The sequence below is a fragment of the Capra hircus genome, chromosome 16 (genome assembly GCF_001704415.2).
Source record: "Capra hircus breed San Clemente chromosome 16, ASM170441v1, whole genome shotgun sequence".
NCBI classification, from domain to species: domain Eukaryota; kingdom Metazoa; phylum Chordata; class Mammalia; order Artiodactyla; family Bovidae; genus Capra; species Capra hircus.
Genome location: NC_030823.1, coordinates 859,299 through 921,248, shown reverse-complemented (window position 1 = coordinate 921,248; position 61,950 = coordinate 859,299). Strand labels below are relative to the sequence as shown.

The following is a 61,950-nucleotide window of genomic DNA, read 5'->3' as shown; positions in this document are numbered from 1 at the left end:
AATTACCCTCATCAACTCTTTGGTTCAGCTCCTATGTGAAAGATAAGTTAAATGCTTGATTTTTCTGCACTATTTACCAGTTCCCAAAGCAATGAGTTGATTTTGGGGGGGATCCTCCAAAGTTGTCCAATGAACCTCATGTGAAGAGTTGACTCATTGGAAAAGACCCTGATACTGGGAGGGATTGGGGGCAGGAGGAGAAGGGGATGACAGAGGATGAGATGGATGGATGGCATCACCGACTCGATCGATGTGAGTCTAAGTGCACTCTGGGAGGTGGTGATGGACAGCGAGGCCTGGTGTGCTGCAATTCATGGGGTCGCAGAGTCGGACACGACTGAGCTCCTGAACTGAACTGAACTGAAACTACTAAAAGTTACTTGTTTGTTTTTTAAATATCATTATGAGCTCATATTCTTTTGAATATATGTGGCATGTCTCCGCCCATTACCCATATTACCATCTTGATGCTCACACTGGCCCACCATTAGCCTCTCCCGCTCTGCTGAGCACTGTGAGTGTGACCTCAGCTCTCTGTGGAGTAGCGCTCTTGGCCTCTTGCATGGTGAGACGTGCCACACCCGTCATGCATGTTTCCTGTCCTAGATCTAGAATCATCCACTTTTCAGAGGAGTTCTGCGTTGCTTTAGTGAGAAATGGCATTTAGAGAACACAATCTGAATGACAGGGTGTTCTTTACTTCTGAGTAAATTCTTGTTTCCAGAACTTTTCAGTGGACAAAGCTAGGAAATACCTCTTTTATATTGCTTTTTGGTTTTGTGTTTCTTTGTTTTAAAGGTAGAATGCTTCATGAATTCATATTGGCATTTCTGATTCAAATTTAGAATTCTAGAACTAACTTCCTAATTTTACTTACCTGATTTTACATTGATCTAAGGGTATTAACATAATTATTATTGGCTTTATCCTAATGTATATGGAATAGTCTCAAGAGAGCAATAATAATACAATTACTGTACTAAAAACAGGTAAAGATTTTTCTTACAGTTCTTTTTATCCTGTAGGTATGTCCTACTACAGATGTAGGATCAAAGTGCTGTGGTTTTCAAAAAGTCATCTAGAACTTTTCATTTTGTGTGGCTTGCTATCAGCTGGTTATACCACTTCATGATATCATGTGTTGGGCTGGTTTCTTTTTTTCCATTTCTGAGATTGCTTATTTTACACTTAGTGTTGTTTTACGCCTATACGAAGTAGTTACATGATTCTCAACTAAAATATATGGAACAAGGTCTGTTTATAGAAGTCTCGCTTCCATCCCTGTCACCTCCAGCCTGTTGCCTCCTTCTTAATCCCTCAGATAGCATCTTTGATTTTTGGTTTATCCTTCTGTTTGCTCCTTTAAAAATACAATCAAATGTGTAGTATCTTTATATCCCGTTCTCTTACATAAGGGACACTTAGCTATATTCATCTGTATACACACTATATACTCTTTTTTTTTTCCCACCTTGCTGTTTTTCATTTAACAACCTAACTTGGAGATTATTCCATAGTAGTACAATATAAACACATCCTTTCTTTCTTTCCTTCTTCTTTCTCTTCTTTCTTTTAACAGTGCATAGTACAGAATTGTGTGGATATATTAGAGAATCTTTTGAAAGGGAAATTGAATTATATAGTATATCTAACAGATATTCATTTGTTGCAATCTGGATAGGAAAATAATACTACCAGGTAAACAGAACATATAATCTAATGGTACAGGTCAGATTCACAAACAAGCTTCTCTGTAGGTTTTAGGGGTTGTGAGACATGGCGTAGAAGTACGGTCTGGGGATGTTAGAAACAGTTTTGTTTAGCAAGCAGGGCTTAATTAATTTACGGGGCATTTAGGATAGATATCAGACATGACTGAGCAACTTTCACTTCATTAAGGATAGATAGGATTTAAATGGAAGGGGAAAGAGGATGCTCCAGGCTTGGACAAAGGGTGTAAGTGGAAGACTGAACTCTCGAAGTGAATGAAAGAATTCAGGGAGTCGTGAATAAATCAGTAGGCTTTGAGCAGAAAGCTTATATAAGAGCAGTTTGGAAAATGAACCACAGTTCACTTGTTGAAGGCTTTGACTACCAGATTAGAAAGTTTAGTGTTTCTCAAGCACTGCTTTCAACCACTGGTATGTCTATTTACAAACCTTGAGTGGCAAAGAGTCAGACACGACTGTGCGTCTGAACTGAACTGAACTGAGTGGTTACCCGGAAATAGGATTTTGAATAAGGACAGAATACCTGAACCATGCTGCTGGACTGCTCTTTCTAGGAAAGAACATAGAGTGACTTCAAGGTGTGGGGGACATAAGGATTTAAAGTGGATATTTAATTCGAAGGTAGAACAGAAAGGACTTTTCCGCTGTCTTCTAATTGCTCTCTAAGATGGAGAAGTAGACGGGACAGGAGACCGGAAAATCAAAGGCGACTGTGATTTCCAGCCTCAGTTCAGGAGTGCGGTGCTGGCACCGTGGAATATCAAAGGCGACTGTGATTTCCAGCCTCAGTTCAGGAGTGCGGTGCTGGCACCGTGGAATGTCAAAGGCGACTGTGATTTCCAGCCTCAGTTCAGGAGTGCGGTGCTGGCACCGTGGAATATCAAAGGCGACTGTGATTTCCAGCCTCAGTTCCGGAGTGCGGTGCTGGCACCGTGGAATGTCAAAGGCGACTGTGATTTCTGGCCTCAGTTCAGGAGTGCGGTGCTGGCACCGTGGAATGTCAAAGGTGACTGTGATTTCTGGCCTCAGTTCAGGAGTGCGGTGCTGGCACCATGGAATATCAAAGGCGACTGTGATTTCCAGCCTCAGTTCCGGAGTGCGGTGCTGGCACCGTGGCCATGTGCCCTTTTGCATGCATGACAGAGGCACATTCCCCTTCCTTTCCTCTGGGAGAGACGACCAGAACACGCTGGTTTAGTCTGTGGAGCTCGTGTGGTTGCTGTGCCCTCTGGTGTTTGTGCCGAGTTCTGAAGCTTCTTGGAGTTGAGGAATGGGTTCCAAGTACAGATGAGCTCCTTTTCCAGTTCCTCACTGTTTTCCTCCCCCCTCTTACCTAAGGGTATTGCAGGCACAGACGTGGCAAAGGAGGCCTCCGACATCATCCTAACAGACGACTTCACCAGCATTGTGAAGGCGGTGATGTGGGGGCGGAACGTCTACGACAGCATCTCCAAGTTCCTGCAGTTCCAGCTCACCGTCAACGTGGTGGCCGTGATCGTGGCCTTCACTGGAGCCTGCATCACCCAGGTGGGATGAGCTGAGATGGGAGGGATGGGGCTGGGGCCAAGAAACAAGGGGTGTGACGTTACAGTGTGTCGGCTGAGGAGCAAGGCCCAGCGTTTGTGCAGGGGTGTTGGGGCAGGAGTTCGCTCTCCCGAGTCCATCTGCTCCTGTGGGAGGATGATCATGTATTCACCATTAATGCAGCACTTACCTGTTAGCCAGCATGCTAAGCACTTATTTGGGGTTCTTTGATCTTCATAAACAGCCTTGTAGAATAGGCATTATCCCTGTTTTACAAAGAGGTTAAATAAGTTTCCATTGTGACTCAGCTGGAGAGCAGGAGGTAGGCCCTTTCAGGGGCAAAGGTGAGGCTGACGAGTGAGGAGAGGGGTCGTCTGCAAGGACAGCTGAAAGGAGTGGCGGCTCTTCCTGCCAGGATTCCCCACTGAAGGCCGTGCAGATGTTGTGGGTGAATCTCATCATGGACACCTTTGCCTCGCTGGCCCTGGCCACAGAGCCTCCTACAGACTCTCTGCTGAAGCGCCGGCCCTACGGGCGCAATAAGCCTCTGATCTCGCGCACCATGATGAAGAACATCCTGGGTCACGCCGTCTATCAGCTCACCGTCATCTTTTTCCTTGTCTTTGCGGGTGAGCCACGCGGAGGTTGGGGAGGGTGGGGTGGGGGCCAGCGTGTGGAGTGCGAGAAGGAGATGGGCAGAGAGGGGCCCGAGAGGAGGAGGGCGCAGGGCGCAGGCTGAGTCAGCGGGGCAGGAGCCTCTTTGCGCACTGGGTGCACCTCTGTTCCCACACCGTGGTGCGTTATGGCATTCTCTGACTCCTCTTAAGAATCTCTCAGGGGTAACTTTATGGCATATGTTGCTGGGAATTGCTGAGGAGGAGGGATAAAGACAGACATAGAAATCCATTTTGCTTTAGAAAGAAGAGTTAAAGAGATCTGAAATTTAAGAATTACTTTTGTTGAGTCCTGGTTTCCAACGTGATGTCTTTATTTCTAAAATCCACTATGATGTGGGTTATGAAAGGAAAAAAGGCTCCAGGAGCTGTCTCAAGAGAGACAGGTCAAGGCCTAGGAGGGGTATTCCTCTAACAAGCTGAACCCAACACTGGGGCCGACCTAAGCCAGACAGGACTCTTAAGGTGCTGGGACCAAGAAGGAACACCCTCGCTTTCTCCCTCCAAGGCCTGGTGGGTCTGGAATGGCCTCATCGGGCAGGCCTTCTAGGTCAAAGGCCAGGGGACTAGAAGAAAACCGAAAAGGGCCCACGGGGGTTGCTGAGAGAAGCTGAATTATTCTCGAATAAGAGACAGTTTCCTCTGTAATATATGAAACGCTGGCAGGTGGCAGCGGGTCAGGGCTGGGTTGAGTGGCCCAGGACCCCTCTTCTTCTCAAGGGGCCGCGGCGAGAGAGGCAGAGTCCCGGTCCTCCGCGCCTGCTCAGGGTCCCCGCCCGCAGCACCTGCTACTTCTGCCCCCCTGGGCCCTCCGGTTCTGACTTTCTTGGACACCCAAGGCCATCGACCCCTGACAAACCTGACTCAGCACTCCCTCCCACCATCACCGGGGAGGGGGCGTTCCCGTCCCGAGAGGAGGCCGGAGACCGCAGGGAAGCCAGGAGTCAGCCCGGTTCCCAGGCCCCCCAGACGCCACCTTCTCCTGCCCGCAAACACTGACTGCGCCCTCGGTGCTGAGAAGCCAGTGTGCAGAAGCGAACTGTGCTCGTCCTGCTGGGTTCTGAACCCAGCCAGGGCCGCGGAGACGGGAACCGGGAGAAGGCTCCCGGCACCCCGGGGGCAGGGCACCGCGCTCGGCCCAGAGCCCGGGGTGCCCGGTGTGCTCAGCCCCCGCAGGCCCGGGGCGGGGCGGCGGCCGGGCGTGGCCGCGACGGAGGGGGCGCAGCGCGGACACGCCCCGGGCCCGCGGGGCGGGCGTGGGGAGCGGGGAGCCCCTCGGCCCCCGCCCGCGGCTCACAGCGGCGGGCGCGCCCCGCGCGTCCGGGAGACGCCTCCGCGAGCCTGCCGGGGTTGACCCCGGTCAGGGCCCTTCTGCACGCGGACTCCCCCTCCAGCCTTCCATGGACAGGGGTAGGGTGGGGGGTGTCTACTCACCGGTCCCCACAGTGTGGCAACCAGGCCGGAGTTGTTAGCTGGTCTCTTCTGCCTTCCCACGGAAACCAGGGAGTGGGCTGGGTCTCCACCGGCCCTCCCAAGGGAAGGACCTCTCAGGTTCCTGGAAGGAAAGGGGCGCCGGGGAGCTGGGCTGGTGTCCCTAGTCTTACTTTTCTCCTGAGGAGAACTTTGTTCCTCCTTTCAACGCCGGGATTTAAACGGTTTCAACGGCAGAGCTTAAGAAAACGCTTGTCATGGCAACAGCTCCAGCCAATTGGGGCCAGACTCTGACTCACCAGCCCGGCCCCAGCGGGAGAAGGGGCGGAGCGAGGCCGGGCAGGGTGGGGCTTGGCGGGGAGCCAGGCCATTCCTCCCTGTTAAGGTGGTCCTGTTGCAAGCTGCAGCGGGTTCCTGGTTTGTCTTAAGGCAGCGTGGGGAAAGGAGTGGGGGAATCCTCTTTCCGGTGGGGTTTCCTCTCCGCCCTGCTCTCCCTCGTCGAAAGCAACGCAGGCTGGGGGTGGAGCGAAGAGTGGGTGTGGGTGGCGGTGTTCAATGGTTGCTGGGTGGAGGGGAAAAAGGAAGCTTCTGCAGGTCGCTGGCTTCCTGCAGCTCCTCTCAACCTCTTACTGCCTTAGACCCCCGACCCAGATGCCTCAGTTCAGTGGCTTAGTCGTTCAGTCCCTCAGTCGTGTCCAACTCTTTGCCACCTCATGAATTGCAGCATGCCAGGCCTCTCTGTCCATCACCAACTCCCGGAGTTCACCCAAACTCATGTCCATCGAGTCAGTGATGCCATCCAGCCATCTCATCCTCTGTCGTCCCCTTCTCCTCCTGCCCCCAATCCCTCCCAGAATCAGTCTTTTCCAATGAGCAACTCTTTGCATGAGGTGGCCAAAGTACTGGAGTTTCAGCTTTAGCATGAGTCCTTTCAAAGAACACCCAGGACTGATCTCCTTTAGAATGGACTGGTTGGATCTCCTTGCAGTCCAAGGGACTCTCAAGAGTCTTCTCCAACTCCACAGTTCAAAAGCATCAGTTTTCAGCTAACCCAGATGTCTAGGTGTCTGTGAACTTGGCCCAGCCCCTGCACCCTCCTTCCCCTGCATAGGGAGCTTGCTGGAGGAGAAGGAATTGCTTTGGTCAAATACCCCTAGACACAGCTTTGCTTGTACACACACCTTAGTGCACAGTCCTCACCCAGATCTCACAGACCTGCTGCCTGGTTAACCACCTCAGTAACCGCCTCAGGAACATCCCCAGTGCGTGATACTAGCTGCCTAGATTGAATCTTACTATGTGTGGGCTATGGTGCCAAAAGCTTTGTACACATAATTTCTAATGTTCATTGTTGGGGCTCAGAGTATCGTTGCATAGCTCAGTGAGGTACACTAAGCCTAGGACCTGAGTCATGTTTTCTTAACAGAACATTCCTTGATGAAATTTGGAGAAATTCCTATATGCACCAACCTAAAGAAGGCAGGATGTGAGCTCATCCTACCTAGCCAATCATGTAACGCCAGATACCCCTGTAACTGAGACAAAGAGCTGCCTGTATATAAGCCGCCATAATCCTTTGTTCGGGACTCTTGTCGGATTCCGCTGTGCTGGATGAGACTTGGGCCCTAGCGCGCTAGAAATTAACTCCCTTCTTGCCTTTGCGTTACTGTGGTGGACTTGTTCTCTTGGTCGGTTCGGAGATACGGGCTCGCAGTATAACATTTGGGGGCTCGTCTGGGATCTCCATCCAACCGGGGAGAACAACTCTCCTGGTAGAAGGGGGTAACCTCGTTAGGAGGTATGAGCTCTGAGCACCGGTGTTAACGCTGTAAAGGCCCAGACTAAGTCCGGGGCCCAGTATCGTACTGGGGAGGCATCTGGGTATAGGTGCAGAGGCAAGTCCGGCATGAGGCCGAGTCCCCGGTAGCGTACCGGGAGGGCAGCTGGCACTGAGGACGTCCTGACGGTAAGACACTTGCAAGTAGAGAAGGGGTTTCTAGGGGCATAAAGAGGACCAAAGCATACTGGGATTTGGTACCTGTGTGTTGTGTCGTTCCTGTGTCTCTGTGTGCCAGCATGTCGTCGTGAGTCTCATTGTTATTCGTGTTCTTTGTACCCATGGGGCAGACTGCTTCTACTCCGCTGTCTTTGATGACTGACCATTTCTCTGATTTCAAGTCTAGGGCTCAGAACCTGTCATTACTGGTGAAAAGGAGCCGACTGGTGACTTTCTGTTCCGCCGAGTGGCCCACCTTTGATGTCGGATGGCCACGAGAGGGAACCTTCAATCCCCAAATTATCCAGGCAGTTAAAGAGAGGGTGCTCACTCCTGGTCCTGCCGGGCACCCAGATCAGACTCCTTATATTCTGGCCTGGCAAGATCTAGTGAAAAACCCGCCGGGATGGCTTAAACCTTTTGTTCTCACTCCTCCTAGGCCCCCTAAACCTCCCCGTCCCTCTTCCCCAATTCTAACCTCGCCAAGCCCACAGGTGCTAGTCATGAAGGCTTCCGAAGAGAAGGAAGGAAAAAAGGACAAAAATTGACCGAAGCCGGTCTTCCAGGAATCTTCTCTGTATCCTAATCTGATAGACCTGGAGACCAAATTGTCCCCACCCCCATATGCGGATCCACATCCGCCCTTGCTTCCACAGGTTCCACAGGTTTCATCGGGAGAAGCCCGGAGGGGAACTGAACCTTCAGCTGCTCCCAGAGAGGGGGGCCCTGCCCAGGGAACTCGGGGAAGAACAAGGGGAATGGCCAGCGTAGCAGAAGAAGACCCAGAAGTCCCCTCCTCCACCATTCAAGCGTTTCTGGTCCGGGCGGGGCCAGCTAGAGAGGGTGGGGAGCGGACATATCAGTATTGGCTCTTCTCCACTAGTGATCTGTACAATTGGAAAACCCAGACTCCCTCATTTTCTGAAAAACCGCAGGGTCTTATTGATCTTTTAGAGTCTATCCTTTTCACTCACAATCCCACTTGGGATGATTGTCAGCAACTGTTACAGGTGCTTTTTACTACAGAGGAATGCGAACAGATCCTGTCAGAAGCTCGGAAAAATGTGCCAGGGGTGGATGGAAGGCCCACAATACAGCCTAACCTTATTGAGGAAGGGTTCCCTTTGGTGCGACCCAGCTGGGTCTTCGAACGCGCTGAAGGTAGGGAGCGTCTCCGAGTGTACCGCCAGACTCTTATGGCCGGCCTTAGAGCGGCCGCCAGGAAGCCAACTAATTTGGCCAAAATAAATTCAGTGAGGCAGGAGCCAAATGAGAGCCCAGCAGCCTTCCTTGAAAGGATAATGGAAGCTTTTAGACAGTATACCCCTATGGACCCACAGGCAGATGAGTCACGAGCGGCAGTTATGTTAGCATTTGTAAATCAAGCAGCCCCCGATATTAGAAGAAAGTTGCAAATGATAGAGAGGTTAAGTGAACAATCCTTGCAAGATCTAGTGAGGGCAGCCGAGAGGGTTTTTAATCATAGAGAGACCCCAGAAGAGAGAGAGGACCACATTAGACGAGAAGAAAGAGAATTTAGAGCTGAAAAAAACCGTAAAAATCAAGAAGAGCTGGCCCAGATATTTTTTGCTGGGGTTGAAAACAGAAACAGTTTCCAAAGAGGAAAAAAATTGGACTCGAAAACTGAAGAAAAAACAAGGCGTAAGCTTGAGAAAAACCAATGTACATTTTGTAAAGAGTTTGGACATTGGAAAGATAAAAAAGGCCAAAAAGAGAGACCCAGAACCCCCAAGAACGAGACCCCTTCTCCCGAAAGTCAAATCCTCTACACGGGAGAGGATAGCGACTAGAGGGGTCAGGGCTCGATGCCCCTCCCCGAGTCCTGGGTAACCATAAACGTGGAGGGGAAACCGGTTGGCTTCATGGTAGACACGGGAGCCCAATACTCAGTCTTAAACCAAAAAGATGGACCTATGTCTAAAAAAAGTAGCTGGGTACAGGGAGCAACCGGGGCTAAACGATATGGATGGACTACAAAACGGCATGTGAACTTGGGGGCCCACCAGGTAACCCACTCTTTTTTGGTGATACCCAAGTGTCCAGCACCCTTGCTGGGAAGAGATTTACTTTCTAAAGTGAATGCCCAAATTCATTTTGACCATGGACAAGTGTCGGTCTTAGATGGGACCGGACATCCTCTTCAGGTCCTGTCTCTGGCATTGAAAGATAAATACAGACTATATTTGCCAGAGGCCCCAGCGACAATAAGCCCCGAAGTACAACCATGGGTTCAAAGATACCCTCAGGCCTGGGCTGAAACAGCAGGAATGGGACTGGCCAGAGGCCTCCTATCATTGTGGAACTAAAGGCCAGTGCTTTCCCGGTGAGGGTATGGCAGTATCCCATGAGTCAGGAGGCTCGACAAGGAATTATTCCTCATATACAACGCCTCATAGACGCTGGGGTCCTGAAAAGGTGCCGGTCCCCATGGAACACTCCTCTGTTGCCTGTGAAAAAGGCTGGGGGGACTGATTTTAGGCCGGTTCAAGATCTACGAGAAGTCAACAAACGGGTGAGTGATATTCATCCTACGGTTCCTAACCCTTATACACTGCTAAGCAACTTGCCTCCAAACTACATTTGGTATACTGTTTTAGATTTAAAAGATGCCTTTTTCAGTTTACCTCTTACCCCCGCAAGCCAAGAGATCTTTGCCTTCGAATGGCAGGAAGACGGTGATCAGACCCCTGTGCAGCTGACATGGACTCACTTACCACAGGGTTTCAAAAACTTGCCCACGTTATTTAATGAGGCCCTGGACGAAGACCTCCGTGAGTATCGGGTTAAACACCCTACCATTGTTTTATGACAGTATGTTGAGGACCTCATGCTGGCAGCCGTTACAGAAAAAAGATTGCCAAGAGGCAACAGGTGACTTCCTCCAAACTTTGGGGACTTTGGGTTACAGGGCCAGTGCTGAAAAGGCCCAGATTGCCAAACAAGAGGTCACATACCTCGGTTATAAGATAAAACAGGGCCAGAGGTGGCTAACACAGGCCATGAAAAAAACCATCCTCCAGATCCCTGAGCTGGCTAACCCTAGGCAAGTGAGAAAATTTCTGGGAACTGTGGGATATTGCCGGTTATGGGTCTTGGGGTTTGCAGAAAAGGTTAGGCCCCTATATGAAGGGAGCAAAGAAAACAAGGACTGGAAATGGACTGAGCCAATGAAGAAGGCCTTCCAAGAGCTCAGGCGAGCCTTGCTGGAAGCTCCTGCCCTTGCTCTCCCTGACCCATCTAAGCCTTTTGAATTATTTGTAGATGAAAAGCGGGGGATAGGAAAAGGGGTACTAACACAGAAATGGGGACCATGGAAGCGACCTGTAGCTTACCTTTCCAAGAGGCTGGACCCAGTGGCAGCCAGATGGCCACCTTGCCTCCGTATCATCGCGGCCACCGCGCTCTTAGTCCACGATGCTGATAAACTGACTTATGGACAGAGACTCTTGGTCTACACTCCTCATGCCATAGAGAGAGTTTTAAAGCAACCCCCAGGTAAATGGATTTCTTATGCCCGCTTGACGCACTATCAGGCCTTGCTGCTTGACACCCCATGGATACATTTCCAAACGCCCTGTGCTCTAAATCCGGCTACTCTTTTGCCCAATCTGGAGGGAGATAGCCCCCTCCATGATTGTGATGAGATACTGGCCAGGGTAACGGCAATACGAAAAGACTTAACAGATATTCCACTAGATAACAGTGAGCTAATATGGTTTACAGATGGAAGCAGTTATGTAAAAGATGGACAGAGACGGGCAGGAGCTGCAATAGTAGATGACGCTGGACAGACCATATGGGCTGAGGCCCTTCCCCCAGATACCTCTGCACAAAAGGCAGAATTAATTGCCTTAATTCAAGCACTAGAGAGAGCCAAAGGAAAGAGAATAACCATTTTCACTGACAGTCGCTATGCCTTTGGCACGGTACACATCCAGGGCCCAATATATCGGGAACGGGGGTTTGTGACAGCTGAAGGGAAAGAAATTAAAAATTTCCCTGAAATCCGTAGACTTTTGAAAGCTGTACAGATGCCTCGGGCTGTGTCAATAGAACACGTACCTGGACACCAGAAGGGTGACAGCCCTACGGCACGAGGGAATCGTGCCGCAGACCTGGCAGCTCGAAAAGTAGCTGATGAAGATTTCATCACCCCTGTGTTGGCGATCGGACTTCCACCTCCAGGTATGGGAACTCTGCCCCCAACCCCTGAGTATTCATCCACAGACCTTGCTTGGATCCAAGAACACACCAACCTTCAAAAAGGTGAAGATGGATGGTACCGAGACTCAGACGGCTACTTGATACTCCCTGCTCAGTTGGGACAGCAACTATGTGAGCATCTACACTTGTCTACTCATCTGGGAGAGAAAAAGACCCTGATGCTCTTTCAAACTGTGCGCCTGCGATTGTTTGGTCCCCCGGCACCAAACAACTGTAAAGAACATAGTACATGCTTGTAAGACATGTCAACAGATGAGATCAGGAAAAGGACAACATGCAGGACTGAGGTATGGGGAGAAGGACCAGGGCAACACTGGGAAATAGATTTCACCGAGGTAAGGCCAGGCAAGTATGGTTACCGGTACTTGTTAGTGTTGGTAGATACCTTCTCAGGGTGGGTAGAGGCTTTTCCTACAAAGGGAGAAACCGTGATGATAGTGGCAAAAAAGATTTTAGAAAAAATAGTTCCCAGGTTTGGCTTGCCGGTGACCATTGGCTCTGATAACGGACCTGCTTTCGTGAGTCAAATAGTTCAGAGCCTTGCCCTAGCCCTGGGGACCAAATGAAAATTACATTGTGAATACAGTCCACAGAGCTCAGGGCAAGTTGAAAAAATGAATCGGACCCTAAAGGAAACTTTAACTAAATTGGCTATAGAGACTTGACCCTCCTTCCCTTCGCCCTCTTCCGTGCACGTAATACTCCTTATCATCTCAATCTGACCCCATTCGAAATTCTGTATGGGAGACCTCCCCCTATATGTCCAATCTTTGAAGGGAAGAAACTACCACCTCCCACATTGGGACAATTCCAAGAGGCCTTGATGGCCTTAAGTAAGGTGCATTCCGTGTTTGGAAACTGCTCCGGGAAATACATGTGGGTCAGAATAAGGGAACTGTCCCCTCACATGACATTGACCCAGGAGATTGGGTATGGGTCAGAAGGCACCAAACCAAGGCACTAGAACCCAGATGGAAGGGTCCTTATGTTGTTCTTCTTACCACCCCAACTGCCCTAAAGGTCGACGGTATCGGGCCGTGGGTGCACTGCAACCACGTACGCCGAGCCACCTCAGCAGAGCAAGAGAACGCCAAAAAAGAATGGGGAGCATCTCTACACCTGTCCAACCCCCTGAGGCTGAAGCTCCATCATCGACAGGACCAAGACAAATCGTCTGGACCGCCTTGTGGATAACCATGTTACTCTGCTCCGAAGCTGCCAGTATAAACCCACATCAACCCGTCAGAATCACCTGGAAACTGCAAAATAGACTAACACGTGAGACGCTCAACTCAACCACCGCCATACATCCGCCAAACACGTGGTGGCCAGACTTATACTTTGACCTTAAGCCGGTGGTAAATGTGCCTTGGGCTAGGGGTTACCTCCAGATGCAGGGGTTCTGGGCATGCCCAGGCCACCAGAGGACCAACTGGAAGACTTGTGCGGGGGCACAAGATTATTTTTGTAAATCATGGGATTGTGTTACTTCTAATGATGGGCCTCGGCACTGGGAGGTGGGAAATCGGGACCTGCTTAACTTCTCGTTTGCAAAACCCACCCCTAGAGCCCTGAGGGACCCAACTTTTAAATGTGAAGAGAGTTGTAACTATGCACAGGTTAGGATAAGGTTCAATCAGGAAAAAGCAAAAAAAGGGGGGGCTTGGATTTCTGGCCTATCCTGGGGAATACAAACAAGAGAAGTGGGAGGCACATACATTGATGGGGGAATTGTAATTATAAGCCAGATTCTAGAGCCAACGCAGATACACAGTATAGGTCCCAACCCAATGGAAAAAATTGATGTAACTCCTTACCCGACAACCTCCCTACCTATATCACAGAGACCAACAAGGGACCCAGAGGCAGGCCCCCTTGTTAAACTCGGACATACGGATCCACTATGGAAATTGGTAAAAGCAGCTTATACCACCTTAAATCAGACCCATCCTGAGGCAACTAAATCTTGTTGGTTGTGTTACAACTTAATTCCTCCTTACTACGAGGCAATAGGCCTCAATGCCTCTTACGACTTGGCCAATGGCACTGATCCTCCCCAATGTCGATGGGGAGAACGGAAAGTAGGCCTCACAATGAGAGAGGTATGGGGAAAAGGATTATGTATGGGCAAGGTATCATCAGAAAAATCTCCACTGTGTGCGCATGTCATTGAGCTTACGGACTTGCCCATAGCCAGGTGGCCAATACCACAGATGGGAGAATGGTGGGTCTGTTCACACACGGGGCTGACTCCATGTATACACAGCTCAATCTTTGACCCCAAAAAAGAATTCTGTGTTATGTTAACAGTTGTGCCAAAAATACTGTACCGACCAGAAGAAACTATATATGATTGCTGGGCCCAAAGGTTGACCTTAAGTTCTCAAGAAAGGACTGACAGAGTTAAGAGAGAGCCTATTATTGCCATAACTATAGCAACTAAGTTCGGCCTTGGAATAGCTGGGGCTGGAACAAGAATAACAGCCCTGTCCCTGCAAAGCCAAGGATTTAACTCCCTGAGAGCGGCCATAGATGAGGACATCACCCGTGTAGAGCAATCCATCAGTCATTTAGAATCATCTTTGACTTCCCTATCTGAAGTAGTTCTGCAAAACAGAAGAGGATTAGATCTGCTTTTTCTGCAACAAGGGGGGACTCTGTGCAGCCGTAGGAAAAGAATGTTGTTTTTATGCCGATCACACAGGAATAGTCAGAGAGTCTATGGCCAAGGTGAGAGAGGGACTAGCCCAAAGTAAACGAGAACGCGAGGTTCAACAAGGATGGTTCGAGTCCTGGTTTCAGCAGTCCCCTTGGTTGACCACTCTAATCTCCACGTTGCTGGGGCCCCTGCTAGTGCTTCTACTGATGCTTACTTTCAGTCCCTGTATTATCAGTAGACTTATAGCCTTTGTAAAAAAACGTATAAACACAGTACAGCTATTTGTGCTTTGGCAACAATATCAAAACTGTGTCTCAGGACCAAGGGAAAGATTCCTCTATATGATCTAAGGACGGGGGGAATGAATGTTAGGGCTCGGAGTATCGGTGCATAGCTCAGTGAGGTATACTAAGCCTAGGACCTGAGTCATGTTTCCTTAACAGAACATTCCTTGACCAAATTAGGAGAAATTCCTATACACACCAACCTAAAGAAGGCAGGACGTGAGCTCATCCTACCTAGCCAATCATGTAACGCCAGATACCCCTGTAACTGAGACAAAGAGCTGCCTGTATATAAGCCACCATAATCCTTTGTTCGGGGCTCTTGTCGGATTCTGCTGTGCTGGATGAGACTTGGGCCCTAGCGCGCTAGAAATTAACTCCCTTCTTGCCTTTGCATTACTGTGGTGGACTTGTTCTCTCGGTCTGTTCAGAGATATGGGCTCGGAGTATAACATTCATGACAATCTTTTTTAACAATTTATTTATTTTTAATTGAAGAATAGTTGCTTTCCAATATTGTATTGGTTTCTGCCATACATCAGCATGAATCAGCCATCAGTGCACATAGGTCCCCTCCCTCTTGACCCTTCCTCCCACTTCCCACCCTGCCCTCCCACCCGCCTAGGTTGTCACAGAGCACCGATGTGAGCTCCCTGAATCACACAACAAGTTTGCACTGGCTCTTTTCCAGTGGTGTGTGTGCCTCCGTGCCCCTCTCTCCACCGTCCAGCCCTCTCCTTCCCCCGCCCCTCCTGCCCACAGGCCTGTTCCCTGTGCCCGTGTCTCCACTGCTGCCCTGCAAATCAGCTCGTCGGGCCCATCTTTCTGGATTCCATATGTATGTCAGTAGATGGTGCTTGTTTTTCTCTTTCTGACTTCTTTCACTCTAGAATAGGCTCTAGGTTCATCCACCTCATTAGAACTGACTCAAATGCATTCCTTTTTATGGCTGAGTAAAATTCCATTGTGTGTGTGCACCACAGACTCTTGATCCGTTCATGTGTCGATGGACGTCTAGGTTGTTTCCATATCCTAGCTGTTGAAATAGCGCTGCGATGAACATTGGGCTGCATGTGCCTTTTTGAATTCCGGTTTTCTCAGGGTATATGCCCAGTAGTGGGATTGTTGGGTCGTATGGTGGTTTTATTCCTAGATTTTTTAAGGAATCTCCACACTGTTCTCCATAATGGCTGTATCAGTTTACATTCTCACCAGTAGTGCAAGCTAGCTAAGTCACTTCAGTTGTGTCCAACTGTTTGTGACCCCATGGACTGTAGCCCACCAGGCTCCTCTGTCCGTGGGATTCCTAGGCAAGCGCCCAATAGTGCAAGAGGGTTCTCTTTTCTCCACAGCCTCTCCAGCATTTATTGTTTCTAGATTTTTCGATGATGGCCATTCTAACCGGTGTGAGATAATCTCATGGCAAACTTGAGAGGCACTTATTATCTTCATTTAAGTTGAGGAAATTGAGGATCAGTGACTCGTCCAAGGTTGCACATCTGGTTAATAACAGAGCGAGGATGTGAGGCTGAGTCAGCCTGAGTCCAAAGCCCATGCGCTTCCCTGCACTTGGATCATGTTCCAGTGCATATTTCCATTTTAACCTGCACACAGATATTCATGCACACTTACACACAGACTATAAGCTGTTAACCACACCCAGCAGCCACACACTCACTAGCACTGTGTAACAGTGCCACCCCCAGATGTTGCCTGAAACCTTCTGGCTTCCAGGTGTAAACATGCACCATCAACGGGTGCACATCTACATGGGCTGACATATTCCCATACCTCCCTTAGCAGGCGTGTAAACACAGGCAGACACGCACACTCGTACACTAATGGAAGGCTGATCAAAACACAGCTCACAGGTTAAAGCCGTAAACTATGGTGTACAGAAGGTGACTGGCCGCAGCTTCAGGGTTTGGGAAGAGGCCTCTTTGATCTTCCCATCTTAACCCAGCCCCTCACACACACACCCCTGTCCTCCTTTGCCATCCACCCTGCAGGCCCAAGCATGAAAAACCACGTGCACGTGGAAAAGCAGCGTTATGAGTTACAGCCTTGTCGTCTGGTTTTCCTCTGCCTATTTGCACCCTTGCCAGTGCCCTACCATTTGGGCCCTTTCTTTCCTCTATTTTTCTATCCTAATATTTCTCAATAACTCATTTATGTCCTATTTCTGAGCCAGGGAAAGTTAAACAGACAAAAGTAAAGAAACTGTGTCGAGTGGTTGGCTGGGCTCAGAACTCAGAGTTCCCTAGTGGGGTGCTAGATCGCCTGCCCCCGTCTATCCTGGGAACTGAATCCAAAACAAGGCCCATGCCTACCCTCGTGCCTGTCTTCCCCAGTCCAGTAGGTGGAGGATTCCAGGGGTGTGGAGGGGCGTTTAGGGTCGCACTCTCTGGAAGCCATCGTGGATTGTTTTTCAAGAAGCCCTTTCTTCCTCGGAAGTTAAAGTCTCCCCCCTTGGCATTAGAGGAACCTGAAGGTGAGGTGTGCGCTCGCTCAGCCCCCACCCCTCTTCCAGCTCCTCTGGTCCATCCCACTCCAGTCTCCAGAGTGTTTCGGTGGAAGAACTGGTGGCAGGGATAGAGATGTTAGAGTTTCTAAGGTCCCACCGAAATGTCAGCTTCAGGAGCCCAGATCAATTGTTGAGGAAGACAGGGATATGAAAGGAATGGAGTCAGTGAAACTGAATTTCATATTTAACGGCCGTCAGGCTCCCTGCCTGATTGCAGCAACTTGACATTTTAGTCCCCAGTGAGTGTCAGCTGCATCTTTATCATTCATGAAAAAGCCAGCCTCTGAAATGGTGCTTCATATGGATTAAAGTGTATTTTAAGCTTGTCTGCAGTGGCTGTGTGGAGGCCTTGCCTGACTGCTCTGTAAGTTTGCCTTGGAGGAGTAACAATTTAGACGAGATGTGTGGTCCCATTTAAGGAAGGATATACTTTAGCGGCCTGGCATGTAGGGGCTGGGAAATGATGCCTGGTTAGTATGGAAAGGCTAGAGATTCTCCTCAGACTCCCTGGGTTTGAAGGAGGCAGGCTGTGCAGGGGTGGTGCATTGGGAGGCCCCAGTGGCTGGCTGGGATCCTTAGGCCGTGTCAGGTAGGATCTTCCCCGTGTCCCCGTCACTCGTGGGGCTTGTGGGATGAGGGGAGAGCCCCCCCAGCACAGCCCAGCTCCAGCCCCTTGAAACCAGGAGGGAGTGTGGAGTGGCTGCAGCTTCGTCTCTGTAACTGAGCCAGTCCTGAAGCCAGTGTTTGCTGGACGCCCAGAAGCCTCCGTGCCTTCTTTCTTCTAGCAGGGGGCTTGAGGTCTAAAAAGGATAAAAATAAATCTACCATAAAAATAACTGCCCAGCGTGGGAGAGCAGAGGCGTGCCCCTTCTCCCACCATGGAGAGGGGAGGGTGTCGTCTCTCGCACTGGAAGTTCCTGGTCGGGCTGTTGTGGATGGCTGGTTGACTAGCCTCTGACTAGACCCTTTTCCTTCTCCCGGCCGTGCCCCTGCCTTCACGTGTTCTCCGATCCTTGAGCTGCAGCCTGGCTCTCCTCAGCCACGTGTCACAGCCTCTCCAGAGCAGGCCAGGCCAGTGGGCTTCCATCACTGTCGACCCTGTCCCCACGCTGCCTCTTACTTGAAGAAAATGCAGTCAGCCTTGTCTCTCCCTTAGGTGTTTAACAAAGCATATTCCTCTGGCCTCTTGAGCCCCCCGCCTTGAGTTCCCCAAATCCCCTGTGCCAGTTCTCCCCAGCTTTCTTGAATGCAGACTCTACCTTCCCTTACTGTGCGTATCTGGTGTTTCATCTGTCTAGAACACCAAACCTCCCAGCTGACACCCAGATCCAGCTCTTCTTTAAGACAGTCTTTCTCCTCACTGTTAATATGGGAACTCCTTTTATTAGAGGCCCATCCCTACCTGACCCAAAGTGAGCCAATTATATTCCTTTCTGAGATTTTTGACTAAAAGGCCAAAGTGAAAACGAGGCTTGATTCCCTCCAGCAAGGACACTCAGAGGAATGAAGCTCTGGAAGTATGAGGTACTATGTTCCCTGCCACATGAAAGAAGCCTGCCGTCGTAAAGAGTAAAGCTTACATGCAGAGCAAGGCAGAGCAGAAAGCTGAGGAGCGAGCTCTGGCAGCATTTGAATCAACTCGACCTCATATCCTACTATACCCTTGCTTTTCCCACAAATGAGTTAGTTACATGACTCATTATCAATGCATAATCTAAACTAAATTGGGTTTTTTGATCACTTGTACTAAGTAATATAGTAATATAGAAACCTTTTAAGTCGATACATACCATTTCAGTTCAGTTCGGTTCAGTCCCTCAGTCGTGTCCGACTCTTTGCAACCCCATGAATCCCAGCACGCCAGGCCTCTCTGTCCGTCACCAACTCCCGGAGTTTACCCAGACTCATGTCCATCGAGTCAGTGATGCCATCAGCCATCTCATTCTCTGTCGTCCCCTTCTCCTCCTGCCCCCAATCCCTCCCAGCAGCAGGGTCTTTTCCAATGAAGATACACTCATTTCAGTGAATTTTATTCATTCATTTTATTCATTACTGAATACCTACTATTCAATTCAGTATACATTTATTGAATGGCTACCGTTTTAACATCCACTGGGCCTAGATGAGGCGTAGAGAGATAATAAAGCTTATCATTTAGTGGAGGAATAAAGATGCTCACAGCATAAAAACCACAATAGAAGGTGTTACAGTTATTCTTTTTAAGCAGTTATTCTTCTTTTAAATGTTTGCTTAGGGCTGACTATGCGCTGGATAGTATATGGTGAAATTTGAAGTGTGAAAATACTTCTCTGGAAATTCCAGGGAGTGATAACTTTTGACAAAAACATTAGAAAGCTCTAGGAAATAGATGGTATTTGGAGGTTCCTGAAAAATTGAAGTGTACGCTTTAGCCTGTTTTAGACTGGGGGAGTGGGGAGGGGCGCGGGGCAGGCAGGAGTGGAGAGCAAAAGTCCAGAGGTAGGAAGAGCAGAGAGTGGAGACTGGGAGGCCTCTTCAAGTCTATGTTTAGCAAGCTGTGGCAGCAGCGTGTAGATAGCTTGGAAACCTAGGTGGCGGGCAGGGATAATCCACACTCAGTGCAACGCTGGGCAATTTTATGTAGTGTAGTTATATATAACATAGTCCCTGTCCTCTGGAAGCCTCTGATCTAGTTGTAGAGATCCATAAAACAGATCACAAAACAAAGTATGTGATTAAGTCCAAAGCTTGGATCCAGATGACAAACCCAATGAAGGTCTAGTGAAAGGAAAGCTGCTGATGGGCTGGAGCCTTTGGGGAAGGCTTTTTAGAGTTGGTGGGACTCCTGCTGGACTTCAAAATTCTATCCAAGGTCTCTCTTCTCATTCCCCTGCAGAGCAATTCTGGTGATGGCTGAAGGCAGGATAGACAGACACTTATCCAAGCAACATCTGCCCCCATGCCCTTCGTGTGTCCTTATACATAACCCAAGACAAGGCTGCTGATGGAAAGGAAACTGGAAGACAGAGCTTAGGAAAGCAGTTTGGTTGCAGGTTGGTCCCCAAAACTGGGGGATAAGAATGCCTGCTAGCAACTGGGAGTCAGTGTGCTAGGCAGAGATATCAAAACAGAAGCCTACAGAATGAGCCTGGGTCAAGATGACAGGTAATAAAAGAAGACCGCAGGTAGATAAGAACACAGATAGCCAAGACAAGCTCATCTGCTCGAACAAGGAACTCTCAACTCTGTGGTGAGCTTTGTTCCAGGAACCAGAAAGGGAGCACTCTATCCAGGAAGGCAACAGTGATTTCAGCTGGGAGGGTGGTAATATGAGAGAGACGCAAATCACAGCAGCTGTCTCAGCAGCAATAGCAGCAACAAGCTGGGGCTATTTTTCCACTGCAGGAAACTTGCTGGGCCCTCCATGGGAGGTCAGGCTTCCAGCTCACCCTTTGCTGAGTGTGGGTGGTCATCTACCCTAGACAAGCAACAATTTCATTTTCTCCACTTCCTGGGATTTTTGTGGAGAGGACTGGGTGGGACAACCTTTACTGAGATCATTAGAAAGCATGTCAACTGTAAAGGGTGTGATGCAGGATTAAATCAAAGGATGCTTTCTCTGCTAACTGGAAGGAGCTGGTCTCAGGATCACCAGTCTCTGGCACCACAGAGGCCTTTGGGACTCAACTTTTATTCGCTGGATTTTGGGTGTTTTGTTGTGTTGCTGGTTCAATGCTCTGATTCTGGCAACAATGAGGCTTAGTAGGGGTGCCGAGAACTCCACCTCCTTCTGTGATCGCAGGCAGAAGAGGGTGTATAGTGGGGAAAGAGTTGAGATGGGCAGTGGGAGAGTGTTTGATAGGAAAAACGTGTGTGTTGAGCCCCTCCTGGAGTGAAGGAATTCTCTCTTGCTCATCTCTGCCTCCCTGGTGACTAAGCACATCTGAGGTGTCCGGGGCATCCTGTGAATGGAGTGCAGGGTCTACCGTGGGAAAGCCTGGACCAGCAGAGGCGAGGGCCCGCAGCACTTTCGGGATCCAGCGCTTCTGATGATGTGTAAAATTGGTTTGGTTTACTTGGGAGCATGTTTTACTGTTTCAATTTTACTCTTGTTCAGTTGTTTTGGAAACTTCAGTGGTTTGGTTTTAATTTCACTTTGAACTCATTAACTAGTTTTTGGTTTTTTGGTTTTTTTTAAACTCAAGTTTGGTTTGTGATTTGTTTTTCTAACGAAATATTTGTCTTGCATTTGTTTCAGTCTACATCAAATCAGGGTTATTTAAAAATAATTTTTGGTTAATGTCTGTGTTCAGTAGAGCTGAGAAAATAAATGTAGAAAGAAGGGAACAAGTGATGACTTTTAAATTTAATTTTTAAACCTAATTAGAGTGTCAGCAGTGCCTTAAGTGCTCATTAAGTTTCAAACGTCGGAGAAGGTGGCAATGGCACCCCACTCCAGTACTCATGCCTAGAAAATCTCATGGGTGGAAGAGCCTGGTAGGTTGCAGTCCATAGGGTCGCAAAGAGTCAGACATGACTGAGCAACTTCACTTTCTCTTCACCTTCATGCATTGGAGAAGGAAATGGCAACCCACTCCAGTGTTCTTGCCTGGAGAATCCCAGGGACGGGGGAGCCTGGTGGGCTGCCGTCTCTGGGGTCGCACAGAGTTGGACACGACTGAAGCGACTTAGCAGCAGCAGCAGCAGCAAGTTTCAAACGAACATCAAAGAAAAGCCAATTGGAAGGATCCTTTCTGGCCTCCACGCCAGACAGGAAGAGTTTATAATCTGTCCCATCTCACAGGCCCTGTTCCAGTCTTTAGTAGCTGTTCCATGTTTGCACAGTACTTGCAGTTTACATGCTTTTGCTGCATAGAATAATTGGATCCTGCAGTAGCTGTATATGGTAGGGAGAACAGGGTATGAGCTATTATTCCCGTTTTCCAGGTGGGGAACTGTCACTTGGAACAGGATTGCATGATATCACATAGTTTGTGTGGCAGGTCCTCTGCCTGCTCAGCCAAGGTGCTTGTCCCCTATCTTGAGTTGACAGGCTTTCTCACCCTGCATACCTTGGGTCAGTTCTTCAGACTTCAGACCCTCTAGGCTCAGGGGGTGCTGTGGAGAGCTGGGGAGAACAGCCCTGGCTGGGAAGGGCTGCAGGAAAGAGGAAACAACAATGGTTCTGCCTCCATCCCAGGAACTGAATTCTAGCCCCTCCCGTTTGTTCTCAAACTGACACTGGGTCCTAGATTCCAGAAATCCTCCTTCCTTCATGTTTTCGTCTGGAGGAGACCACAGGAGGTGGGCCCTCGCAGAAACCCAGAGTCGAATTTGCTCAGCAGGGAAGGCTTAGGCTGTGTACTCCAGGACCTAGGGCCCTTCAGTCCCTCCTGTTATTTAGGCAGCTCCTTAGCTCCCATCTTCATTTCCTTCCAAACACAGAGTAAGCTGAAGGGTTCCCACAGGGACCTGGGTAAATGCTTAGGCTGAGCACTCACCTTCCAGTCATTTCTCCAACTAATATTTACAATGGGCAAGCCAACTCACTTGCCTTATCTCCTTTCACTCTGGTGGTCCTATGAAGTAAGTGTCATTACACTAATTTCATGGGAAATGAAGCTCAGAGAGGGCCTGTAACCAGTAAGTCATAGAGCTGGTTCCACCTCTAGACATTCTGACCAAGCCTCTTGTGCCCACGTACTTCTGTTTTACTTGAAACGATGGACATGTGAGTGTGGTGTCCACACTAACTGAAACCACCCGCTCTGGACAGGCACCATAGTAACTATTTGTGTGAATTATTTTGTGATAGGAGGTCCTGGTAAGGAACACAGTATTAACAAGCCACCACCAACCGGAAGAGTTCAGGAAAGGTCATAAGGAGATGCAACATGTCCTACCACCTCCCAGAATCCTCCTTGCTGGCAGCCATCTTGACTGAGCAACGCGTGCACCACCAGGAAGGACCCTGAGTCAGAATGATTGGCCAGAAACAACCCGGAAACGAATCCATCGCCATAAAACTGTGAGGCACATGGCTGAGCGGTCCTCCTGGGTTCCCTCACCCTCCTGCTCTCCGCCCAATAAAGTCCCACCCAACAAAGTCCCTTGCTTTGTCAGCTGTGTTTCCGTGGGCAATTCATTTCTCAGTGTTAGACAAGAGCCCCCTTTCAGGCCCTGGAAGGGGTCCCCCTTCCTGCAACAAAGCCAGAGTGGCCAGTTCAGGGTGGAAAAAGAGATTTTAAGTGTTTGGCTCGTCTGTGTGTCCATCTCAGTTTAACAGCCTCCAGAAAGCAAGGACTGAGGATGGTGAACATCTCTGTGACCGGTGTACAGGCTTTCGGTCAAGAGAGGAGGAAGAGGGACAAGAACACCCACTCCGTGTATTTAACATGGGTGTGTGTGTGGGGCTGGGGGGAGTAAGCAGATGCAGGGTAGACCCCAAGGTGAAGGGAGGTTCTGAGGGTTGGGGTGCTCTCTCTCCCCACTGACCACCTACTCCAGAGCTCTTGGGGTCTCAGCCTGACCTCTGGATGTGTTGCACCCCGTGCTTCTAGGAAGTCACTGAGTCCACACCCCTGCCTCCAGGCAATCCTGCTAAGGCTCACCAGGTAGCGAGCCCTCTTTCTGAAAATCGCCCTGAAGAAGGAGATTCTGCTGCCTACTTACATTACACATTCCTTTTTTGATCCATTAGAAATAAGTAAATTCTTCAGAAGGGCTAACCTGAATCCTTCTTATTCAGATCCTGGTCAGCACTCACCAGAAAGAGAAAGAGGATGATAAGTGAGATAGAGCACATTTTAAGACTTTTGCTCAGCTGTCTTCCCTGACACCCGACTCTACACTGGTATTTGGAGTCTGGAGCTCTGCCTTAAAGGCATTCTCGTCTGCTGGAGCTGGAAATGAGGGTACCAGAAAGAGTGCATCCACCAGGGTTGAGGACAGACAAAGAGGGGCTGCCGCAGCTGGTGGCCCCAGGCTGGCTCCCTTAATCTTAGTTTCTTCTGGGATTCAGTGGTTGTGGAGTGGAAAGTATGTCGGTAGGAAAAGCTATTTTTCTTTGCATCGTGTGGAGGGGTGTGGCTTCTCTGACCAATTCAAGCCGATACAGACAATGTTCTATTTTTGGTTCCTTGAGTGACCTTTTGCAAAGTGTTCCGCTTCTATAGGCCTCGGTGGGCTCCCCACACCTGTGGCTTGGGAGCCTGGAAGTGGGATGCATGCATGTCTCTCCTGGTGTGTGAAACCTGGTGAATTGGTTTGAAGCAAAGACAATGGCAGCACTTTGAGCCAAGATCCTTGGGATAAGTTAGAAATAAAGTCAAATTCTGAAACTCTTCTTATCAGAGGAGCCTCCAGAGGTCATCTGGTTCTTCCCTTCCACATTCCAGGCTGGAAGGTTCTTGTCACCATCCAATCTAGCTGGTTCTATATGAAGAGAAAGTTGTTCCATGCCCTTCCCCACCACTCCCAGTCTCTGTGAGGACCGGCCTCTATTCCTGCACTTTTCGTCGACGATGGTGGATGCAGCAACCTACGGGTGCATTCCAATGGGACTGCCTGCTTCTGGGGCCTTAGGGCTTCATTCACCATAGGAGTCCTTGGTGCCCACGTTGTCATCACCCTAGAATCGTAGGCATTGGGGTATAACTTCGCTTGCTAATTACCCCAGTGCCGTCAGCTTGATATCATCTCCATGAGATAACCAGCCTGGCAATAACCAACTTGTTAGGCTTCTTGTATGATAAAGGCTGAGAAATAGTTCTCAAAATAACTGTTGCTCAGATCTGCTTGCTCAGCAGTCCCTTAAAACTCAGCTCATGTGTCCCCTCCTCTGAGATGCCTTCCCTGAGTCCCCTCTCCCAAACACAAGGTAGGTGCCCCTCAAGGCTTCAAAAGTGTTCAAAGGTGACCCTTATTAAGGCACTTATTGTATACCGCAATGATGGCCTATTGCTGGGTCTCCTTCGCATTAGACTCCAGGCTCCTGGAGGGCAAAGCATCTTACTCAATTTTATATTTCCAGTAGTTGATACAGTGCTTGGCACAACAGGTGCCTGACAATTTATTATGGCAAAAATGAATGAACAGCTAACTGAATACATGAATGTATATAAACTGTGGTTGGTGCTAAAGGTTTGGAGTTAGTCACAAGAGCATCCCATCAGATTCCAGAGGCAGGCAGGCCGAGAAGTCTGCCACCTGGAGGTCTTTAAGAAGGAGCACAATGCTGTCTGCCTCTGTGCGTGCGTGCGTGCGTGCGTGGTCACTCAGTTGTGTCCAACTCTTTGCGATCCTTTGAACTCTAGCCTGCCAGTCTCCTTTGTCCATGGGATTCTCCAGGCAAGAATACTGGAGCGCGTTGCCATGCCCTTCTCCAGGGGATCTTCCCAACCCAGGAATCAAACCCATGTCTCCTGTGTATCCTGCACTGCAGGTGGATTCTTTCCCCACTGAGCCATCAGGGAAGCCCTGCCACCTGCCTGGTCTGGGCTAATTTTGGTTTTGCCAGGCCAGGGATGTAAGTCTCTGACCTTGCAAACCACAGATGTGAAACAAGGGGGTAAAGAGTAGGGTCAAAGTTCTTCCTTTGGGAACTCGCCCTCCGCTCCCTCATCTGTTTCTGAGGCTGCTTGTTGCAGGATAAAGTTGAAATGCTCAAAATCCTTTGACATAGGAAGTCTTGGGTGGGGTCCACACCTACCATTGATCATACACTTCTGAGTTCCCGCTGTGATAAAGGTTTTAGTTAGGCTACTGTATTTGAGTCTATGAAACCTTGACGGGCTAGAATCATTATCCTCATTTTATTGAAGAGGAAAGTGAAGGTCAGAGAGGGTTGTTAACTTATCCAATGGCACATAGCTGGTAAGTAGCAGCACTCGGTTTCAAACCTAGTTTCCTTACTAGGAAGGAATGCCCATATTTTCTCTTCCAAAGCCTGGGGCCCGTGGCTCTTGGACTTCTGACTGTCCCACCCCCATCCCTCTGCCTCTACGTGCTCTCTCTAAGTATAGAGCTCACAAAACAGTTTATTTCTGGGTCTGGCATCTTGGTGGATAAACACAATCCGAATGAGGTAACTGATGCAGTCTCTGCCGTCCAGGGTGGGCTGGCATGGGCTAGCCATCACACACTGACTGCCACACACTAGCTAGCGCAGCCACGTTTCCAGCTCCCTCTCCTGGATTCCCATTCCTTCCATCCCAGACCATGGCCAGGGATATTTCTCTTAACTTCTCCTGTCACACAGGAACAAAACCTCCTCTGTCTGGGCAAAAAAGGTACCCTGATTTTCATTACAGCTCTCTCAATTCAAAGTCATCGTATCCCCTGCATTGTGAAAACTGGAATTTTGCAAGAGGTTTCTGCCTCTTCTGGATGCCTATGAGCAACGAAAGTTTGACTAAATATCCATTTTTCTTAAACTCACAGTCTTTTAAAATGCCCTGGAGGTAGTCAAGTCAAATGTTCTGGTTTCAGATTGAGGAAACAAAGGTGGATAAGACTGACTCTGGCTCTGAGGGGCCCGGAGTTTGTCAACAGTTCCTCACGGCATCCATTTGAGTAAATGCTTCACCTAGCCCCAACAAACGCTTTAGTAGTTACATTGGATGTCTTCATATTAAGAAACTTGACCCACTGATTCAAGATAGGGTCTGTAGTGGTCATTTGCATCTTTGTCTGCTTCTGTTAACAGCAGCTGTTTACTCCAGGATCTAGGGCCCTTGTGTGTAGAGAAATCCCCTAATAGGGTGACGTGTCCAAAATGTGAGCTTCAGATTTGATACCTACACCTGCAAAATTTCAGGTCCCTTTGCTCTGGTGGGTAAAATCACCCCCCAGCTGATTCCCTGAGTGGTGGCACTTGGATTTTTTTTATTTTTTTCTTTGAAAAATCACTGCTGAAGGAACCATCACAATACTGTAGTGCAATTATCCTCCAATTAAAATACACTTTTTTAAAAAAAGAAAAGTTACTGCTTCCTCTTGCTAAAATCTTGCAGTTTGGGAAGAATTGGCCCTACTCCTGACTTCAAACCAGGGGGTGAAACTCAATTCTGGAACTTTGGTCAAAATCCCCTCCAGCAGAATTCTCGCAAGTAGTGTTAACACCTTGATATGTGGGGCCATCTTGGCAATGCCTCCTGGAGAGCCAGCGTTGAAAGTCCAGCTGCAAGTGGCAGAGGAACCAGTCCTGACGGTGAGATTTCTGTAGGCAGCCAGGCTTCATATACTCATGGATTTTGCTCAGGCCAGGTTTAGTTAGGTTTCTTTTCATTGCAGTGGAAACAATCCAGACTAATGTTAGTTTGAGGCCCATATCATTAAAAATAAAAAATTAAAAAAAAAAGTTGCCTTTTTCTCCTGGCCTGAGGGAACAGGAGCAAATTCTTCTCCCTCCTACATCTCCTGCTATACATTGGCCTTTTCTTACTTCCTTTCCTCTTTCGGGTTACCCCAGAGTTTGGTCTAACCGGATTTCATCAGGATAAGCGTGTTAGTGTGTGTAGATGATGGAGGAATGAGCAAATTTTCAGACAGCGTTGTCCTGGTGGGGCAGGTGAGGCCATGGGGGACACAGAAGGAGAGCCCTCAGTTCAGGGTGGCTCCTGCTGCACAGAGTCCCAGAAACAGCCCTCAGGATGGCAGGCCACTAAGCTCGGGCGAGGAGCAGAGGGCCCTTGGTGGGCAATTCCGCAGCCTCCTGAGATGTCCACCCCGCACCTTCTGACTCCTGATACTGAGATCACTGTCCTCTTCGCTTCAAAACTCCACAATACACGGAGGTCTTATTTCTATCCTTTTCTGTCCAAGACCCTGCTGTTGAGAGAGTCAGCTGGGGGTGATTTTACCCACCAGAGCAAAGGGACCTGAAAATTTGTGGTTCAGTTCAGTTCATTTCAGTCGTTTAGTCGTGTCCGACTCTTTGCAACCCCATGAATCGCAGCACGCCAGGCCTCCCTGTCCATCACCATCTCCAGGAGTTCACTCAGACTCACGTCCATCGAGTCAGTGATGCCATCCAGCCATCTCATCCTCTGTCGTCCCCTTCTTCTCCTGTCCCCAATCCCTCCCAGCATCAGAGTCTTTTCCAATGAGTCAACTCTTCGCATGAGGTGGCCAAAGTACTGGCATTTCAGCCTTAGCATCATTCCTTCCAAAGAAATCCCAGGGTTGACCTCCTTCAGAATGGACTGGCTGGATCTCCTTGCAGTCCAAGGGACCCTCAAGAGTCTTCTCCAACACCACAGTTCAAAAGCATCAATTCTTCGGCGCTCAGCCTTCTTCACAGTCCCACTCTCACATCCATACATGACCACAGGAGAAACCATAGCCTTGACTAGACGGACCTTAGTCAGCAAAGTAATGTCTCTGCTTTTGAATATACTATCTAGGTTGGTCATAACTTTTCTTCCAAGGAGTAAGCATCGGGTATCAAATCTAAAGCTCACATTTCAGACACATCAGCCTATTAGGGGATTTCTCTACGTACAAAATACTGCTCTAGTGCCTCAGACCAACAGCTCTCCTTGGGGTGCTGCAGATGGACTTGTCATGCGCGCCTCTGTCTGCTCCACTCCTCTGTCCCCCTGGCTCCTATTCCCGGCTAGATTCAGTTTCTGAATTACCATCGAGAGGAGTAGGACTTGTATTAATTATCTGCACAATATTCGTCCCCTCTGGCCTGTGCTGAGATGAAAGGAAGAGCACCCTAGCTAGAAATGCCTGAGGGAGGGAAGCTGAAGAAAGTTCCAGCCAAGGACTAATGAGGGAGCCATGCCCAACAGGCTCCCGGGAGCTCTTTCCAATCCGACAGGGAACCAGTGTCTTTCTGTCTCCAGCTTGGCTGTGGCTTAGTCCACAGGTACTGCCCCAAGCTTGGGTGCTACCTTGGCCAGGTTCTTTCTGTATTTGAGCTGATCTCCCAATGGCCAGCACCCTCACTGGCCAGCACTCCAGGTAAAGGTCCCCCCTCACTGCCCACTGCTGTTCCCTATTAGGCTGATTGGACACCCAGCGCCATCTGTTTTCACATGGGCCCCTGTTCTTTTGGTCCCAGGCTGCCTGAGGTTTTCTCCAGGCCCAGTTTGTGCAGCAGCATCTGCATTTCTGTCTCAGCCTGGTTCTATCTGGTTATTTCCTCTCTCTCACGGTCCCAGTCACCTTGAACTAGATCAGCAAGACGGAAAGCAGTAAGGAGAAGCAGGCTCTGAGCCCCCTCTTCAGGGCAGGCACCTTTGTTCTGCTTGTGCTAGTGGCTGCTGCGCCCACACTCATTTGTCCCATCTTTGCTTGACCAGCAGCACGGTCAGCTGGGGTGGCCTGGACTCTGAGCCATCTATAGCCTGGACCCTAAGCCCTGATCGTGTTAGCCTAATGCTCCAGCTAAGCTCAGCTCATTTGCTCATTCAAAGCAGTTTTAGCATAAAGTCTGTGCCTAATTTTGTTATAGCTGCATGAGGAGTTACGGAAAGTCTATGGTGTAGTTGACTATAAAAACTTACACCTATGAAAATTCAGTCAGTTCAGTTCAGTTCAGTTCAGTCGCTCAGTCATGTCCGACTCTTTGCGACCCCATGGACTGCAGCATGCCAGGCTTCCCTGTCCATCACCAACTCCCAGAGTCCACCCAAACTCATGTCCATCGAGTTGGTGATGCCATCCAACCATCTCATCCTCTGTCCTCCCCTTCTCCTCCTGCCTTCAATCTTTCCCAGCATCAGGGTCTTTTCAAATGAGTCAGTTCTTTGCATCAGGTGGCCAAAGTATTGGAGTTTCAGCTTCAGCATTAGTCCTTCCAATGAATATTCAGGACTGATTTCCTTTAGGATGGACTGGTTGGATGTCCTTGCAGTCCAAGGGACTCTCAAGAGTCTTCTCCAACCCCACAGTTCAAAAGCATCAATTCTTCGGCACTCAGCTTTCTTTATAGTCCAACTCTCACATCCATACATGGCTACTGGAAAAACCCATGAAAATTACCCAACAGCATAATAAGATTCCATGGACAGAGGAGCCTGGTGGGCCGCAATCCACGGGGTCACACAGAACAGAACATGACTGAGTTACTGAGCATGCACGCACACATAATAAAATGAGATGTGAATGACACAGAGTGTCCGGAATGGTCTGTGATTTGTTGTTGCTTGAATCAGAAGGGAAGTGCTGAGGGTATTCCGAGGACGGTGCGATGCCTGGCGCTCTGACTGTTAGAGGACATCTGTCTGGGTTGATGCAGGTCTTGAAGCTTTGGAGGATATGGACCAAGTGGGTCTGAAATTATAGCAAGTAGCTGGAATTCAGGGAGGCCTGAACTTTGGGGAAATCATCCTCCTGAAGAATATTCAAGTTGCTGCTGCTAAGTCACTTCAGTCGTGTCCGACTCTGTGCGACCCCATAGATGGCAGCCCACCAGGCTCCCCCGTCCCTGGGATTCTCCAGGCAAGAACACTGGAGTGGGTTGCCATTTCCTTCTCCAATGCATGAAAGGGAAAGGTGAAAGTGAAGTCACTCAGTCGTGTTCGACCCTCAGCGACCCCATGGACTGCAGCCTTCCAGGCTCCTCCATCCATGGGATTTTCCAGGCAAGAGTACTGGAGTGGGGTGCCACTGCCTCTCCTTACCTGTATCATATTTACTTACTTGTTCAGCTGGAGGATATACTTAGTTTCAAATTTGCTAAACTATACTCCCATGAGACACCAATTTATCAATTACACTGCAGTGTTTGTGTTCAGCTCTTTGTGTCTTCATCTTACATTTTCAAGCAAAATATTGTTTTCCAAAGTTACTTGGGCCAGCTCGATTTTCCCCTACTCCCTTCAGTGACATTATGTCATACATTTGTAAAACCAATTCAATTTTTACAAAATTTCATAAAATTTTTACACTCTGCATTATATTGTGGGCCCCCCAACGGCCTGATGAGCTTTTAAAATTTGCATGTAATAAAGTCATCCTTTGTGCTGTACGGGCTTTTTGTGTGTGTGTTTTGACAAACGCATACAGTCAAGTATCAATCACCTTACAGAAACATTGTCCTAAAAATTTCCTTGTACAGCTCCTGTGTTCCCGCTTCCCAAGCCTCACTCAACCACTGATCTGTTTCTGCCTCTACAGGTTTGCTTTTTTCAGAAATGTCGTGTAAGTAGAACCATACAATATGTAGACTTTTACGTATAGCTTCTTTCACTTAGCAAAATGTGTTTAATATTTGTCCATGTTGTTGCATGAACCTATACACTTCTTTCACTTAGCAAAATGTGCTTAATATTTGTCCATGTTATTGCATGAACCTATACACTTCACTCATTTTTACCGTTGACTGTGGATAAATTCATTGTGTGACTATAGGACAGCTTGTTTATCCACTCACCTGTTGAAAGACTTATTTCCAAGTTTTCACAATCATGAATAAAGCTGCTATAAACAGTCATGTATGAGGTTTTTTTTTTCTCTTGTGAACACAACCTTTACACTTGGATAAATACCTAATACTGGAATGATTGGGTTATATAATAAGTGTATGTTAATAAGAAACTGATGCACAATTTTCCAGAGTGAAGCTTATGGCTTGCAATCCCCTTAGCAATGATGAGAATTATTATTCTGCATTTTCTCTAGCGTTTGGTGGTCCACACTCATTCTAGAGTGGAAACTCTCCCTCCCCACCCCGCTCCAATTGCTTCATTCCTTTTGGCCTCTGCCTGGATTACCAAATAATCTATTCTAGCTTTGCAGCCTGCTGGTATTAGCAAAGCCAATGATTTTAGGCTACATCGTGTTTCCACTGCGCACTAAAGGACTCTTCCGTTTTTAACCTCCTAACAATTCTGTAAGGTAGTTTCAGCAAACATTCTTAAGTTGGTATGAGAGGTAACAGAACCTTGCTGAGACGAATTACTTTCTGGCTTTCTCAAAACTCTGCTTTTGAGAGCCCCTTAGCTCCTTGCTCATTTCATCTCCTTAGCCTAACCAAATGAAACCACGGAAATACAGGGTCATCAAGGGTGACTCTGGCAGCAGCGACCACGTGATGTAGCTTGCCGGTTGGGTGGCTGGGTCTCAGTTTGTCAGGAAAGAGCCGTGGGTCAGGCCGCTGCTCAGCCCCTGCACCTGCCTCGGCAGCTCACACATTCTCATAGTCATGAGAGTCCTCACTTGACGTCTCTGTCTCTTCTGCATGTTTCCACGGCCCGGTCTCACTGTGGGCAGACGACTGACAGGCCACGTAATCCTTTGAAGCCAGGAAGCTCCCTGACTGCATGGCAGGTAGGATGTGGGTCTCTGGACCGTCTGTCCTGCCCTCTACAGGGTGTGTGTTTGAGGATGTCACTTCCTCCTCCTTCTGCTTGCTGCTACTGGGACCTGGTGGTACATTTTCATAATCCCTGCGGCACTGAAACGTTCCCTGGAGCTGCTTCCCTAGGGGGGTCCCGAGGTCCAACTCTGCCACGTTGACATAGTCATTCGAGGTCTGAGAAGACCCTTCCCCATCGCTGAGTGGGTCACTGTTATCGGTTCCTGGAGACCCCAAACTGGCGCAGTCACTGGCGTCCCCACAACTCTCATCTATTTCTTCAGACAGTGCCAGCTCCTGGGTGCTTGGGAGGATGAAGAGGTTCCCAGGAGGGTTACTGGCAGAAGCCAAAGTCTCAGCAAGCTCCTTGGCTGTGGGGATATTGACATAGTCTCTCGAATCCTCTGAAGAAGTGCTCGGGGAACCTCTTGAAGCTCTGACATTGACATAGTGAGGCGAGGGAGCAAGGTTTCCACACGTCTGGGGCCGCGTGGCATTGTCATAGATGCCCACTGCATGCCCCATGGCGTGAGTACGGGCTCTGTGCACGTGGAGGACGTCGCCTGCTTGGGAGGGCTGTAAGTAAGAGGAGAAGGCGAGTGACAGGGCAGGAGTAGGAATAAGGACGAGCCCTTTCTTCTCCCTACCCGGTACTGCTGTACCTAACGGCGCCTTCACTCAGCTCTCCACTGCAGAGAAAACCTCTGCAGCAGGGGTCTCAGATCACAAGGCCTCCGACGCCAGGCTGGGATGAGTGAAGCGCGCTGGGTTTAAGGACAGCAGCAGTGTAAAGGTGACAGTAAGTTGTAGCTAGTTTCTGGCCGCACTGTGGGGGTTCCGTGGGGGAAGTACTATGAACTAGAGAGAGCCTGCAGCCCCAGGACATATTGCTAGGCCCAGCAGAGTGGCTAAAGGTAGAGGCTTAAGTTCAGACTGGGAGTGCAAGTCCTAACCTTACCACTCTGTGCTGAGTTTACACAGTTACCTAATCTCACTGTGCCTCAGCTTCCTAACTTATACAATGGGGCTAATCATAATAATATCAGTACCATGTGATTTTTGTGAAGAAAAAATGAATTACTATCTGTGAATTGTTTAGCTCCTGGCACAGAGGGGACACTACGAAATGCTTGCTGTTATTAGTATGGGCGCAGCTGACACACAGATCAGCTACAGCCATTTAGGAATGCTGGTCTGATGTTTCCAGGACGTCTGACTTTCAAAAAAGGCTGAATATCTGGACTTAAGTGTGAAATCTCTTAGGTTTTTAAATGTTGGCAACTGGTTCAAAACGTCCTTCAAACAGTACAGAGTACAATCCAAACATGTTTGTAGGTTTAAGTTAGCTTGAGATCTAAACTCTAGGTGCAAAATCCCCTCAGGGCTCAGCTGAATCCGAGAACTAGCTTAAGCAGTGGATTTCCTCCACTCTTCCTTTTATAGCCACGTGGACCTGCTGCCCTAGGAAGCCTTAGAAGCAGGACCAGAGCCTAAGAACGCGACATGCGAGAGGAAGAGGAAGCAAATGTGGTGACTTGGAGGCGGTCACGTGGTCATCAAACCTGCGCCCATGGGTAAGGAAAGGCTGGGTAACGAGCCAATCAGCAGCCCTGAGTAAAGAAAGGCCGGGTAACGAGCCAATCAGCAGCCCTGGGTAACGAAAGGCTGGGTAACGAGCCAATCGGCAGCCCTGGGTAAAGAGAGGCCGGGTAACGAGCCAATCAGCAGCCCTGGGTAAAAAAAGGCTGGGTAACGAGCAAATCGGCAGCAGCGGCACCATGGCCGTACTCACCCAGGGATGCGGTAAAACCGAAGAAAAAAATTCTTTAACAAGCTAACAAGGACTTATCTACAGAAACGAGCACCCTGATCTTCAGGACAGTCCCTCTGCCCCACACTGCTGTGCGTCTCCTTCTTGGGAGCTGACTTCAGAGCCAGACGCAAAGGTATCCCCAACACGCTCAACACTTTTGACACCAGTCGCAGTGCTGAGTGACTGATGAGTATTTCTGCTATGGAGGAAGATGGAAACAATTTGACATAGGCTTGGAAGTAATTCCCAAAGCAGAACTTTAAGGGTGCTTTGAGCACCAACAGCCCTGTAGGAAAATTTATGTACCCTCCCAAGGTAATTAGGGTATAGGAGACAACACTTATTTGGAAAAACGCATTATCGTGTCTTTGTTAAAGCAGTACATTTCGGTTCCAACAAGTATCCATGAACACATGTGCCTTGGTGCCTTTCTTAAAATCTCAAGCACTTGGCTCCTCTCTTTCGAAATTTTTTGCCTTGGGTGGTAGGGCGGTCCTGAGGCTAGTCTTCCCATTTATTAATAGGGCCTGGGGTGCTGTTTATAGTGAAATAAGAAGCAAAACCTAGAACTCTTGCACTTCAGCTCTTCTGCCAGAGACACGTCATTTCTCCCAAAGGGACTATCGTTTAGCTTCACTCTTACCACATGCTCAGAAGGAGGGCTGTCAGAATTCCTGGAGAGGAGGCTTTCGGTGCTAACAATACGGATGCTTCTTGAGGGATGTCTTCCTGAAAGGACAGAGAGCAAACCCTGAGCACAGTCAGCCAGTCCTCCAAGTGCTTCAGCCTGTTCAGTCCTCACATTCTGGGTGAAGTGGACCTGTCTGATATCTGGTATTTGGGGGCCAGTGTTCTGTGGGGAGAGGATCAGGGCTTCAAGGATGATGAGCTGGGAGACCAGGAACACTCCTCAGCTCGCTGAGGACAAATGAGGACTCGAGGAGGCTGGCTGGGAGGAATCTTCTCGGGTGAGCCCTCCCTGGCTTGATGCTGGAGGCCATGTTCTCCTCCTGTGTGTCTTTCCCAACCTTAGACATACCCAGCTAACTACATCAAGAGAAACCAAAACTGTAGCCTATGTCATCAAATTATCATGCTGTACTCTGTGAACTCATACAGTGACATATGTCAATCATTTCTCAATGAAGTTGGAGAAAACCCCAAACCAGATCCCTGACCCCGATGACTCCCGGCTCCCTCTTCAAACCCCCAGGCCCCACTGGAGGTGAACCTTGCCATCTGTCTGTCCCATCCTCTTGCTGGCTCCCTGAATAGCAGGATGGTAGTGAAAGGTCAGGGCAAGGTCAGGATGAAAGGTCAGGGCAAGGTCAGGTGTGTTGAGGCATGCCTGGGCATGCCCGGGCATGTTGAGACACGTCCCGGCAGAGAACGCTGCAGACACGCCCTGGGGACGGGCCGGCAACCAAGCCGACCAATCAGGAGCCGACACGAAGCCCTCACCGTCCAATCAGGAGCTGACACGGAGCCCTTGGACACCAATCACCGCTGAGCCCGCATTTTCTTCCTTATATGGGAGCCCCGGCCCAGGCTATAAAACCCCTTCCCCACCCCTCACACCTCACAGACTCCGCAGACTCCCTTTACCCCGCAGACTCCCTTTGCTTCGCAGACCCCCCCTCGCTTCCTTGCTTACCCGCCCCCAGGAGTTCTGCCCAAGAGCGACCGCCCAATAAAAGGCCCTGATCAACGGTCCATAGGGGCGGCTCCTTCTTCCCACGGCGTTTCTTACATCTGGCGTCCAACGTGGGGCTCGAGGTGAGGGCTTCCGGCACTCGCCGTTGAGGCCCCCTCGAGCTCCACTGCCGCAGTAGCCCCCTGGACCCAGGCGGCTGACCAACCCCCCGGACGGCAGGATACAGGGTAAGTCCCTTCGGCTTTGGAGCCCGCCCTCCCTGGAGACCACTTCCTAGGACCCAGTAACGGGTGTGCACTTACTGGGCCCTCCCGGTCACCAGCTCGTGAGGGAGACGTCCCGAACGGCTGTGTAGACCTCTGGCTTCGGCCTCCTCGGTCCCCAGCTCGGGAGGGAGACGTCCCGAACAGCTGTACGGACCTCCGGCTTCGGCCTCCGGCTTCGGCCTTTCCGGTCCCCCAGCACGGGAGGAAGACATTCCGAATGGCTGTGCAGATCTCCGGCTTCCCTTGGCACCCAAAGACGTTCGGGCAGCGGGGGTTTGTCTCCGTTTGGTGATTGCCATGGGATCGACGGCCTCCAAACCCGATCCCCAATACTCTACCCCCTTAGAGTGCCTGCTGGCTAACCTGCGGACCCTAAGATTAAAGGGATACGTCCGCCATATTGGCTCACAATGGCCAGCCACAGGGACATTTGACTTTGACGTCCTCCGTGATTTGGATAATTACTGCTGGAGAACGGGAAAATGGTCTGAGGCCCCCTGTGTTCAGGCCTTTTGGGCGTTGCGCTCTCGCCCCACCCTGTGCACCACGTGCACTCCCCGCCAAATCCTGCTTATCCTGGCTCCCCCGATTCCACCCTCCCGGGCCAAACCAGCTCCTCCTGTCTCTGAGTCCTCTGCCTTCTCTGTTCCCCCGGAAAACCTGGTGGCCCCTCCTCCCTATACCTCTCCCACGGCCCCTACCGCTTCCACTCCAGTTTCTGCTACCTCCCCTTCCACTCCAGACTCTCCTACCTCCGCTCCCGCCCCTGAGACTCCACCACCTGTCCCGGATCCTCCGGCCCTTAACCCTATCTTGTATCCTCCTCTTCCCCCCGTCACTCCCTCCCCTTCCCCGGTTAGCTCCCACGCTCGCTCCCACAGCAACCCTCCGGGAGCCTCCCCTCCCCCTCCCCCTCCCCCAGCCCCGCTACTCCCTCTCCGACAAGTAGCCGGAGCTGAGGGTCTAGCCCAAGTTCATGTCCCCTTCTTCCCTCCAAGACTTAGCACAGATTGAGGCCAAACTGGGTTCCTTCTCCTCCAACCCCGCTCAGTACATTAAGCAGTTTACTGGTCTGACCCGTGCCTACGCCTTGACATGGCAGGACCTATATGTCATCCTGGGGTCTACCACCACCCCCGAGGAGAGGCAGGCTATCTGGACGGCAGCCAAGGCTCAGGCCGACCAGTGGCACTATGCCAACCCCTCCCCCGAGCGCCCCCCAGGGGCTCAGGTGGTTCCTGACACTGACCCTGATTGGAACTACCAGGAGAGGGGTGGTGGCCAGCTGCGAGTACGCTATATGATCGAGTGTATCCTCAACGGGACGGAAATGTCCTCTCATAAGGTTGTAAACCTTCTCAAACTAGATGAGGTGATCCAGGGGCCCGACGAAAAGCCAGCCATGTTCCTTAATTGGCTGACCCAGGCCCTCGTCCAGTACACCAGGCTGTCACCTGAGTCCCCTATCGGGGCGGCCACCTTGGCCAATCGTTTTATCTCCCAGTCTGCCCCCGATATCTGGAAAAAGTTGGCCAAGGCCGAGGACAGCCCTCAGACCCCTATCCGAGACCTGGTAAAAATGGCTTTTAAGGTCTACCATGCCTGCGAGGAAACTGCTGAGGCCAGCCGAAAGGCAAGGCTCAAGCAAAAGGCCGAATTTCAGGCAAGCCTCCTAAACCAGCAAACCCAGGCCTTGGTAGCGGCCCTGCGGCCGGTGGCGGGCTCGGGGCCCCAAAACCCCCCTCCAGGGGCCTGCTTCAAGTGCGGCCAAGAAGGGCACTGGGCCAGGATGTGCCCCAATCCGCGGCCTCCTTCCAAGCCGTGCCCGTTGTGCAAACGACGAGGACACTGGGCCAGTGACTGTCCCCAGGCCTCTCGGGCCTCGACCTCTAGGGGCCGGGGACCAGAGCGCCCCAGGGAGACCTCCTGCCCTCCTTCGGCTTTGGAGCTGCTGAACTTCGACGGTGACTGACGCCGCCCAGACTCGGGGACCCCAATAACCCAAGCTGAGCCCAGGGTAACGCTCCAGGTAGCAGGTAAGTCCATCAATTTCCTACCTATTCGGTCCTTTCCTCTTTCAGAGGCACTTTATGTCCTTCCCAGGTTTCGGTTATGGGCATTGACGGCCAACCCTCGTGTCCGCTCCAAACCCAGCCACTATCCTGTCAGTTAGATTCCTGTCTATTTACCCACTCCTTTCTGGTCATCCCCTCCTGCCCTACTCCTCTCTTGGGAAGAGATATACTTGCTAAGCTGAAGGCCACTCTTCAGCTAGCTCCAGGGTTGGCTCCCATGTCAGGGGCCTTCTTAATGCTACTGGTTGACCCTCCAACCCCTTCTGTTAATCCTGAGGTCTGGGACACCCAAGTCCCGGTGGTGGCTCGACACCACCCTCTGGTCCTCATCCGGCTAAGGGACCCCACCTGTTTCCCAGCCCGGTCCCAGTTTCCTTTGTCCACACGCAACCTCAGGGGGCTAAAGCCCATCATCGACCGTCTCATGGGACAGGGTCTCCTGATCCCCACGACCTCCCCCTGTAACACGCCTATCCTCCCTGTTCGGAAGGCTTCAGGAGACTACCGGCTAGTGCAGGATCTCTGCCTGATCAACGCGGCGGTGATCCCTGCCCATCCCCTTGTCCCTAATCCCTACACCCTCCTTTCTTCCATACCTCCTCAGACCTCCCATTTCACAGGGATGCCTTTTTACCATCCCACTTCACCCACATGCCCAGACATCGAACCTACCGCTGTCTGCTGGTCTTGGTGGACACCTTTTCAGGATGGGTCGGGGCCTTCCCCACCGCCCGGCAGATGGCAGCGGCGGTGGCGGAGGTCCTGACGGCCCATCTCATTCCCAGATTTGGGTTGCCAAACTCTCTCCAGTCTGACAATGGGCCTGCATTTATCTCGCAGATCTCTCAGCAGGTGGCTGCGGCCCTAGGTATCGGCTGGCATCTCCACATCCCCTATTGGCCCCAATCGTCAGGCAAGGTAGAGCGGGTGAACGGCATCATCAAGACACATCTGACCAAGACAGCCGCAGTTCTGAGGCAAGCCTGTCTTGGGTCGACCTCCTTCCTCTGGCGCTCACTCGCATTCGCACCACACCACACTCCAAAACAGGTTTGACCCCTTTTGAACTGCTCTATGGCAGGCCCTATCTCCTGACCCACCTCCCCGAGGGAGAGGCTCCCCCACTCGCGGGGTACCTCCCCCTCTTCTCTCTCCTACGATCCTTGCTGAGGGAACACGCAGATCGGGTCCTGCCGCAACCGACAGACGATGAGGGGCCCACCCGGCCTCTAGCACCAGGAGATCAGGTACTGCTGAAAACCCTGAGTCCCCGCCCACTACAGCCTCATTGGACGGGACCCCATACTGTAATCCTCACCACTCCTACAGCCGCCAAACTCCTAGTACACGAGCCCTGGTATCACCTGACCCGACTTAGACGAGCTCCCCCGGGTCTCCCAGAGACGGGGTGGCCCCGGGAAGACATTAGGGAGAGCAACTGAGAGAGAGGACAGAAGGAGTAGGACAGAGAGGAAGGGAGACGAGGGAAGGAAAGAACAAGGGGGAAGAGAGCAAGAGTAGAGAGGAAGTGAGAGAAAGCAAAAGAAAGTCAGAGAAAGGAAAGAGAAGAGTTGAAGAGCGAAAAGGAGAGAACGCAAAAGAAAGTAGGAAAGAGAGATAGAGTGGCGGAGAAGGGGAAGGAAGGAAGAAGGATAAAGACTGAAACTGAAAGAGTGAGAGACGAGAGACAGAAAGGAATTAGAGAGTGTGACAGAAGGGAAAGGAAAGAGCAAGGTAGAGAAGCAGAAAAGAGAGACAGAATCGAAGGAAAAAGAGAGGCAGAAACTGCCAGGAAGGAAGGCAAAAGGCGAGAGAGAGAGAGGCTCAGCAGGGCTGGTTCGAGTCCTAGTTCCAGAGTTCCCCTTGGCTGACAACTTTACTATCTTCCCTAGTGGGACCGATCATCATTCTCCTACTGCTCCTGACTTTCGGGCCCTGTATCCTAAATAAGCTTTTGGCCTTTATCAGACAGAGGCTTGACACAGTCCAGCTGATGGTGCTGCGACAGCAGTACCAAGGGCTTCCAACAAGCACTCCGTGGCAAGATTAACGGCAGACGCCCCCTGTCATCCCGGCCATGCCCTACCCCTCGTCGCCCCCGTTCAGCAGGAAGTAGCCAGAGAGAGTCGGCGCCCCTTGTCCTCTATCAAAAAGGCTGGGATGAAAGGTCAGGGCAAGGTCAGGCGTGTTGAGGCATGCCTGGGCATGCCCGGGCATGTCAGGACGTGCCCAGGCCGAGAGTGCTGCAGACACGCCCTGGAGACGGGCCGGCAACCAAGCCGACCAATCAGGAGCCGACACGAAGCCCTCACCGTCCAATCAGGAGCTGACACGGAGCCCTTGGACACCAATCACCGCTGAGCCCGCATTTTCTTCCTTATATGGGAGCCCTGGCTCGGGCTATAAAACCCTTCCCCACCCTCGCAGACTCCACAGACTCCCTTTACCCCTCAGACTCCCTTTGCTTCGCAGACCCCCCTCGCTTCCTTGCTTACCCGCCCCCGGGAGTTCTGCCCGAGAGCGACCGCCCAATAAAAGGCCCTGATCAACGGTCCATAGGGGTGGCTCCTTCTTCCCGTGGTGTTTCTTACATCTGGGGGTACTGGGGGTCCTGGAGGAAGGGGGACACACCAACCAAAACCCCCACCAGTCCTTTCAGATCACTTGGATGCTCCGGAACGGACTGACTCACGAGGTACTCAATTTGACCACCGGAATTCACCCCCCTAATACGTGGTGGCCAGATCTGTATTTCAACCTCAAAGACCTTATACAGACTACTTGGTCAGCGGCCCAGACCAGAAACTTTGGGTTCTGGGCATGTCCTGGACACCTAAAGACACATAATTGGGAGACTTGTGGAGGACTGAAACATTATTTCTGTTGGTCCTGGAGCTGTGTCACCTCCAATGATGGGAGATGGAGATGGGAGGTCCGGAACCGGGACCTAGTCAATTTCTCGTTTGTCCAGCCCTATCACGGGCCCTGGGACCAAGATTACCAAAATCTGTTCGGAGGTTATGTCGGGCCGCGTTGGAAGCAGCATTGGAGCCCAATTACTCAGGTGAAAGTAATGTTCAACCAGAAAGCGGCTAAACTGGAGAGGTCTTGGGTATCCGGGCTATCATGGGGCTTCCAACTCTATGCTGAGTGGTTTGAAGCAAAGCCAGGGGGAATTCTGGTTGTTAGTCAGACAATAGAACCTGTTCAGGCCCATGCTGTGGGGCCCAACCAGGTTATTGCACCTCCCCGCCCCTCACCACGAGGGACAAACGCCACAAATGTTGTGACCTCGCCTACCCTCACACCCTCCCTTCAGCTGACCCGGACTGACCCGCTAGAGACCCAGGAACCCCTGTAGGCCTTAGTCAAAGAAACTTACAAGGCCCTCAACCACTCCAATCCTAATGCGACCCAATCCTGCTGGCTTTGCTACACCCTACATCCACCTTACTACGAGGCCGTGGGCTTAAATGCTACCTACAACTTATCCATTCTGTCCAACCCACCGCAGTGCTCTTGGGGAGACCACAAGGTGGGCCTTACCATGAAAGAAGTATGGGGTTCGGGGACCTGCTTAGGCATGGTCCCTACGGATAAACAAACCTTGAGCGCCCAGACTGGCGATGATACCAACTTCGCCAATAAGACCTACGTCATACCTGACACTGGGGGATGGTGGGTGTGCTCACAGACTGGGCTAACGCCCTGTCTCCACTTGGCTGTCTTCAACCAGAGCAGGGAATTCTGTGTCATGGTAGCGGTAGTGCCCAAGATTACATACTATCCAGAAGAGGTCCTCTACAACTTTTGGGACCAAAACACCCCAGCTCCTAGACATAAGAGGGAGCCCGTTACAGCTATTACCCTGGCAACGCTGTTCACCCTGGGAGCAGCTGGGACAGGCACGGGCATTGCTTCCCTGACCATACAACATCAGGGCTTCATCACCTTGAGGGCCGCAATTGACGAAGACATCGCCCGCATAGAAAAGTCCATGACGGCCCTAGAAAAGTCCCTGACTTCCCTTTCCGAAGTGGTATTACAAAACCGCAGAGGACTAGACCTGGTCTTTTTGCAGCAGGGGGGCCTCTGTGCAGCCCTCAGAGATGAATGCTGTTTCTACGCTGATCATACTGGGGTGGTTCGTGAGTCCATGGCTAAAGTAAGAGAGGGATTAGAACGCAGGAGGAGAGAGAGGGAGGCTCAGCAGGGCTGGTTCGAGGCCTGGTTCCAGAGCTCCCCTTGGCTGACAACTTTGCTATCCTCCCTAATGGGACCACTCATCATTCTCCTGCTGCTCCTGACTTTCGGGCCCTGTATCCTAAATAAGCTTTTGGCCTTCATTAAACAGAGGCTCGACACAGTCCAGCTGATGGTGCTCCAACAACAGTACCAAGGGCTTCCAACAAGCACTCCGTGGCAAGATTAACGGCAGACGCCCCCTGTCTTCCCGGCCGTACCGTACCCCTCGTCGCCCCCGTTCAGCAGGAAGTAGCCAGAGAGAGTCGGCGCCCCTTGTCCTATATCAAAAAGGCCGGGATGAAAGGCCAGGGCAAGGTCAGGATGAAAGGTCAGGGCAAGGTCAGGCGTGTTGAGGCATGCCTGGGCATGCCTGGGCATGTCGAGACATGTCCCGGCAGAGAGCGCTGCAGACACGCCCTGGAGACGGGCCAGCAACCAAGCCGACCAATCAGGAGCTGACACGGAGCCCTTGGACACCAATCACCGCTGAGCCCGCGTTTTCTTCCTTATATGAGAGCCCCGGCCCGGGCTATAAAACCCCTTCCCCACCCCTCACACCTCACAGACTCCGCAGACTCCCTTTACCCAGCAGAATCCCTTTGCTTCACAGAACCCCCTCGCTTCCTTGCTTACCCGCCCCCGGGAGTTCTGCCCAAGAGCGACCGCCCAATAAAAGGCCCTGATCAACGGTCCATAGGGGTGGCTCCTTCTTCCCGCGGCGTTTCTTACAGGTAGCATGCTTAGAAAAAGCCGCTTTTGCAGGTGAGACCTATATTCTGGGGGCAGAAGTTCTGTAGGCCTGGATTCCATGGATGAGAAAGAAAAACCTACCCAGCTCTTCTTGTCTTCGGGGCAAGAGGTCATAAATATTTTTGGCTCGCTGTCTGGGTCGAGGCAGAGTCAACAAGGGTGTGATGGTAACTCGGAGGTAGGGAACTTGCCCTGAAAGACAATGAGAGACACAGAGGTCATGGCTGGGCTTAGCCGCACAGAATTGGGGAAGAGACTGCGCCTGAAAATATTCCCCACCCTCACCATGTATTATGAAAAACGTGTTTCCAGACTTGACCAATGCCTTTGAGCTAGAAGAACAGGGCACTCAGGAGACAGAAGCAGGAAGAAGAAATGGGCACAGGGCACCAGGGCATGGCTTTCAGAATGAAGCTCGACTCAGCACGGAGCTTTCAGAGCCATGGCTTGTGATCCCGACGGAGACAATGACCTGTGCTAACACACAGGTAAGAACAGAGGACTCCTCGGCGCAACGGTTTATCTTGGGAGGGCGATGTGCATGTCTGTGCTCCATCATGTCTGACTCCATGTGACCCCATGGACTGTTGCCTGCCAGGCCCCTGTCCATGGGATTTTTCCAGACAAGAATACTGGAGTGGGTTGCCATTTCCTCCTCGAGGGGATCTTCCTGACCCAGGGGTCGAATCTACGTCTCCTGCATATCCTGTATTGGCAGGCCGATTCTTTACCACTGTGCCATCTGAGAGCTGGGCTTTAAATTCCAGACTAGACAATTGATCATAGTGTGTGTCAACTCTGGACAAACAAGGGACTCACACTTCTGTTTACCGCAGTTCCACAGGACGCAGAAAACTGCCACAACCAGGAGGATGGCAAGGAGAGCCGCAAACCCAGAAAAGATGCTGCTGCTGTGGTCTCCAGTCCTGTGAGGAAAACCAAGGGCCACGATCCAGCCATGGACCGGGGGTGGGGGGTGGGGGGTGGGGGGAGACGCTTCCTCCAGAGGCAGGACTCGAGGGTTTGGGGTGGGAGCCGAGGGAAGGAAAACTGAGGTGGGATGGGCTGGGTGGTAGAAGAGCGTGTTACCTCCTCATGGAGAGAGGGAAAGAGGATGTGGGAGAAGGGAGCTATCCCTTCTGAATGCTCACTGGATGCCAGTGGTTTGTATTAAAGCTTATTTAATCTGTATAACAATCCCATCTCTCTTTGTGACCAAGGAACCTGAGATTTAGACTCAGTAAGGTAGAGTAACATAGGGAAGGTCACATAGGTAGGAAGGAGCATGATGGAATGTGAATCTAGGTCTGTTTGGGCCCAAAGACTCTTCTTTCTATGGCTTCACACTGTCTTCCAAACTTGTCAAATCCATTTGCTCCTGCTTACCCTGTTTCCTGCCCCTCAGCTTTCTGTCTTGCTTGGAAAAGATTATCCACAATTAAGGAGCAGCTCTGGGACAAGAGTCCAGGTTGCTTGCATTTAATAATCCCTGTAGCATCAGCTTGTGGGGCTGGTCTTCAAGCAACACCTTGCTCTGCTGTGGAATTTGACCATGCAGATGCGCTGGGTAAGGACCGGGCTATTCGCAATTCCTGGGCAGGGCCAGGCTAGCTCTGTTTTGGCTATAGGAAGCAGCCAGTTGAGGTTACAGAGTGCATTCCTAGCAGACCTGCCCCTCCAAATACTAGCAACCAGGTCATCCATCAGGGAAGGTTTTTGTCCTTATGAGTTCTAGACTTGTTCACCCAGTTTCATACCGGACATTTCCATGTGGTAACCTAATAGACATCTCAAACCAAAAATGTTTAAAACAGAACTCCTGTTCTCCCCCACCCCCCATAAACCTGTTCCTCTGGTGTTTCCTGTCATCTGATGGCTTGGTCAAAACCCTTGGAGCCATTCTTGAATGTTTTCTTTTTCACACCCCACTGCTGGTTAACCAGCAGTTTCTATCTGCTCAACCAGGACATTTACCCCAAAGCATCACCTCTTGCTCCTCCATTGCCACCACCTCGGTCTGAGCCACCATGAGGTCCACACAGACCTTTGCCAGAACCTCTCTAATGAGCTCCTTGCTTTCACTCTTGGCCCCAACATTCCATGTTCACACAGGAGCTAGAGTGATCCTCTAAACGGTTAAATCAGATCACGTGCCCCCTCTGCTTGCAGCCCCCCATGACTTCTCATCACACTTGGGATAGCATCCATTGTCCCTAACAGGCGAGAATGTGACGGCCTCTTCTCTCCTGCCTTTGCCTGCCTCTGACCTCCTTTCCTGCTGTTTTCCTCTGACCTTGATGACCAGGACTCCATGCTGCTTCCAGCAAAGCACAGTCTTGTCTCAGTCCCGCTGCCCCCTCTCCCGCAGTTCAATCCCCTCATTTAATTTAGGTCTCTTCTGAAATGTCACCTCCTCAGATAGGTCCTCCCTGGTCACACCCTCCTGGGTACTCCAGTCCCCTTACTCTGCCCTGGTTTTTCTTCATAGCTTATGACTGACTGATGTTATGCTAGCCATGCTTTTGTTCATCTATTTGTATCTGACCCTCCCACTTAACTGTAACCTCCAGGAGGCTGTCCTTGTCGGTTCTATTCACCTTGTGCCTGCCACAGTGCTTGGCACTCAGTAGGAACCTGATGGATATTTGTTAAATGAATGAATGACTAAATTATCAAATGAATGGATGTAGAAATAGTATTGGAGGAGTGCTGCAGGATTCTGACACTTTATGAATTCATTCCCCATCAGTGACCTTGTCCACCTGCAGGGGACATGTATTTGTTTATCACGGTAATGACATTCACCTCCCCAAACTACAGTGATTTTTAAGTTATTGCTGTTGAGCTGTACTTTTATCATTGCACTGAAATCAATACCTCTCAGTGCCAGAGTTTCAACTATTGACGGACTTTTTGTTAATATGATATTGAAGGTTTTAACTGTAAGATTTACATCTATGATTAATGCTGTGGGGTTTTATGATCTAAGGCTGTGTCTTTATCATATCTGTGATTCCATTTTCATTCATGGCAAGTGTTTAGGACGTAAAAGCACATCTGCGTAAAAAGTGGGCCGTTTGTTTCCATCAGAGTAGAAACTAGTTTTTGTTTCTCTTTCTTTGAGGAGTGATCCGTGGGACTTGAAAAAGGAAAGCTCAAGGACCGCCATGAGGGCCTCTGAGCATGAGAAACCCAGCCATGCCAGGAAGCCAGCTCTAAGGAAGTGGTGTGTTATCATATTTCCTCTCTTCCCAACAACTCCTTTCTGTTCGCAATACCTATTCCTTTCCTCCCAGCAGTTCTGAGCAAACCTCTCTGAGCCAAGAGTTTAGCAGTCTTAGGAGACGAGAGCCTGGTGAGGGGTGGCAAGGCTGCTGGGGTAGAAGCTTCCCAGGATAGACCAGGACCCTCTTTCTAAATCAGGGGAGGGGAGCGCTCACCACCCCCGGCACTCACTTGTTCAGGCTGCCGAGGGTTCCCCGCAGAGTGCTGGGCTCTGAGGGTCTCCCTGCGGGCTCCAACCGTGCTGACGCTGACGTGGTGGCATCCATTATTCTGCGACCCTCTCTGGCCTCAGCTTCTCCTCCTAGGCCTTCTCTTAGTCGTCATCAGCTTGCCAGTCAGCTTGCCACTTTTCCTGTCTTCCTAAACTGCTGACTCTCAAGAGAAAAGGCAGAATTGGTTTGTGTTTTACATATAATCCCATGTAGTATAAGCATTTTTTTTTAGTAAATAAGAATGACAGAAATCCTCCTGGTCTCCATTTTCTGAACATTCCCTGACATACAACTTGACTCTCAAATTTTCATCTTCTTAAATCTTTATTTATCAAAATCCATCACAAAAAGTCTATTGGATTTTACTTCTTCCTTTCTAAAGCTTCCAGTCTTTCTTTCTAGAACTTTCTCTCCCACAACCAACTCTACCTTGCGTCTATCCCTGAAATGTCAGGCTGACTTGACCCAAAATACAAAACAACAAGTTTGGCTCTACCTGGTTGTGGCTGCGATGCTGACTGCAAGAGGGGAGAGCGCTTCTGGGTGTGGAGCTCCCCAGCTCGGCTCAGGGGGACGCCAGACGCTCTGCCTTGTGGCGGGGACGTGCGGGGCTCCGAGTGGGAGACGGCCAAGAAGGCAGAGACGGGCTCCTTGAGAAGTTCATCTTCCCCCAACCCCCAAAGCAGAGAGAAGAGAGCAAACACTTTGCCAGAATGGAAACAGATAGTCAGCTACAGGAAGCAGTACCAGCGACGTGCTAATGAAGCCTGGGGCCCAGGAAGTGCTGCTCAGCTCTCAATATGATAAAAGCAAGGGCGCCTGCACCCTGTTCCCTGGGCTGGCTGATGTGCTGTGGTCTGCGGGAGCGTGATTCAAGAAGGGTCAAGGTGATAGGGTGTTTGTGATTGCTCCCCCTGGGTTTCTGTGATACTGAGTTTTATCAGCCTCCGGATTGACAGTGTTTGTTTCAGCGTCTGAGGAGCACTGGAAGGTGCTTTTTAGAAACAAATACAGATTTAGGGTGCCTGTGGCTGGCTCGTGGGTGCAGGGCTTCCCAGACCTGGTGCCAAGAGCAGACGGCGTGCGCACAGGCAGTCTGGAAGATGGCAGGTGGGGAAGCAGACAGAGCCAAACCTCAGAACCTCGACAGCTGCTTTAACAAAATTTTCAAGAACGTCCCCCTGCCTGCGACCATCTCAAGGTCTTCCCTTGTGTGATCTTATCATCTACACAGCGTGTTTGAGTCAGCCAAGTCTTCCATCCCCTCTTATTTTCTCCTGCCCCCATGCTTGAGGGAAACAGCCTCCTCACAGGAGGCTCCCAGGCCTCAGACTGAGCTCTGGGTCTTCCGGCTCTGGCTGCACCCCTGCCCTCGCCACAGTAAACCAATTAAACCAACCACTCAAAACAGAAACCAGGTGTCTGAAGCAATTCGTCCTGATTGTAGAAGAAAACTATTCACTCCTGGTGACCGCATATGTGTTTTAAACATAATTGCTCTGGTGTTGCCTTTAACCACTTGATCAGTGCAAAGATATAGAGGAAAACAACAGAATGAGAAAGAGTAGAGATCTCTTCAAGAAAATTAGACATACAAAGGGAACATTTCATGCAAAGACGGGCTCAATAAAGGACAGAAATGGTAGGGACCTAACAGAAGCAGAAGACATTAAGAAGAGGTGGCAAGAATACACAGAAGAACTGTACAAAAAAGATCTTCATGACCCAGATAATCACGATGGTGTGATCACTCACCTAGAGCCAGACATCCTGGAGTGTGAAGTCATCACTATGAACAAAATAGTGGAGGTGATGGAATTCCAGTTGAGCTATTTCAAATCCTAAAAGATAATGCTATGAAAGTTCTATACTCAATATGCCAGCAAATTTGGAAAACGCAGCAGTGGCCACAGGACTGGAAAAGATCAGTTTTCATTCCAATCCCAAAGGAAGGCAATGGCAACGAATGCTCAAACTGCCGCACCATTGCACTCATCTCACACGCTAACGAAGTAATAGTCAAAATTCTCCAAGCCAGACTTCTACAATATGTGAACCGTGAACTTCCAGATGTTCAAGCTGATTTTAGAAAAGGCAGAGGAACCAGAGATCAAATTGCCAACATCTTCTGGATCATAGAAAAAGCAAGAGAGTTCTAGAAAAATATCTACTTCTGCTTTATTGACTATGCCAAAGCCTTTGACTGTGTGGATCACAATGAACTGTGGAAAATTCTTAGATAGGAATACCAGATCACCTTATCTGCCTCCTGAGAAATCTGTATGCAGGTCAAGAAGCAACAATTAGAACAGGACATGGAAAAATGGACTGGTTCCAAATTGGGAAAGGAGTATATCAAGGCTGTATATTGTCACCCTGCTTATTTAACTTCTATGCAGAGTACATCATGTGAAATGCCGGCCTGGATGAAGCACAAGCTGGAATCAAGATTGCTGGGAGAAATGTCAATAACCTCAAATACACCACCCTTATGGCAGAAATTGAAGAAGAACTAAAGAGCCTCTTAATGAAAGTGAAAGAGGAGCGTGAAAAAGCTGGCTTAAAACTCAACATTCAAAAAACTAAGATCATGGCATATGGTCCCATCATTTCATGGCAAATAGATGGGGAAACAGTGGAAATAGTGAGAGACTTTATTTTCTTGGGCTTCAGACTCACTGTGGACAGTGACTACAGCCATGAAATTAAAAAGACTCTTGCTCCTTGGAAGAGAAGCTATGACCAACCTAGACAGCATATTCAAAAGCAGAATTACTCTGCTGACAAAGGTCCGTATAGTCAAAGGTATGTTTTTCCAGTAGTCATGTGTGGATGTGAGAGTTGGACTATAAAGAAAGCTGAGTGCTGAAGAATTGATGCTTTTGAACTGTGGTGCTGGAGAAGACACTTGAGAGTCCCTTGGACTGCAAGGAGATCAAACCAGTCCATCCTAAAGGAAATCAGTCCTGAATATTCATTGGAACGACTGATGCTGAAGCTGAAACTCCAATACTTTGGCCACCTGATGTGAAGAACTGACTTATTGGAAAAGACCCTGATGCTGGAAAGATTGAAGGCAGGAGGAGATGGGATGACAGAGGATGAGATGGTTCAAAGGCATCACCGACTCAATGGAGATGAGTTTGAGCAAGCTCCGGGAGTTGGTGATGGACAGGGAAGCCCTGAGTGCTGCAGTCCATGGGGTCGCAAAGAGCTGGACACGACTGAGTGACTAAACTGCCTGAACTGACTGACTTGAAGAGTTGAATGTGACATATGATTCTAAAGATTCTAGGATTGGTTTTCGATGGACAGAACGTAAGCATCCGAGCAACCAAAGCCCTTTGAGGTGGAGGGGCAACATGCTAAACATCCTATTTGGAAAAACAGAAGCACTGGGTTAAGAGTATCAGATCTTAAATTACTACCTGGGTGATCTTGAGCAAGTCCTCTAATCTTTTTGGGTGTGTCTTTGGATGTAAAATGACAATCATAATGATATTTAAGTAATGCTGCTGTGAGAATTAATTGGTTGAACCATGAAAAATGCCTGGCTTAGGACTTGGCATGTGCACCAGTTCATTAAATGGGGCTGCTATTACAGTATCATCTCCTGATGCCTGAGGCTCATTTCTTTACACTTAATGGACCACTCCCTCAGGCCTTTCTCTCTTCCTCTCTGGATGCTTAGCCTGCCTACCTTTTGTGTGTTCCTTTATTCTTTTTTTTTTTAAATTTTTAAAATTTTAAAATATTTAATTCGTACATGTGTTCCCAAACATGAACCCCCCTCCCACCTCCCTCCCCATAACATCTCTCTGGGTCATCCCCATGCACCAGCCCCAAGCATGCTGTATCCTGCGTCAGACATAGACTGGTGATTCGATTCTTACATGATAGTATACATGTTAGAATGCCATTCTCCCAAATCATCCCACCCTCTCCCTCTCCCTGTGAGTCCAAAAGTCCGTTATACACATCTGTGTCTTTTTTGCTGTCTTGCATACAGGGTCGTCATTGCCATCTTTCTAAATTCCATATATATGTGTTAGTATACTGTATTGGTGTTTTTCATTCTGACTTACTTCACTCTGTATAATCGGCTCCAGTTTCATCCATCTCATCAGAACTGATTCAGATGTATTCTTTTTACAGCTGAGTAACACTCCATTGTGTATATGTACCACAGCTTTCTTTTCCATTCATCTGCTGATGGACATCTAGGTTGTTTCCATGTCTTGGCTATTATAAACAGTGCTGCGATGAACATTGGGGTACATGTGTCTCTTTCAATACTGGTTTCCTCGGTGTGTATGCCCAGCAGTGGGATTGCTGGGTCATAAGGTAGTTCTATTTGCAAATTTTTAAGGAATCTCCACACTGTTCTCCATAGTGGCTGTACTAGTTTGCATTCCCACCAACAGTGTAGGAGGGTTCCCTTTTCTCCACACCCTCTCCAGCATTTATTGCTTGCAGATTTTTGGATCGCAGCCATTCTGACTGGTGTGAAGTGGTACCTCATTGTGGTTTTGATTTGCATTTCTCTAATAATGAGTGATGTTGAGCATCTTCTCATGTGTTTGTTAGCCATCCGTATGTCTTCTTTGGAGAAATGTCTATTTAGTTCTTTGGCCCATTTTTTGATTGGGTCGTTTATTTTTCTGGAATTGAGCTGCATAAGTTGCTTGTATATTTTTGAGATTAGTTGTTTGTCAGTTGCTTCATTTGCTATTATTATCTCCCATTCAGAAGGCTGTCTTTTCACCTTGCTTATATTTTCCTTTGTTGTGCAGAAGCTTTTAATTTTAATTAGATCCAATTTATTTATTTTTGCTTTTATTTCCAGAATTCTGGGAGGTGGATCATAGAGGATCCTGCTGTGATTTATGTCTGAGAGTGTTTTGCCTATGTTCTCCTCTAGGAGTTTTATAGTTTCTGGTCTTACATTTAGATCTTTAATCCATTTTGAGTTTATTTTTGTGTGCGGTGTTAGAAAGTGATCTAGTTTCATTCTTTTACAAGTGGTTGACCAGTTTTCCCAGCACCACTTGTTAAAGAGATTGTCTTTACTCCATTGTATATTCTTGCCTCCTTTGTCAAAGATAAGGTGTCCATATGTGTGTGGATTTATCTCTGGGCTTTCTATTTTGTTCCATTGATCTATATGTCTGTCTTCGTGCCAGTACCATACTGTTTTGATGACTGTGGCTTTGTAGTAGAGCCTGAAGTCAGGCAAGTTGATTCCTCCAGTTCCATTCTTCTTTCTCAAGATAGCTTTGGCTCTTCGAGGTTTTTTGTATTTCCATACAAATCTTGAAATTATTTGTTCTAGTTCTGTGAAAAATATGGCTGGTAGCTTGATAGGGATTGCATTGAATTTGTAAATTGCTTTGGGTAGTATACTCATTTTCACTATATTGATTCTTCCGATCCATGAACATGGTATATTTCTCCATGTATTAGTGTCCTCTTTGATTTCTTTCATCAGCGTTTTATAGTTTTCTATATATAGGTCTTTAGTTTCTTTAGGTAGATATATTCCTAAGTATTTTATTCTTTTCGTTGCAATGGTGAATGGAATTGTTTCCTTAATTTCTTTTTCTACTTTCTCATTATTAGTGTATAGGAATGCAAGGGATTTCTGCATGTTGATTTTATATCCTGCAACTTTACTATATTCATTGATTAGCTCTAGTAATTTTCTGGTGGAGTCTTTAGGGTTTTCCATGTAGAGGATCATGTCATCTGCAAACAGTGAGAGTTTTACTTTTTCTTTTCCAATTTGGATTCCTTTTATTTCTTTTTCTGCTCTGATTGCTGTGGCCAAAATTTCCAGAACTATGTTGAATAGTAGCAGTAAAAGTGGGCACCCTTGTCTTGTTCCTGACTTTAGGGGAAATGCTTTCAAGTTTTCACCATTGAGGATAATGTTTGCTGTGGGTTTGTCATATGTAGCTTTTATTATGTTGAGATATGTTCCTTCTATTCCTGCTTTCTGGAGAGTTTTTATCATAAATGGATGTTGAATTTTGTCAAAGGTCTTCTCTGCATCTATTGAGATAATCATATGGCTTTTATTTTTCAATTTGTTAATGTGGTGAATTACATTGATTGATTTGCGGATATTGAAGAATCCTTGCATCCCTGGGATAAAGCCCACTTGGTCATGGTGTATGATCTTTTTAATGTGTTGTTGGATTCTGATTGCTAGAATTTTGTTGAGGATTTTTGCATCTATGTTCATCAGTGATATTGGCGTGTAGTTTTCTTTTTTTGTGTGACATCTTTGTCAGGTTTTGGTATTAGGGTGATGGTGGCCTCATAGAATGAGTTTGGAGGTTTACCTTCCTTTGCAATTTTCTGGAAGAGTTTGAGTAGGATAGGTGTTAGCTCTTCTCGAAATTTTTGGTAGAATTCAGCTGTGAAGCCGTCTGGACCTGGGCTTTTGTTTGCTGGAAGATTTCTGATTACAGTTTCAATTTCCATGCTTGTGATGGGTCTGTTAAGATTTTCTGTTTCTTCCTGGTTCAGTTTTGGAAAATTGTACTTTTCTAAGAATTTGTCCATTTCTTCCACGTTGTCCATTTTATTGGCATACAACTGCTGATAGTAGTCTCTTATGATCCTTTGTATTTCTGTGTTGTCTGTTGTGATCTCTCCATTTTCATTTCTAATTTTATTGATTTGATTTTTCTCTCTTTGCTTCTTGATGAGTCTGGCTAATGGTTTGTCAATTTTATTTATCCTTTCAAAGAACCAGCTTTTGGCTTTGTTGATTTTTGCTATGGTCTCTTTTGTTTCTTTTGCATTTATTTCTGCCCTAATTTTTAAGATTTCTTTCCTTCTACTAACTCTGGGGTTCTCCAATTCCTCCTTTTCTAGTTGCTTTAGTTGTAGAGTTAGGTTATTTATTTGACTTTCTTCTTGTTTCTTGAGGTATGCCTGTATTGCTATGAACTTTCCTCTTAGCACTGCTTTTATAGTGTCCCACAGATTTTGGGTCGTTGTGTTTTCATTTTCATTGGTTTCTATGCATATTTTGATTTCTTTTTTGATTTCTTCTGTGATTTGTTGGTTATTCAGAAGTGTGTTGTTCAACCTCCATATGTTGGAATTTTTAATAGTTTTTCTCCTGTAATTGAGACCTAATCTTAATGCATTATGGTCAGAAAAGATGCTTGGAATGATTTTGATTTTTTTGAATTTATCAAGTTTAGATTTATGGCCCAGGATGTGATCTATCCTGGAGAAGGTTCCGTGAGCACTTGAAAAAAAGGTGAAATTCATTGTTTTGGGGTAAAATGTCCTATAGATATCAATTAGGTCTAACTGATCTAATGTATCATTTAAAGTTTGCATTTCTTTGTTAATTTTCTGTTTAGTTGATCTGTCCATAGGTGTGAGTGGGGTATTAAAGTCTCCCACTATTATTGTGTTATTGTTGATTTCCCCTTTCATACTTGTTAGCATTTGTCTTACATATTGCGGTGCTCCTATATTGGGTGCATATATATTTATAATTGTTATATCTTCTTCTTGGATTGATCCTTTGATCATTATGTAGTGGCCTTCTTTGTCTCTTTTCACAGTCTTTGTTTTAAAGTCTAGTTTATCGGATATGAGTATTGCCACTCCTGCTTTCTTTTGGTCTCTATTTGCGTGGTATATCTTTTTCCAGCCCTTCACTTTCAGTCTGTATGTATCCCTTGTTTTGAGGTGGGTCTCTTGTAAGCAGCATATAGAGGGGTCTTGTTTTTGTATCCATTCGGCCAGTCTTTGCCTTTTGGTTGGAGCGTTCAACCCATTTATGTTTAAGGTAATTATTGATAAGTGTGATCCTGTTACCATTTACTTTATTGTTTTGGGTTCGGGTTTATACACCGTTTTCATGTTTCCTGTCTAGAGAATATCTTTTAGAATTTGTTGGAGAGCTGGTTTGGTGGTGCTGAATTCTCTCAGCTTTTGCTTGTCTGTAAAGCTTTTGATTTCTCCTTTGTATTCGAATGAGATCCTTGCTGGGTACAGTAATCTGGGCTGTAGGTTATTATCTTTCATCACGTTAAGTATGTCTTGCCATTCCCTCCTGGCCTGAAGAGTTTCTATTGAAAGATCAGCTGTTATCCTTATGGGAATCCCCTTGTGTGTTATTTGTTGTGTTTCCCTTGCTGCTTTTAATATTTGTTCTTTGTGTTTGATCTTTGTTAATGTGATTAATATGTGTCTTGGGGTGTTTCGCCTTGGGTTTATCCTATTTGGAACTCTCTGTGTTTCTTGGACTTGGGTGATTATTTCCTTCCCCATTTTAGGGAAGTTTTCAACTGTTATCTCCTCAAGGATTTTCTCATGATCTTTCTTTCTGTCTTCTTCTTCTGGGACTCCTATAATTCGAATGTTGGAGCGTTTCATATTGTCCTGGAGGTCTCTGAGATTGTCCTCATTTCTTTTAATTCGTTTTTCTTGTTTCCTCTCTGATTCATTTATTTCTACCATTCTATCTTCTATTTCACTAATCCTATCTTCTGCCTCCATTATTCTACTATTTGTTGCCTCCAGAGTGTTTCTGATCTCATTTATTGCGTTATTCATTATATTTTGACTCTTTTTTATTTCTTCTAGGTCCTTGTTAAACCTTTCTTGCATCTTCTCAATCCTTGTCTCTAGGCTATTTATCTGTGATTCCATTTTGAGTTCAAGATTTTGGATCATTTTCACTATCAATATTCGGAATTCCTTCTCAGGTAGATTCCCTACTTCTTCCTCTTTTGTTTGGTTTGGTGGGCAACTCTCCTGTTCCTTTACCTGCTGAGTATTCCTCTGTCTCTTCATCTTGGTTATATTGCTGCGTTTGGGGTGGCCTTTTTATATTCTGGTAATTTGTGGAGTTCTCTTTATTATGGAGCTTCCTCACTGTGGGTGAGGTTCTATCAGTGGCTTGTCAAGGTTTCCTGGTTAGGGAGGCTTGTGTTGGAGTTCTGGTGGGTGGAGCTGGGTTTCTTCTCTCTGGAGTGCAGTGGAGTGACCAGTAATGGGTTATGAGACATCAAAGGTTTTGGAGTAACTTTGAGCTGCCTGTATATTAAAGCTCAGGAGTGTGTTCCTGTGTTGCTGGAGAATTTGCGTGGTATGTCTTGCTCTGGAACTTGTTGGCCCTTGGGTGGAGCTTGGTTTCAGTGTAGGTATGAAGGCATTTGATGAGCTCCTGTTGCTTAATGTTCCCTGAATTCAAGAGTTCTCTAATGTTTTCAGGCTTTGGATTTAAGCCTCCTGCTTCTGGTTTTCAGTTTTATTTTTACAGTAGCCTTTAGACTTCTCCATCTATACAGCACAGATGATAAAACATCTAGGTTAAAGATGAAAAGTTTCTCCACATTGAGGGACACTCAGAGAGGTTCACTCTGAATTATTAAGGTGACATTTGTGAGTTCCTGAAAACCAGCCGTCACTTGAACATTGGTCAATGTCCACCTTCTGAAGATTTATGTCTACTTTCATGACACCCCAGCTGGAAAATCAATGCTGACTCATCTTCATTAGTACCTGGGCCTTGGCGCCTGGGGAGCTACCAAGCCCTGGGGAAGGCACCGACACTTGCTGCAGGGGAAGTGGAAGTCTGCGAGACGAAATTGGAAGAGAAAGTTCTCCAAGTGGCGAAAATCGTGCAGCCAAGTGCAAAGCAGACTCTCAAAAACTAAAAGCCTCACGCATGCGCACTGGCAGGGCTTGGGCCTCTGTTCCTTTATTCTTTAAGCACACGTCTCTGGGATGTCTTCCACCACAGAGTACCGGTTTGCGCAAGAACCAGATGTGGTCCCGGCCCTCCCGCTGTGGTCAGCTCCAGACCCCTTTGCCTTCTAAGCTGACCCAGCTCATTGTCCTTTCATAGTCTGGGCCTTTGCGCTAGTTCCTTCATTTTAACAGTGTCGTGTTCTTTGGTAGAGTCCCAGTAAATCACGTTTATGAGTTTATTTCTGGGTATGTGACTTGACGTATTTGGTTATTTTCCTTTTTTGGACCCATTGTTTGCAGTGTCATTTTTATAAAAAACCAGAATTGTTCTTTTAAAAAATTTGCCGTAAGCATCACCACTTCTGTAAAGCCCTTTGCATCTGGAGCTGGATTCTTGCTCTTCTGTATCTTCATGGCCCTGTGTGTAATAGCACCTCCCAGTTGTTGGGATGAGTTGTTTAAATGTTTGTTACCCCGTGTAGACTTTGAACCTTCTCAGGCAGACTGTGCTTTAGTTTATTACATCTCTGGCATTTGACACAGTGCCTGACTCTTAAGAGCTAACTGGGTCCTCTGAGACGTGCTCTTGGTGCTTATTGCTGTTGTGATATGACCTAAGTATGTGACAGGAGGAGATACTGAAACAGAAACGAGCGTCCTAGTCTTCTTTTCCTGTGCACCGATGGGCTGAGGACAAAGCCATCTCAGCACTGCCCTTGCTGTTCCTCCCAGGAAGGGCAACCCAGGGCCTGTGTTGGCTCTCCTTTGAGTCTTCCCTGGTGGCTCAGATGGTAAAGCATCTGCCCGCAATGTGGGAGACCCGGGGTCGATCCCTGGGTTGGGGAGATCTCCTGGAGGAGGAAATGGCAACCCACTCCAGTACTCTTGCCTGGAGAATCCCATGGACGGAGGAGCCTGGTAGGCTACAGTCCATGGGGTCGCAAAGAGTCGGACACGACTGAGCGACTTCACTTCCACTTTTGCCCTAGGAAGGGGTCATCAGTGGCTCTTGTATTTCTGGACTCCCCCAACATGCCAAAATTGCCCTGTGGGAAAGACAGCTGCAGCCAGGCTTCGTTTTTGAAGGTCTAGGAGCTGAGACGATGGAGCAGGAGGACCGCTGGTTGACAGCCCCGTCCCTCCTTGCGCGTTTGCTCGTGGAGAGGCCCTCTCCAGTCCAGACATGCCTGAAGCAGAACGAAGGCAGCAGATGCCCTCCTTGTAAGTTAACACTGGGAGAGAGCAGAGCTCGGATAGAGAAACTTGGAAAGTGCATAAATATTTCTTTCACTTCTCTGCTCCCTGCTCTCATTCAGCCTAAGGTCCGTGGGAAGAGTTGTGGAGAATTTGGAAGCAAGAAGTGAGAGCCTCTGTCTGCTAGGCTGAGGCCCAGGGGAGGATGCGGGCGCCGCTGCCGAGCAGGCCTTTCCTAGGCCTCGGTCTGAGGGCAGGCGCCCCTGCGCGCGGTCGGCTGAGAGCGCCGGCAGCTGCAGAGCCGCGCGCCGAAGCCAGGGAGGCTGGCCGCCGGCCTCTGCTCCCTGGGCCCGGCCCACGCGGGCGGGAAGACGGGGCGTCGCGGCAGGAACCGGAAAGGGCGCAGAGCACGTCCGGGGAGGCGCCGCGGCAGCAAGACCCCACGGAGCGATCGAGGCGGACGTCAGGACGGTTCCCTGTTCCCTTCTCCTGGGCGTGAACAAAGTATCGTTTCAACTGTTTCATGAACCAGGGCCTGAACAACCTGGGGCGGCAAACAGTTCAGTTCTGTTTTGAACAGGCATTTTCTTTTCGTGTGTCATAGGACCACAGCCAGACAGGGAGGCTGAATTTACCTGTATCCCTTAGTATTGGGCTAGGCCCATGTGAGGCGTGTGTTGCACGTGTGTTCCTTCCATTTTCCCTAGACTGCAGCCACATAACAGCCAAAGTTACCCCGTTAAACTGTAAGATAGGTCATGGGAACCCTCAGCTAAAGCCCTCTCATGAAGTCCTGTCTCAAGAAAGCCAAGCTTATGCTGGCGTACGGGTTCCCATCCCTCCATCTCTGAACTTATTCCTTCAGTTTCCCACTTAGTCACTCAGTGCCGATTCCTGCCTTCTTTGCATGGCCTCAGAGCAAGAGTGCCTGCCTCAGGTCCTTCGTACTTGCTGTATCCTTTGCCTGAAATCTCTTTCCTCTGCATATTTACTAGCTCAGGCTTTTACTCCAGACCCTCTCTTTACAGCCTTCCTCTCCAGAGACGCCTTCCCGGATCACTCACTCTACAGAAGACCAGTCCTCATGGCCTGTGCTCCCTGTTTTTCTCACAGCACTTCACTATTCCCCTTGGTCCTTGTCACCATTTGGCATGCTCTGTATTTATTTGTTTGTTTTGTCTCTCTCCACAAGACTAAATTTGAAAGTGTCAGAGTCTTTGTTTTGTTCGCTATTGTATCCTGAACGCATTCGTTGGTGCCTGGCATAATAAGTGCTTGATGAATGAAGGAGTGGACCAATATCCAAGGGGAGGAGATGAGACCGTAAACAAAGGACTAGCAGACGCCTCTCGCAGATCTTGGCCAGTGCTATTTTGGTGCTAGAGTTGACTTGATTTAGAAAAGAAATTGATTTCTTGTACTTTACGGGCCAGGGACCAATTTGTCTTTGTTGCAGGTGTAAGTGTCTGAGCCCCAGGTGAAGCCTGCAGGCGCCAGTATGCGGTAGTGCTCAGTGCACACACAGCGCTGCGTTCTAGAGGCGATAAAGCAACGGAGAAAGGCCGTCTAGATATTCTCTCATGGTTATTAATAGCAATTTTAGGTGCCAGAGCGAGCTTGGAAAGTGCATCAGAGTTGGAGAGACTCTTAGGTCACAGCTAATGAGCAGCAGGATTGATTGTTTTAAGAACAATTATTTCTTTAGCCATGCCAGGCCTTCATTGTGACATGGGAATTCTTAGTTGCAGAATGTGGGATCTAGTTCCTTGATCAGGGATCAAAATGAGAGGGTAACAGGCGGGAAGGCCAGGGGTCTCCAAATGGAGGAAATAGCCTGCAAGTGTCAGACATTTTCTCTCTCTTAAGCGGCAGGAGGAAATAAACTAGCAATATTTTCTCCTTCTCTATACAAGTTTAAAAGGAGGTTTCTCTCAAAATTCTGTGTTGCCATAGTGACACCTGGTTTTACCTGAAGTTAATCAATGCCTTTTTCTTATGGAAATGTTTATCTTAAACTATGCTAATGTACTATGCATTTACCCCAAACTCTGTCTTCAAGTCGGTTCCGCCTTTTGGGCTCAGAACCTACTTGATAAACCAGTATGTTATATAAACCAGTATGTTATATAAACCAGTATGTTATATTGTTCCTCTAATCTATGTAAATGAAACTATTTGTATGGTGATCTGCCCTTCTTCAAGATTCAAGTTAATCATTTTATGGCCCAAGATAAACTGTTTGGAGCCAAGATTATCCCAAAATACATCTTATGGGTGAGGGGCCTGGTGCCATTCTAAGTTTTGAGATAGTCCTGTCTTTCATTAACAGACTGCTGGTGACTATATAACATCCAGCTAAAGACTAGCAGGGGGGTACTCTTTCTGCCCCCTTCTGATGCCTATGTCAGAAGCTTTCTCTATCTCCTTTATACTTTAATAAAACTTTGTTACACAAAAGCTCTGAGTGATCAAGCCTCGTCTCTGGCCCCGGATTGAATTCTTCTCCTCTGGGGGCCAAGAATCCCGGCGTCGTAATTCAACAACAACCTTTCAAAAACTGGCTGCACTGTTGGGAAGTTCAGAGCCTTAGCCACTGGTCTACCAGGGACATCCCAGGGCTGGGATTGTAACACAGGCCTTCTAATTCCCTGGCTAGCTCTTTCTATCAAAGCTCAGATGAGCCCTCTCGCTTCTCTAATTTCATGCCATTCCACTGGATTAGGTCTCTGGATTCCCAAACTACTGCTCTTTCCCAACAAATTCCAACCAGAACAGCCAGATAATCTCAGCTGAAGGATCTATAATCACAAAGTTTTACTCTATATTATTTATGTTACATTAATTAACTATAGTAGGAGACAATAAAGACAGGATCCCAGTTAGGCTGGCTTGTGCATTTATTCACACAACTTGTTGTGACATTGTCACCCACGTTTGGATCATTTCAGCACTGATGATTTGATTTGTTCACTAGAACCTCAGCATTTCAGAGCTGGGGGCCCTTAGAGATGGCTAGTTCATAAGGCTTTTAAGTCATTTTTTAAACCTACGGCTGACCCAGAAGTCAATTAATTATATATATTTAAAAAGTGCTCCTTTTGTTGAATACCCGTGGGCTCTGAATCAACACTAAGGAATCCCTTTCAGGTCTTTAAAATGTAGCTTGAAAATCATTGATGTAGTTCCACTTTTTCCTTGTAGAGATGGAAAATCAGGCCAGTCAAGAAGCAGAGTTTATATCAGGATTTTACTCCATCTAATTACTCTGTTTAAGCTCCTCCACCATAGGGCGAGCAGAAAAACAAACTACTTTCTTTCCTACCTGATCAGCAGCAGTTTCAGTTCAAGGGTTTAATGGGAAAGATGGAGAAATGCTTAACTCAGATGAAGAGTTTGTGTAACCACGTCTGAAGGCAATCAGTAGTTTCCAGTCGTTCTCTCCCCACCTTCACATCCTCTTTTAAGTTTTCATATATATTTGCTTCTTTTAAAAATTTTATTGTTATTATTTTTTGGCCCTGTTGTGTAGCTTGTGAGATCTTAGTTCCCTGACCAGGGATTGAACCTGCACCGTTGGCAGTGAAAGCAGAGTCCTAACCTCTGGACTTCTGGTGAATGTTGCTCAGTCGTGTCTCTTTGTGACTCCATGGACTGTAGCCCACCAGGCTCCTGTCCATGGGATTCTCCAGGCAAGAATGTTGGAGTGGGTTGCCATTTCCTTCTCCAGGGGGACTTCCAAGAAATCCCCTATATTTGCTTTAAATAAGGCCTACCTAGATATGAAGATCGGGAGTTAAAACAAGAACCCTAACCTAATCAGTTGTGCTGTTTGGAGGATGGTCTTCATGGCCATTAGTCCAGGGGCCACCAGAGAAGCCACGTAGTGCCCAGGCCTGAACCCAGGGGAGTGTGATGGCACTGGCCGCTCAGCTCAAGCACTGTGTCTTCTGAGAGCTGGGAGGTGTGCTTTGAAACAGATTTCAGAGATGTATGATTAGTTCCATCATGATACGGGCAAGCCCAGAACCCAGAAGTCACTGCCTAAAAGGCTAAAAGGCAAGGCTAAAAGTATCCTGGTCTATGAATCTAGTTGACTATTACTCCTGAGAGCTCAGGTTCATTTAGGGGACAACTGGATGTGAATGGTGTTACACAGATAGTAACAGGTTCACATGTTTTATTTATAACAGGTTTCAAAATCTGCTGGTAAAGGACATGCCATTTTTATCCTGCTTGCAGTGGCATGGAGGCCATGCCCTAATAGACCCAGGTCAAGGGTGGGTAACCAGCTTACTGGTACCTAGTGAGTCATCCTTGGATTTGCCCAGAATAAGTTAGGGAGTTGTCTGGCTGTGTGTATACACTCGGGTGGGT

General features: G+C 48.6%; 2 protein-coding genes and 1 long non-coding RNA gene across 3 annotated transcripts in view; 1 reads left to right on the top strand and 2 right to left on the bottom strand.

The window, feature by feature from the left end:
- Positions 1-3,993, top strand: part of ATP2B4 (ATPase plasma membrane Ca2+ transporting 4) — a 17,504-nt gene extending 13,511 nt beyond the window's left edge. The window contains exons 10-11 of the mRNA XM_018059929.1: positions 3,069-3,257; positions 3,670-3,993. Of these exons, the coding sequence (XP_017915418.1) occupies positions 3,069-3,257; positions 3,670-3,993 (513 nt within the window). The remainder of the gene's footprint in view (positions 1-3,068; positions 3,258-3,669) is intronic.
- On the bottom strand, positions 31,304-43,715 carry LAX1 (lymphocyte transmembrane adaptor 1). Its single transcript, XM_018059928.1, has 4 exons — positions 43,646-43,715; positions 43,241-43,507; positions 34,813-34,898; positions 31,304-32,932 (listed from the first exon to the last, which is right to left on the bottom strand). The coding sequence occupies exons 1-4, from the start codon at positions 43,713-43,715 to the stop codon at positions 32,186-32,188; spliced, it is 1,170 nt and encodes a 389-aa protein (XP_017915417.1). The 3' UTR covers positions 31,304-32,185.
- LOC108637762 lies at positions 43,979-47,516 on the bottom strand. Its single transcript, XR_001919263.1, has 3 exons — positions 47,153-47,516; positions 46,616-46,818; positions 43,979-44,085 (listed from the first exon to the last, which is right to left on the bottom strand). It is a non-coding gene; the product is annotated as an uncharacterized LOC108637762 (long non-coding RNA).

Coding starts and splice junctions, on each gene's coding strand:
- LAX1 (XM_018059928.1), bottom strand. CDS start 43,715: ATGGAGCACAGACATGCACATCGCCCTCCCAAGATAAACCGTTGCGCC. Junction 34,899..43,240: donor CCGAAGACAAGAAGAGCTGG/GTAGGTTTTTCT, acceptor CTGTCCTTTCAG/GAAGACATCCCTCAAGAAGC. Junction 32,933..34,812: donor GCCCTCCTTCTGAGCATGTG/GTAAGAGTGAAG, acceptor TCTTACTTACAG/CCCTCCCAAGCAGGCGACGT.